The sequence below is a fragment of the Mirounga leonina genome, unplaced genomic scaffold (genome assembly GCF_011800145.1).
Source record: "Mirounga leonina isolate KUSES-001 unplaced genomic scaffold, KU_Mleo_1.0 Mir_376, whole genome shotgun sequence".
Lineage (NCBI taxonomy): Eukaryota > Metazoa > Chordata > Mammalia > Carnivora > Phocidae > Mirounga > Mirounga leonina.
In genome coordinates this window covers 6,322,158-6,389,211 of record NW_023270718.1, presented here as the reverse complement: position 1 = coordinate 6,389,211, position 67,054 = coordinate 6,322,158, and the positions used below count along the sequence as shown (strand labels likewise).

Sequence of the window (67,054 nt, the reverse complement as noted above, 5' to 3'; positions counted from 1 at the left end):
TGGAGAAACAGCCAGCAATTCTTCTTACTGAGGTTCACACAAGACAAAAGAGTGCATTTTGCAAAGATCCAGACTTTTTATTTTTCAGTGGCGGGATCCAGGCTCTGTCCCAGGTACACAGGTGTCATGGGTCCTCTGAGAGACAGAATAGCCAAGCAGTTAAGAACAAGGGCTTTGGTGCTTGGTTGTCAACGCCAGTCATAGTGCCAATTATGGGACCCTGGATAAATCACTCTACTTCTCTCAGCCTTAGTTTCTTCACACCTGAAAAATGGGGATTAAAAATAGTACATACAGCAAGATGAGATCATAACTATTATTCCCAGGGCATGTCCTAAAGGGCCAGCCCAGAGCCAAGCACAAGAGACGAATGATTCTCAGTGCTCCACGTTCATTCACTCAGCATGTGCCCTGAGCACCCGTTATGCGCCAGGCGCCTGGTGCTAGAGATGCAGCAGTGAATGAGAAAGCAAGACCTTTGTCTTCACATAACTGAGCAACCAGCAGGGAAAGACAGACATAAATAAGTTAAAAATAAATAAATAGGTCATTTTCAGGTATGGGCAAGTGGTTATCAAGGAAATGAAAGGGAGTGGTGGGAGAGAGGGTAGGAAGTGATTAGCAGGAGGATAGCGGGGAATCAACACTCATTCATCATTCATTCATTCATTCATTCATTCATTCATTCATTCATTCATCCATCCACCAAACATTTCTCCAGGCCTGTTTGCAGACCAAACTTGTGCTGAGGATGTTCTCCAGGTAGAATCCTGGCCTCAGGGAGCAATCAGGCTGGAAGGGGAAACAATCCAAAGAGCCACAGCCCAGAGCAGGGGATGAGGATGATAACTGAGGGGTGAAAGGGTACTTCCCAGAGGGGATTTGGGAGCTGGGCTGTGGAAGATGAATAGGAGCTTGCCAGGGGAAGAGAGCATTTGTTTGCAGAGGTGAAGGAGGAGGTGGGTCAGGGACGTGGAGAGAGGCAAGGCATCCCGGCCCTCAGGGGTAGCAGCTTTCGCCACTGAGGGCAGGGGTTGGCATGGGAGTGACCGTTCGGTGCTACCACAGCTTATTGGAATGCCACCCGGGCCTTCATGATCCTGTCCTCCCTGTGCGCGACATCGGGCATCATCATGGGCATCCTGGCCTTCGCTCAGCAGCCCACCTTCACCCGCCTCTCCCGGCCCTTCTCCGCGGGCATCATGTTTTTCGCCTCCAGTGAGTGGACCCACCTTCCCCGTCTCCCCACCCCGACCCCTAGCGTCCCTGCCCATTTCCATCCCCAGTACCACTCTCATGGGGGGAGGGGTTCCTCCTCATTCTCAGCTCTGTGGCCATCCTAGTCGCACCCAACCCCAACCTCAACTCCAAGACTGGTTCTAATGCCTAATGCCAGCGTCTTCTCACATCAGCCGCCGTCCCGTGGCTCGGGGCCAGCACTAACCACCGCCCAGGTTTAAGGGCGTGATTCCTAACAAGGCTGCCCCTACTTCAGTTGCAGGAGGGGTCCTCAGGTCATCTGCCCTTTTGACCCCTGGCTACAGGTGGTTCAGGGGTCCCCAGGACCCAGCCAGTTTCAAAAATTTGCTAGAAGTCACAGAACTCAAGAGAGCATTCCACTTACAACTACAGATTTATTATAAAGGGCACACCTCAGCACCAGCTTTAAGAGATGCATAGGGTGAAGCTGGAGAGGGTCTTAAAGGCAGAGCTTCTGCATCCTCCCCCCATGGTGTCCCACTGAGCTGTTCACCAGCCAGGAAGCTCCCGCACACTTCGGTATCCGGAGTTCCTGCTGGAGTTTCATTGACTGAGTCGTTGACCCTGTGACTGAACTTAATCTCTAGCTTCCTTCCCAGGATACCAAGTGGCTTAAAGCCCCTACCGGCTGTTCTGTTCCCGTGGCTGGTCCTTCTGGTGACCAGGTCCTACCCACTGTCATCTCAGCTCATCAACATAAATCCAAGAGGCTCAACAATAACAAAGACACCCGTATTGATCAGGAAATTCCAAGGATTTAGCGTCTCCCTCCCAGGAACCAGAGCCCCAAACCAGCCCGTTCAAATTCTTTATTACACAGCACAGCCCCGTCCCATCCCCACCCCAACCCTACTCCCGAGGCACCCTCACCCTTTTCCCTTCCCACTCCTACCCGGCCCTCTGCCTTCCTCAATCTCACTCCCACCCTGATCTGGAAAATCCCACCCCCACCCCTTTTCCCACCCACCTCCCCCCATCTTCTCTCCCCAGCCTTTTTTGTCCTGTTGGCCTTGGCCATTTACACTGGAGTCACTCTGAGCTTCCTCGGTCGCCGCTTTGGGGACTGGCGTTTTTCCTGGTCTTACATCCTGGGCTGGGTGGCCTTGCTCATGACCTTCTTCGCAGGTACGAGGGCTTGGGGGTGGGAAGTTCAGGGTCCGTGGCAGAGTGGGCAGCACTCCAGAGGGCGAGATGATGGGGTATCCCACAGGGCCTCCCCCCAGCATTGAGCCAGAAGACAGACACCCAGGGAGAGAGGGAGTGCTGTTTTGGGGTCTTGGGTTGGGAGCCCAGGTTAGGAGGACTTGGGGGCCAAGTGGGATCTCTTCTCACGCAGGGATTTTCTACATGTGTGCCTACCGGATGCATGAATGTCGGCGCCCGTCTGCTCCCCGCTGAGCCCAATGTACCCCCAACTTCATCTGGAAGTTAAAATGGGGCCACTGAAAAGGAGGGGGAGGGTCTAGAGGCCTGAAGTCCTGGTTCCTTTGGGCAGGAGGGGGCTCAGTCCTGGACTCTGGGTGGGGGCCTCTGACTCCTGCGTCCCAAGGGGGAAGGAGGGAGAAGGGGGCCTGGTGGGAGGCAGTTGAGATGACCCAAGGCCCAGCCCACGAAGAGGGGGTGTTAGAGAAATGGGATCTCCAGTTAGAGCGACTTTTTGAGAGCCTAATAAAACTGATATGAAACTACTAAGGTGTGGTCCTTGAGGGGTTGGGGTGATGAGAAACAGGTGTGAGTGGTGGATGGGGTGGGGGTGGTTGGATTACTGCAGGCCAACCTGCTCGGTCTCCGTAGGGATGGGGACAGACATGAATCACACAGTCCCCACCCAGGGGTTAACTATGACCTCTAGGAAACAGATGTGTAGGTCCAATTCTTGGTGTGTGTGTGTGTGTGTGTGTGTGTGTTTTCCTAATCCCACATCACCGAGCAACTCAGTTCTGACACTATCTATGCAGAGGTAGTGTTAGATCCCACAAGTGGAGGACTCGGTCCTAAAGACTGCCCCCCACCCCCACCTCAGATGCCATCACAAGTGCGGCTTCTCGCCTGGGCTTCTGGTCGACCAGCAGTAGATTGGAGGTTTCCATGACTCACTCTTTGGGTTTGATTAATTTGCTAGAGCAGCTCACAGAACTCAGAGAAAGATTCTACTTACTAGATCACCAGTTTACTATAAAAGGATATAACTCAGGAACAGCCAGATGGAAGGGACGCAGAGGGCAAGGTGTGGGAAGAGGGCAAGGGGCTTCTGTGCCCTCTCCAGGGGGCCACTCTCCCCATTATGCATGCATTCACCAACCTGGAAGCTCTCTGAACCCAGTCTTTGTGGGTTTTCATGGTGGCTTCATTACACACAGGCATCCTTGAGTGCATCATCGGCCACTGGTGATTACTCAGTCTTCAGCCCCTCCCTCCCCAGGTTGGGGACTGGGACTGAAAGTTCCACACCTGGTTGGTTCCCCTGGCAACCTGCCCTTACTCTCAAGTGCTTACCCTGGGCCCCCAGTTGCTTCATTAACGTAGCAAATACACCTTCAAGGCCCTCATCACCTGTGAAATTCCAAGGCTTTTAGCAGCTTTGTGCCAGGAACAGCACAAAGACCAAAGACCAAATATGTATTTCTTATGAATCATAAGATCAGTGGGATAATACAATAAATGAAAAGATCTGTGGAAAAGACCACCTCGCCGTCCACTCACATCGTCTCCAGTTAGCATTCCTAACCGCCCCTCCCCTCCCTGGATGGGCCCCTCCAACTGGAAGCACCAGATCTCTGATCTGCACCCCCTCCTGACTCTTCACACACCATTCATGACCTTGACCTTCTCATTCACTCATTCATTACTTCATTCAATAAGCTGTGCCCAATTGCCATGAGATTTACTGATATCTATCATAAAATAATAAGACTATTTAGCAAGGCCCATTCTAATAATAAGAATATTAATTACAACCTACGCTAAAACTGTCATATTAATAGAGGCTTACTCCCTAGAAATATTTACTGGGGACTCCACAAATAACAATAATACCATATTTATAGAGGCTTACTCTACTAACAATGGCAATTGAGGCCTTCTCTAATCGTAATTTATTGAGGTCTATTTAAGTAGACATATTTACCGAGGCTTCCTCCAGGAATCATATTTATAGGAGTTTATTCTAGCAATAATAATTATGTGGTAACTCCAGACTCATCTCTGATATCCACTTGAAAAGAAGAGGCATCTCAAATCTCCCGTGTCTTAGTCTCTCCCACATCCCACACCAACTCCTCCCATATCTCCCCATCTTGCCCCGTTGTCATTCAGCTGCTCCAGCCAAGAGTGTTGGGATCGTCCTCAGCTGCTTTGTTGCGTCCCACATCTGATTCATCAGTAAGTGCCGTTGGCTCCTACCTTAAAAATGTGTCCAGGAAGAATGAAGGGGGGGAAATCGGAGGGGGAGACGAACCATGAGAGACAATGGACTCTGAAAAACAAACTGAGGGTTCTAGAGGGGAGGGGGGTGGGGGGATGGGTTAGCCCGGTGATGGGTATTAAAGAGGGCACGTTCTGCATGGATCACTGGGTATTATGCACAAACAATGAATCATGGAACACTACATCAGAAACTAATGATGTAATGTATGGTGATTAACATAACAATAAAAAGATTTTTAAAAATGTGCCCAGAATTTGATTCCTTGCTCATCCAGTTACCACCCTGATCTTGTTTCACTGGGCTTATGGCCTCAGCCTTCTAACCGGCTCTGCCAGTGCCCCTTCCCTCCTTCTGCTCCCCCGGCAGTCCATTCTCTACAAAGAGGGATTTTCGTTAAGGCATGATTCAAATCACGTCACCCCTCAGCTCTAAACCCCCCAGTGGCTCCCAGCTCCAATGAAAAGCTAGTCTATCAAGGTCATACAAGATGCCCCGTGTTCCAGATCCCCGCTAACTCTTTGACTCAATCCTCCCTCCCTCACTGCAGCTCAGGGGCCCCCAAGACCCCCTTCAGTTTCGACGGTTCGCTAGAAGGAATCACTGGAAAGCTGTTATGCTCATGGTTACAGATGATCATAGCAGAAAGGATACAGATGCAGATCAGCCAAGGGAAGAGGCTCGTAGGCAGTGTCCAGACCAGGTGTGAGCTTCCAGTTGTCCTCTCCCAGTGGAGTCACACGGACAGCGCTCCCCGCGTCCACCAACAATGTGTGACGATCTGCACAGAGGACTGCCCGCTGGGGAAGTTCAGTCCAGCCTTGGCGTCCAGGGGTTTCACTGTCCAGGGTCTGAGGCAGTTCTGTAGGCATGGAGAAATCACATGGCTGACCTCAGGTACTCAGTCTTCGGCCCCTTCAGGGGCCATCCTGACATGGCGTGGCCCAGGGCCCCCGCCATAAACCACACAGACAGGACATACTATCTAGTGTGGCTCAAGGACCCCAGGTGTTCAAAGACACTTATCAGGCAGGACATGCCAAGGATTTAGAAGTTCCTTTTCGGGCGCCTGAGTGGCTCAGTTGTTACGCGGCTGCCTTCGGCTCAGGTCATGATCCCAGGGTCCTGGGATCGAGCCCCACATCGGGCTCCCTGCTCTGCATGGAGCCTGCTTCTCCCTCTCCCACTCCCCCTGCTTGTGTTCCTGCTCTCGCTGTCTCTCTCTCTGTCAAATAAATAAATAAAATCTTAAAAAAAAAAAGTTCCTTTTCAGGGGACAGGCCACTCTAATCCTTTGTCAAGGTTAATGCTTGGCTTCTCACTTACTCTGCTCTGAGCCTTGCTGGCCACCAGGCTGGCACAGGGGTGCGCTGCCCCTCCCGGACGGCTCTTTCCAAATGTCTGTCAGGTTTTTACCCCAAAGTTACCTTTTTCACCGAGATGCCACTGACTACCTTATCTGAAATCACAACGCACTTCCTCTCCCACTTGTTTGTTTTGCTTTTAAATATTTTACGTAATCCCTACACCCAACGTGGGGTTCGAACTCACGATCCTGAGATCCAGAGTCGCATACTCCACCGACCGAGCCAGCCAGGTGCCCCTCAGCTCACTATTCTTAGCTGATAGTTTCCATCTAACGTTCTTTATTTTTTTTTACACCAGAGTGGATACATGAAGCTACATTCTACTAGACAACAATTAGACTAAAAGATTTAGTACATTTTTATCATCATGATAGACTGCGTTAAATATTCTTCTTCTTTTTTTTTTAAGATTTTATTTATTTATTTGACAGAGAGAGACACAGCGAGAGAGGGAGCACAAGCAGGGGGAGTGGGAGAGGGAGAAGCAGGCCTCCCGCCGAGCAGGGAGCCCGATGCGGGGCTCGATCCCAGGACCCTGAGATCATGACCTGAGCCGAAGGCAGCCGCTTAACGACTGAGCCACCCAGGCGCCCCCTGCGTTAAATATTATTAACAGAGTAGGCCTCAATAGAAATGAGGGTGCCTTCCATAATAACTGGTTATAAGCAGCATTCGCGTCTTTACCATAGTGTGTATAGTGTAGGTTCGGCGAGGGTGAGGGACTCATGTGCTTTGCACACCGGTATTCCCTCAGGGCGTGGCATAGTGCCTGACCTATAAGAAGTGCTGGTTGAGTCAAATGTTTCTAGGGGCGCCTGGGTGGCTCAGTCGGTTAAGGGTCGGACTCTTGATTTTGGCTCAGGTCATGATCTCGGGGTCGTGGGATGGAGCCCCGCATTGGGCTCTGGGCTGAGCATGGAGCCTGCCTGGGATTCTCTCTCCCTCTCCCTCCCTGCTCGTGCTCTCTCTGGAGGTAAGGATGGGGTAGAGATTGCAGATGGGCTCTGTGCTCTGGCACTCCCTTTACCACACACCCATGGCCCAGATTCCTGAAGCCTGTCCGCGGCTCTTCACTAGACCTACACGCACCACCATTTTTGTGTCGGTGTCCCTGCTGCTTATGACCTGAATCTGCCCCTGGGAGCCTGTCCTCGTGAGCATGTTCTCAGGAGTGGCCAGTTACCTCGGTGGTGAGGGTCTGGGTGAGAGATGGGGGCCGGCAAACTGGAGTCTCCAATAACGGAAGAGGCGCTGGCCTCTTGAGTCCCTCTGGGTCTCCCCTTCACCAGCTGTGGTGGGACTGCTGGCTCAGGTCATCTTCGTGACAGAGGTCCTCTTCCAGGCCTTTCCCCGATTCATAGAGGTCACATGTGCCTGCACCTTCTACCTGGGCTGTGGCACCTTCACACCTTCACCTGACACCTGCTCATCCCGATCCCTGTATGGGAGGAGGAGGCCAGTGCTGGGAGGGTGGGACGGTCCTGTGTGCCTGCCCCTGCCCCTCAGGTACCCTGATCTTGGCAATGAAGCCCACCACACGGGAGGCCCTTCTCAAGGCAGAGCTGTCTGTGAACTTTTATCAGAGGAGGATGTGGACGTGTCTTGCTCTCCACAAACTTCCTGAATTGTGATTCTCCACCATTTGCTTGCCCTGGGGATAAGCTCCATGCAGGGATCCAGGAGTCTGAGCCCCTGCCTGCCTGCCTCCTCCTCAGGACTCGAGTCCAGGCATCCAGCCCTCTTTTCCTTCAGTTGCAAGCATCCCGGCCTCCAGCCCCCTCCTTCCACAGAGACACTAGAATTGGGGCCTCCCTCTTCCAGAATGGAAGGTTGCAGAACCCACAGGAAAGCATGACACAACCCCCAACTGTCCCCTTTGGCCACATCCCCCCGTTTAACTCACACCCTGGTCTCATCTATCACCTCCCACCATGGGGCCCCCAAGCCTCTCTCACACCTCTTCCAGGAAGTCTCCTCTGATGTTGAGGGTTCCAAGGGTGGGAGGTATAGAACCTAAAACAGAGGCAAGTTCTGAACCACCATCCAAACCACTGATGATGTGACACCCTCCCCACCACACACTGTGAGGGGAACCGGACCTCTGTGGGAGGAGGATGTTGTCGGGGCAACCAGGAAGGGAGGGTGTAGGGCAAGACTCATCTCCCCGGAACTGAGTGAAACAAAACTGGCCTGGTTTTAAAGTCTTAAAGGCTTCTCTTTCTTGAGCTCAGAGGACCCGAGTCCAGATCACCAGCCTCTTCATCCCCAGGACCCAGACACCCAGTACTCACCTCCATGGAGCTCTGTCGGTCCCTGGCCCTACTCACTGGCTCCCTGGGCCTGGTGTCCATCCTGATTGCTCTGAGCACGGATTTCTGGTTTGTGGCTAAGGGGCCCGGGTTTTCATTTCACTCGGGGCTCTGGCCAAAGGAGTTTCACACCGAGGTACCAGGTAAGGGATAGTGGTCCCTCTCCTGTTGGGGGTGGTGGGCTGCCGGAGGGGCAGGCACCGACGTCTTACCTCCGAGCAGACTACATCCGTGCGACGCAGAGCCTCAGCATTCTGGCCACCCTGTTGGGACTGATGTCAGTGATCTTCCTGATCACGTCCTGCATCCCCTCACTGTCCGCTCGAGGCTACGGGCCCCTCGTCTCTTCTACCATGGCTTTTGCTGCAGGTAGACTCCGGGCTGCACTTGGGCTCTGGGGACCGGTGGGTTCCCGCAGAGGGCCTGAGCCCTCTCTCTTGTCTTCATCCCCAGCCATTTTTGCAGTGGTGGCCATGGTGGTCTACACCAGCGAGCGGTGGAACCAGCCTCAACACCCCCAGATCCAGACCTTCTTCTCCTGGTCCTTCTACCTGGGCTGGGTTTCAGCTGTCCTCTTGCTCTGTACAGGTTACTGCTCCTCCCGGACCTGGAGAGGGCAGCTGGGGGCTCTGAGACAGCAGGGTGAGGGCTAATGCTAACCTCTTTCTGCCACCCCCAGGTAGCCTGAGTCTGGGGGCTTACTGTAGTGGCCCCCGGCCTGGCTATGATGCCTTGTGAGCCGGAGGCGAGACAGGCAGGATGAAGCACTATCCGCGGAAGACCTCATCAGGAGCCGCAGGCCCCCGCAGCCCTCCCTCTAGCCCTTACCCCCAGCCCTCCCGCAACCCCTCCATTTGTTTCTTCATCCATTCAACAAAAATTTGCCGGGATCTGGTTATTCTGAGATTAATTCAGCCACGACATTAGCTGAGGGCAAGCCAGCTCCCTGGTGGGCGACACTAAGCGCCTAGAAAGGAGTCAGAGCCCCCACCTGCCATCAGGTGGACTCAGGCACGGCCCCATGTTGGCCCCCTTCTCCCGCCCTTGTCTTTCTCTGTGTTTCTACCTTGAAACCCCATCCTTTCTCTTTTCTCCTTGGTCTTTCCCACTTCAGTGCTCTTTCCTTCTCACCCTCTCCCTGATTTTGTCACCCTTGTCTTCACTCTGGTCTTCCTCGCTCACTTCATTAATTCATTTACTCCTTCAGCTGGCTTTTCCTGAGCTCATCCTTTCTGCTTGGTCTCACTGGGGATGCCGATGGGAGTCTGACCCGGGCCCTGCCCACTGGGGGCTGCAAGTCTGGTGGGGGAGGTGAGACAGCAGGCAGAGCCCAGGATGGTGAGGAGAAAGACTGACTGTGTCAGGGGTGGGGGGTTGGGGGGAGCTTTCTGGGGTGAGGGTGTTTAGAGGCTTCTCGAGGGCCAAGGAAAGGCCATCCAGGCAGAGGGACCCAAAGGTGGAGGTGTGGAAAGCCTGGAAGTTTTCAGGGGATAGAGAACAGTGCTTTGTGGCGGAATGTAGAACGCAGGGGTGGTGGGGCATGAGGATGGAGAAGCAGGTGGGAGCAAGGGCCCCGACGGTCACAGTGAATCTCTCCTGAGGGCAATGGGGAGCTAGGAGGAGGTTGTGAGCCGGGGAAGGACAACGCCAGTTCCAGGTGCCAGAAAGACCCCTCTGGGACGTGCAGGGAGGCCCAAAGGGAGAGAGGAGCTTGGCAACGCAATGGGTGCGACTGGGACCAGGGCATGAGGTGGGAAAGAGGGAAGGAGCCAGAGAGATTCGGGGGGAGGGGGCAGAAGGAACCAGACTCAGGGATTCAAGGGCCTTGTGGAGTGATGGGCAAGAGGGAGCAAGGATAGTGCCCAGGGGTGCGGCACAATCAACCGGGTGAGACGGTAGAGTCATCCCTGGTTTGGTGGAAGATGCTGAGCTCAGCTGGGGATATGGTTGTCGGGGGTCTGGGAGAGAGACCCAGTGAGGAAGCTCCTCTGGTAAGAAGGAGCAGGACGGAGGTTCCAGGGAAACGGGCACTAAGTGGAGGGAGGAGGAGGAGCAGGGGCTTGTGTGGGGACCCAAGGGGGCACAGTCGGAGAGCTGGGGACCTGCAGAGGTTATGAGATCAAGGGAAGCGTTTTCACAAGGTTATGGTCTACTATGTCATGGCCTTTCGGCTCCCCCCAGACCTGCCATCTGACTCTGAGCTGTCTCTGTGCTAGAAGAGTTGCTTAGGTGTGTGCGTATGTGTGTGTATGGGTGGGTGGGTGGTTATCTCTTTAAATGGCTGATGGGAGAGGGGATTCTGGAACTCCTCCTGCCTCACAGAGACCCAGTCTCCCTTCCCCCACCCCTCTGGACTCTGTCTAAGAAACCCTGGGAGCTGGGTGTGAGTCATCCAGGTGGGTGTGTGCATGGGGGTGGGGAGGGCACTGGACAGGCTAAAGGGACGTTACACTGGTGAAAGACAGGGTCTCTAAGCAGTGATTCCTTGGGGGTGAGGTCTCAAGGCCCCCAATAGGAGCAGTAGGTGATGAAGGTGTTGGGTTTGGGGAGGGCCTGAAGGAGGGGCCCCCAGACAGCGGTGCTGGGGTGCAGTCAGACATGGAGGGACATGTGGGAGGGGGTCTCAAGGACTTGAAGGACCCGGGAGGGGGGTCTGGGGACGGGAGGGGTGTTGGCCAATCTTGCATGTGTGGCCCTCGGCAGCAGCCTCCCTGGCATGGGGGTGAAGCAGAGCCTTCGGAGCGGGGGCACCTTGCTGGGCTTGTTGGCCCAAATCCTCACGATTCTCTCCACTGCCACCAACTACTGGATCCGCTACCCCGGGGGCCACAGTGGTCTCTGGCAGGAGTGTAATGGCCGCACCTGCTCCAACATCCCCTGCCAGAGTGAGGCCCTGCCCGCCCTGATGTCCCCCACTGGACAGACAGCCCCCAGCACAGGCCACAGCTGGGCACATCCTGCGGCGCCCCCACCCTCGCCCCTCCCACTCCAGTCTCAGGTCCACCTGCTCCCCCGCGACACGAACCCCCACTTCGGGACCTACTTCCCTGTTGCGACATTAACTGCCCCTCATGAAGTAACTTCCAAGTTCCCATCCAAACCGTCAACTCTGCTCCCAGCCCCGTACCGGCGGGTCGGGGTGGTGGCCAGGGCCGGAGCCAGCGCGGGGCTGAGGCGGCCGCTCTCCCCAGCCATGCTGGCGGTGACCGGGGCGTGCATGGTGCTGGCGGCGGCCTCCGGCGTCATGGGTTTTGTGATGGGGCTGCGGATTCTGTGCCACGAGGGCGACTCGCGGGGCCAGACTACGAGCGGCATCTTCTTCCTCTACGGTGAGACGGCAGCGGGCCCTCAGGCACAGGGTGGGCCTGGGGGCTGCAGGGGGCAGGGGCCCGGGGGTCGCGCTTTCAGGCGCGGGGACGGGGGTGGGGGAGGGGCCGGAGACCCAGAGGAGGGGGCGGGGCTGGGAGGAGGGGGCGTGGCCCGGGCGATGGGCGCGGTCTGGGTGGGGCCTGGCTGCAGCCCCCCGGCCAAGCTCACGGGGTGCGCGGGGCCCAGGCTTGCTGCTGCTGATCGCCTTGACAGGCTACACCGTGAAGAACGCGTGGAAAAACGACGTCTTCTTCTCGTGGTCCTATTTTTCGGGGTGGCTGGCTTTACCCTTCTCTATTTTCGCGGGTAACCTGGACAGCGGGAAGAGGGTGGAGGAGACTGCCCAGAGGAGCCCCTTCCCCGCAGACTCCCAGCCGCCCTCCCAGGGACTCCTCAACACACTCCGCTCCCGACTCCCGCAGACCCGGCAGGGGCGCCCTCGGGGCCCCAAACCCCAGTCCCCGGGGCGCTCCCGGCCATCTGCCCCAGGACCCACCGTCCCCCACCCGCCCTCCGCTCCCCTCCCGCCAGGCTTCAGCTTTCTGCTGGCGGACATGATCATGCAGAGCACGGATGCCATCAGCGGATTCCCCGTGTGCTTGTGACCGCAGCCTGGGGCAGAATAAAGGAACGGCTTTCACCGCCGCGGCTCCGCGTGCCTTTCTGGGGGCCGTGAGGACACGGGGGACACGAACGCACGCGGGAACATGGATATGAAGAGGAGGGGGGATTGGGACACGGGGGTACCTGGGGGTTCAGGGAGGACATAAGCACATTAACCTGTAGGGAACGAGGAACACGGGGACACGAGCATGGATGGAGTGGACAAGGCGCATGGGCTCGGAGGGGGAACGGGGCACAGGGGTGGTGGGGTCAGGAGAGCACATGGGCTCTTGGAAAGGATGTAGGGACATGGACGCGGGAAAACGGATACAGGGGAACCTAAGAGGCATGATCGTGGGACGAGGAACATGGCAAGAAGAGAATGGGGAGACAGACACAAGAGGACGCAGGGAATGCGGGCATAGCGACTTGCAGAAGCGAGGGAAACGTGGGGAACTGGGGGAGGGATAAATCGAGGGCGTTGGGAAAAGTTTAGGAGGCCTGGGAGCAGCTCCACTCCGGGAGCACCTCCCTCTGCGCACGACCTTTACCCTAGTTCCCGGCCACGCCCCCTTCACTAAGTCCTTTTCCCTTCCCCTCAGCTCCCGCCTCTTTCTCCAGAATCCGTTCTCCATTGGTCCGAATCCTCTTGCCACACCTCCCTCCCCTCCGGGCCTCCGATTGGTCCTTTGTCAGGGCGGAGGCGGGCACCGCCGCGGTTGACTGGCTGGCGGCGCGGGGCGCAGGCGCAGGGCAGGGGGGGCGGGACGTCTGGATCCAGAGGCCGAGCGAGCGGACCGAGGCCGCAGGTGGCCGCGGCAGGAAGATGGCGGAGCTGCGCGCGCTCGTGGCTGTAAAGAGGGTCATCGACTTTGCCGTGAAGGTGACCGGGCCCCCACTTCCACCTCCCCCGAACCCCGAAACTGTATGGGGGGGTCTGCTCGTACATCTGATCTCTGCCGCCTTTCCTCCCAAACGTCAAAGTCACACCTGAGGGCAAGGATCAAGGACTGTGAGGGTCAGACTTCACATCCCTCCTCGCTCCAACCCGGCCCCTTTGGGGTCATGACCCCGTTCCCTTTTCTCAAGTTCTGGACTCACTGTCTTAATAATTCTGTGCAGTACGAGTTAGTTTCTCTATTTCTTGCCTGCTGGAGGTGCCACGGCCCCTCTGTAACATTTGGAGAAACTGAGGCCCAGAGAGGTCACTCAGCTAGGATGCGGTAGAGCTGAGATGATGCCCCTCCGGGTCCGTCTGACTCCTCAGCGCAACTAGTGCTTTGCAACGCAAGCCACACTTTCACCTGTCAGGCTGCATTGCACACTCAGTTGGCCGTTAACAGGGGAACCCAGAAGCTTTCACCCTGCAAAGCCGCGGGGTGAGTGAGGAGGCTCTAGCCAGGAAGGGAGGGAGAAGTGTTTGCTAGAGATGGAATCCTGTTTGACTGAGCTGGTGGAATGGCTCCCATCCCCCATGACGGGGCTGGGGGGCAACGTCTCTGAGGTCCTGGCTTGTCCCCGGAGAGAAGCTGGTCGGGACAGACGTGAATCAGACACAGGCTCTCTGGCCAGTTTCTCAAAATACTTGGCTTAAAGCAGACTGAAGATGGTGACTGCCCATCCATGTCTGTCCTCACCATCAAACTGGGATTCCACCTCTGTGTCCCCAGCATTGCCCAGCACGGGGCCTGGCATGCCAGAGGCCTTGGGGTGCATGAAACCAGGGCCCCTGACGGCTTGGGGAGTGAGGTGGGGAGGAGGTCCCGGGAGCCGGACTTGGCATGGAAACTTCAGTGATCATAACTGCTCACGTTTAGTGAGTGCTTATTGTGCAAGCAACAGCACCCCCAAGTCCTTGACAGAGACCGACTCATTCAGTGCTTTCAGTACCCTCTTGATTTTATGAATGCCATTGGACGGGTTAGGAAAGTGAGGCCCGCGGAGGTCCTGTTACTTGCTGGATCACCCAGCTCCAGGCAGCCAAAGTCAAGGTCGAAGTGCAGGGCAAGTCCTGCACCAGTCTCTGCTACCCCCCCCGCCTTTTTTTTCTTTTTGAGATTTATCTGAGAGAGAGAGAGAGAGAGAGAGAGCAAGCGCACAAGCCGGGGAGGGCAAAGGGAGAGGGAGAAGCAGACTCCCCACTGAGCGGGGATCCTGAGATCATGACCTGAGCCGAAGGCAGCCGGTTAAGCTGAACCGCCTAAGCCACCCAGGCGCCCCTCCTCCCCTTTTCACTCCACAGCTGCAGCAAAGCCCTGACAGCAAAGGCCAGGGGTGTTGTCTTCAGCTGCTCCTGGGGTCCTGGGACCTTCTCTCCTGGTTTCCTCCCACTTCTAGCTGTTGCTTTGGGCTCTGTCGCCCCCTGGGCCTCCCTGTGCCCCAGCCCTGGTCTCCATGGCCTGATACGCCTGTGTCGAATACATCTCCCCCACCGGCAGGCCCGAGTTTGACGGGCTTTGGTCCCAGCCTCACCCAGCACAGGGCCTGGCACACGGGTGTGCGCTGAAGGAGAGAACAAAAGAGAGGGTATCAGCCGCTGTCCTATCCCAGGGATATGTGCTGCCTGTCCCTGCCACGCGGCCCCGGGGCCCCCTCCACTGCATCCTGTCTGCTGGCTGTGTGTGGGGGTGCCCTTTCTGAAGAAATAAATGGTTCAAACGTTGCCAACTACCTGATCACTGGGCCAGACCCCCAGCACCATTGCCCTCCTTCTGTTGCCACCCCGCCACCTGTTACTTGGCAGCTGGTCCCTTTGTCCATCCTCATGGGCCCCGCATTTCAGCCTTCCCTTCCTCCCACCTGGCCCCACAACGCAGTCTCCTCCCTGGTTCTCAGTGTTGCCTTCAGTCCATCCTCTCCCAGCCTCAGGGCTCCTCCTGCACCCCGAGTTGTCCTGAGGCTCCCCAGCACCCTCAGGACAAAGTCTGAGCCCCTCAGCCTGGTGTTTGAGACCCTTCGTGGTCTGGCCGTGGCCCCTGCTGTGCCATCCATGGTGCCCTGTCCCTCCCTCGCCTGATCTTTCCTGATAGACCAGGCCGCTTCTTGCCTTGGACCTTTGCCCCCCGCTGTGCCTTCTGCCTTGGCACCCTTCCCTCTCCGTCTCTGCTTCTTGTACCTCCCTTATCCTGCCTAACTCTGATCTGTCAATTGTATCAAAAGTTTAGTGATTCTCTGGTATCACCTCCTCCAGGAAGCCCCCCTACCCCAACCCTCTCAGGCCTCTTGATCTGTCCTTGGACACTCCTGCAGCCCCCTGGGCCTGCCTCTCTCAGCTCTGCGCCCACACTGGGTTGGGATCCTCTGCTCACCCAGGTGTCACCCCCGCCCCCAGAATGGCAGCTCCTTGGGGTGAGTGCCGGGTCTCTACTCTGTTCCCAGCGGGGCTTTTTCACCTCCTTCCAACCTTTGCTCAGATGTCACCTTCTCTGTGAGGCCTTCCCTGGACACTGACTTAAAACTGCAGCCCCCATCATCCCTGTGCCGTCCCTTGCTGTAATTTCTCCATACTCTTATCACTTTGTAATCCACGGTGTAATTTTCTGATCGCTTGCTTTAGTGTCTGTCTCTCCTTCCAGAATTCAAGCTCCAGGGTCTGGAGGAGAGTCTGTCTGACGTAGTCACCACTGTCTTAGATAACGGTTACGCTCTACGGTTCAGGGCCCACTTCAGGCCAGTCCCTTGGGTCTGCTTCCTGCTCTGTGGCCTTGGGGGCAGTTGCTTGACCACTCTGAGCCTTACTGTCCTCCTCTCTACAGTGGGGATAACACTAATACCTCCTGTATTGGATGGCAGTGAGTATTAAATGGGCTGTTAGGGTAGTTCCTGGCTCATGGTTAGTGTTGGCCTGGGCTGGTACTCAGGGAGTGTGGTTATTATTGGTAGAACTGGTAATGGAAGTTTTTTTTACTCATCCGTTCAGAACACAACAAATGCTCTGCTCAGTGTGTGTGTCTGTATGATTGTGTGTCTAGGGTGTTAATTCATAAGCATTTGGCAACCCAGGGATACTCAGTTCTGGCCAGGGATACCTTCTCCATGAGCCGATGAGGCTGTCAATGTCAGCGTTTCTTTCAAGGCCCAGGGAGAGACTGGATCAATTTTGCGTTCATGATTTGGTGTGCATTTTCCTAAAGAGGCTCCCCCAAAGGCTGGAAACTTCAGGCCCCAGAAAACCTGTATCCAGCTCTGGGCCTAACCCCAACCAGCCATGCCTTCCTTCGGTTCTGGGAGCGCCCGGCCTTTTCCCCTCACTCACCCCTCCTGCTCTCAGCAGGGCTGGCCCCTCCTTGTCCCTCATGTCACACGTGTCAGCTCCGTGAGGGTGTTGGTACTCTTTCCCTGCCCGAGATGAGGTTTGCTGTAGAAGGGTCTCCGAGCGCTGACCACTGCCTTAGTCATCTGTCCCTGGCGTCACTCCCTGGCCACCGTCTCCCTGTCTGGCCTTGGCTGTCCCAGTCACTCCGTGTCCTGGGTATACTGTGCTCTGCCGAGAGCCCCAGCACATGCCCAGTGAGTGACTCGCTTGACGGAAAAAACTAGAGGACAGAACCGCAGAGGAGTCCTTGAGCTGTGTCGACAGTTCAGGGAGAGCTTGCAGAAGTCACTTTATAAACACCTGCTCTGAGACAGTGGGCCATGAATAAAGGGACCAGCTCCCCTACCTCTTGAGGGCCCATTTGGTGTCCTAGAGTCTCATGATTCCCAAGTCAGACTTGGAGTTAGGCTCCTGATCCTGCCACTTCCTTGCTGCTGTGTGATCCTGGGCAAGGCGCTTGGCCTCTCTGTGCTTCGGTTGCTCCATCTGTACAACGGGGATGGTGATGGCAGCAACTAACCTCCTCAGTGGTTAGGACAGTTAAATGAGGTAATACACGTGAAGCCCTTGGAGCGATGCCCATCTGGCTCACGGCTGTTTCTGTTGAAGGTTCATCTTTTGCAACTTGAAGAGAAAGAATGAAAGCTCCATGCTGAATCACCTCCTTTGATTTATAAAACCTCATTATTAAAAAAAAAAAAAAAAGACACTGGTCTGATTTTTCAGACCAACCATTGTTTCCTGACTTATGTAATTTAACTAAACAGTGTTTTTGAAGCTTGAAATCCACTCAGGCTTAAAAGGTCTTCCACGGAGAAGACGCTCTGGCACATTCCCCGGGGCCAGAGGGCTCTCATCCCTGCTCCTTGGGGGTCAGGAGCTTAGTGCAAGGCGTCTGGCCAGACCAAGAGCAGGTTCGGCGCCCTCCACCGGCTGCTGGCTCACCGGGTGGGGGCTGCTTTTCTTGTGCAAACGGGAGACCTCTGACTTGGATTTTATTTTTGTAATGAGAGGGCTTTTGTGTTTCAGTTTCCATTGCTGTTTCCGAGCGTTTGAGTGGTTCTCGTGCAGGTTCTCATGCGTGGTTCTGGCAGGTGCTCGGCCCGCAAGTACAGTCATGAACAGAGCTGATGGAAATGCCTGTCCGCGGGCGGTTGACTTTCTGGTGGGGAGAAGACTGAAAATCAGTCACTCTAAATCAGTCCCGCGTGTGTGGTACGTCAGGGGTGGGCAGTGCTACGGCGAGAGTTAAGCAGGGTGAGTGGGAACGGGAGAGTTGGAAGGGATGGGGTTTACACAGGAGGCGAAGGACAGCAGAGGAGGTGGGGGTTGAGCAAGGGCATGTTCCGGCAAATTCTGGGGATCGTGTACAACACGCTCAGGGTAGGTTCTAGTGAAAAAGCATGGATTCAGAACATGCTATTGGCTCCAACTGTATTTTCGTAAGGTGAATTTATTCAGTTCTGAGATTTGAGCCTTATTTTTGGTGCTAAAATGACTTTTAGGAGCACCTGCGTGGCTCAGTCAGTTAAGCATCTGCCTTCGGCTCAGGTCATGGTCTCAGGGTCCTGGGATGGAGCCCCTGAGCAGGGAGTCTGCTTCTCCTGCTGCCTGCCGCTCCCCCTGCTTGTGCTCTCTGTCTCTCTCAAACAAATAAATAAAATCTTAAAATGACTTTTAAAAAATGAAATAACAGTGATAGAAAATGATAGTTGTCCTTTTTCTCCTCCTTCTGCTCAGTGTCACAGGTCCGTGAGGCGCATCCAGACTGGGAAGAGAGAAATGTGCAGGGAGGTAGGAGGAGACTCCAGTGAGTGTCCCCGGCCGGGCCAGGCTGTCATCTGCATCTGTGCCGGCTGAGCCCTTGGCGGCAGCCACAGGGGAGCAGAGCAGAGGGGCAAGCCAGGTCCTGGGCTGGATCGTGCAGGCGCCCGAGCAAGGCTCCTCTGGGCATCTCATGGGCTATTTAGACACAGAACCCACCTGCCCCCCGGCTCGTAGGATGTAGCCACCAGAAGCCCCAGAGTCCTGCAGGATTCTTCCCTCTCCCCGCCCCTGCCCCTGCCGAGCCCAGAGCTCTGTCACTCCCACCTCCAAAGACCCCTCCAGTCCCTCCGCTTCTCCATCTCTGCTGGCTCGGTGGTCCGAGCCACTGTCATTCCTCATTTCGTTGACTAACAGCCACCCAGCTGTCTCCCCACTTTCCGCCCTTGCTGTGCTCCCAGTCTTCCCCACCAAGAATCCACAACGACCTTGCGAAAACTTAAGTTGCATCCACTCGCCTCTTTGTCGCCCTTGTTCTTTGGATCCAGACCCAGCTCCCCTTCCGGAGCCTGCTGGGCCCTGCGCGGTTGGTTTACTTTTGCTGCTGTGGTGGACTCAGCAGCTTCAAACAACGCAGACTGGTTCTCTTCCCATTCTGCAGGTCGGACGTCTGGATGAGTCTACTGAGCTAGGATCAAGGTGTCTTCGGCCCTGCGTTCCCTCGGGGATGGGGAGGGCGGCGCGGGGAGAATCCGTGTCCTTGTCATTTCCAGCTTCCAGAGGCACCTGCGTGCCTTGCCTTGCCTTGCCTTCTTCCAGCCTCAGAGCCAGCAGCAGAGTATCTTCACGGTCTCTCTGACCCTGATACTACCCCTCCCCTCTCCCACCTACCTCTGTCACTTAGAGCGACCCTTGTGATTACATGGGGCCCCCAACCAGATAACCCAGGATGATCCCCCTCTCAGAGTCATTAAATTAATCACTTTTGCAAAGTCCTTTTTTTGCCCTGGAGGTGACATTCATAGGTTTCAGGGATGAGGATGAGGACATTTTGAGGACTCATTACTGCGCCTGTCACAGTAGTTCAGCCTCTGTGGCCTGACGGCAGACTGCTCCGCTGGCCACACCGGCCTCCTTGGACTCCTTAAACCTCAGGGCCTTTGCACATGCTCTCGCCCCACCGAACCCTTTCTCTCACACTTGACCACTCCAGTTCATCTTTTAGGTCTCAGCTCTAGTGCCACTGCCTCAGGGAAGCCTTCCCTGACAGCCTCCAACATCCGACAGGCTAGGTCACAGGCCCCCATCATCCTCAGAGGTCCCCAGACTTCATGCATTGTCGGGTGGCATAGCAGGGGATTTGAGTGCTTGGGTCCTAGAAACTACTGACCGGCCAGCTACTTTGCTTGAGTGCCTCAGTTTCCTCTTCTGCCCACAGGGACAGTGACTGCTCCTTCCTCGTTGGGCTGTCACCAAGATTAATGAGTTAGGATAATTGCTTAGGACAGGGCTCCTGCAGTGCCTGGTGGCCAATAACATTCTCCCCGTGGGCTATTAAGAGGAATGTGGGGGGCGCCTGGATGGCTCAGTCGTTAAGCGTCTGCCTTCGGCTCAGGTCATGATTCCTGAGTCCTGGGATCGAGCCCTGCATCGGGCTCCCTGCTCAGCGGGAAGCCTGCTTCTCCCTCTCCCACTCCCCCTGCTTATGTTCCTGCTCTCACTATCTCTCTCTCTGTCAAATAAATAAATAAAATCTTTAAAAAAAAAAAAAGGGGTGCCTGGGTGGCTCAGTCGTTAAGTGTCTGCCTTCGGCTCAGGTCATGATCCCAGGGTCCTGGGATCGAGCCCCGCATTGGGCTCCCTGCTCGGCGGGAAGCCTGCTTCTCCCTCTCCCACTCCCCCTGCTTGTGTTCCCTCTTTCGCTGTGTCTCTCTCTGTTAAATAAATACAATCTTAAAAAAAAAAAAAAGAGGAATGTGGTGGGCTAGGAAGTGGCCCCCCCTACGCTGTCCAGGCCCCGATCCATGGGTGAATGGTAGCTAATTTGGAAGAAGGGTCTTTGCATTTATGCCTGAGCTAAGGCTCCTGAGATGGGGAGGTTATCCTGGATCATCCAGGTGGGCCCTAAATGCCATCTCCAGAATCTGCATAAGAGAGAGGCAGAGGGAGCTGGGGGAGCCAAGGGATGGATTCTCCCCTCGAGCCTCCAGGGGAACTGCACCCTGCTAACGCCTTGCTTGCAGCCCAGTGAAACTGATTGTGGATTTCTGGTCTCGAGAGCTGTGAGACAGCAAACGACTGCGTTAGCAGTTATTTGGAATGGCAGCCACGGGAAACTAATAGGGGGGTGGTTAGCTGTTCATACTGCGCTAGACCCTGCACTAGACTGGGAGCTCATGGGCCGGCAGGCCTCACTCCCTTGCTCATGGTGGTGTCCCCAGAATCCAGCTCCCGGCCGGCAGCACACAGTGAGTGCTTGGTGAAGACAGACCATGTGCGGAAGGGAGTGAGTGGGGTTTGCCTGTTTGGCAGAGTAGGCCTTTGATGCTAGTGTTTTTGCAAATAGGTCATGACCATATGTCAGTCATAAGATCCATGTAGAGGGCTGACATTTAAAGAAAGAGCGGAAAATGTCAGGCTATGGTATACGAAGTAAGGGTAAGTATTGTTACCCGAACCTCGCGTTGCAGGGGTATTTCTGTTGATATGTAAGTATATGTTGTGTATTTGTAATATGCTCAGGAGTATCATAAAGTATATGTCACACTGTGGTTTATGGTAAACAAACATTTGAGGAACATTGTTTCAGGCCCCAGGAGCAGGGAGAGTCGGAGGGGCATGTCCTATGTCCCTGATGCTCCACAAATGTCTGAATGAGATCTTGAGCGGATGATCCTCTACCTACCTGGGACTTCTCATCTGCTGTGTCGCCTGAGCTGTGGGACCCTGGACGAGGCCCTGCCCCTTCCGGGTCCCTGTTGTCCCCATCCAGCCCTTGCCTTCTTGCCTGTTTCCCCTGACCCCGCCCCTTCCCTTTCTGGCCCGGCAGATCCGGGTAAAGCCTGACAAGACGGGTGTGGTCACGGATGGCGTGAAGCACTCCATGAACCCCTTCTGTGAGATCGCCGTGGAGGAGGCCGTGCGGCTCAAGGAGAAGAAGTTGGTGAAAGAGGTCATCGCTGTCAGCTGCGGGCCCACCCAGTGCCAGGTGCAGGTCCTGGGGAGAGGGTGCCAGGGCCCTGAGTCCTGGGTCTGAGGGAGGAGGGCCTGGGACCAGGCTCCTGGGTCCCTTGGGGCTAGAAGCCAAGTCAAGTCCCTTCTCCTGGCAGGAGACCATCCGCACTGCTCTGGCCATGGGTGCAGACCGAGGCATCCACGTGGAGGTGCCAGCTGCAGAGGCAGATCGCCTGGGTCCCCTGCAGGTGGCCCGGGTCCTGGCCAAGCTGGCAGAGAAGGAGAAGGTAGATCTGCTGCTGCTGGGCAAGCAGGTGAGTGTGCCTCCCCCGCTCAGGACTGGGGAGGAGGGGGCCCAGGCTGAGTGGAGAGTTAGAGCAGGGTGGGCAGGGTGACTGTGGACGTCAGAAAGACTCCTGGGGTCCTATGGGGTGAGATTGGAGCCCCGGGAGCTACAGTGATGGTCCGTGTGGGAGAAGAGGAGGCCAACGGACAGAGTGGACAGGACAGCCGCATGGCTAGGGGGCGGGGCTTGAGCTGTAGGGAGTGAGGGGAGGGAGGAGGTCGAGACAGTGCTGGGGTCTGGCTGGGAGACACAGGGAGGGAACTCCTGGAAGAACAGTCAGGAATTGTAGAGAGCCCAGGAAGACATGGGGAGGTGGTGTGTGGGGAAGACAGCTGTGTAGTTCCAACAGCCTAGGCTACTACAGAGACCTGAGGCTTCTGGAGGGTGTCGGGGAGCCTCGGGAGGCCTGTGAGCAGGGGAGGGAGGGGATCAGCTCTGGCCTCAGAAAGACCTCTCTGAGGCCATGGGGAATGGACTGGAAGGGGAGAGACTGGAGGCTGGGAGTTTTGGGAGGAGCTTGGGGGCTAATGGTGAGCTAGAACCCTGCCTACCACATGGTACCCCCACCTGAGGCATACGTGAGTCGGCCTCAGCTGTTTCCGCAGGAGACTGGGGAGGCGACACCCTTTCTCTGGCTAGCCTGCCCACCCCCTCCCATTTGAGGACAGACATTGTGGCCTCACTCGGGGTGGGGGCTGAGGGTCATCGGAAGAGCCAGAGATAGACAGCAGTGGGAGGGGACAGACCAAGGGACAGGGGCTTAGGAACAGAGGCTGACAAAGAATGTCAGAGACTGAGAGATAAGATAGGGCACAGACCTGGCTCAGGAGGCTCAGAGATAGAGCCAGGGCGCTGGCTGGAAAAGACAGGGATTCCGGCAGGCTGGATCAGCCCCTGAGGAGAAGGGGAGGCTGATGGGTCTATGTAGGTTGTTGGGTATCCTACCCAGCCCTGCACAAGTCAGGCAGTGGAAAACAAGAGAGATGACAAACAGCAAAGGAATCAGTACAAGTCAGTAAGCTGAGGCAGAGGGCCTAACCAGAGAACAGGCCAAAAAGGCATGGTCTGGGTCGGGCTCAGGGCTCTGGGGACCCAGGTCTCACACCAGCTCCCCAGGACACTGGTGCTGGCAGCGTGGCCTATGGAAGCCTCCTGCATTCACTGGTGGGTCTCAGACTCATGTCCTGCCTGTCCTGGTTGTCAGGGACAGTTCCTGGGGCCAGGGCCTCCAACTGAGAAGGTACAGGATAAACTGGACAGGACACTCTTCATTGTAGGTGGTAGTCAGAAGCAAACAGGCTTAAGCCGGAAAGTGAACCTGTTAGCTCATACAGTGCAAGCTTCAGGTATGGCTTGATCCAGGGTCACATGTCAGCTCTAGCCTCTGCTCCTCTGTCTTGTCTTTACTTCATGCATCTCTAGGCTCATATCCCACAAGCCTCCCCAGTGGAAAAAAAAGAGCCTCTTTCCCAAAGGCTCCAGCAAAGCTTTCAGAGCTGACTCTTCATTGGTCCAGCTTGAGTCAAGTACCCATCCCTGCACCAATCTCTAGGGTCAGGGGATAGAACATTCTTATTGGCCCAGATCCTGTTCATTCAGTTCCCCAGTGTGGCTGGCCCAGGTCCTGGCTCATGGGAGGCTTCTGTGAATATTTATATAGGGGCAAAGATTTGGCATCGAGATGCTGATGTCTTTATGTGCCTCTGGACAAGTGACTGCCTGTCTCCAGGCTCAGGTTGGGGGATGGGATCATTCTAGACCAGGAGTCAGCAAACTGTGGGCCATGGCCACCCCGGATTTTATAAATAAAGTTTTATTGGAATGCCACCACCCTGGTTGCTTTATATAGCACATAGTCTGTGGCTGCTTGTGTGCTACCCAGGGCAGAGTTCAGGAGCTGGGACAGACCACATGGAATCTAGAAAATGTTGGCCAACCCCCATCTAGACAAAGGCCCGAATGGTATGTGAAAAGACCCATTGTCATACAGTCTTCTCTCTTTCTCCACTCAGGCCATCGATGATGACTGTAACCAGACGGGGCAGATGACAGCTGGGTTGCTAGACTGGCCACAGGTGAGGCTGGAGTGGGGAGCGCCTGCTGGGGGCCAGATCTGGGGGCTCAGAACAGGGCCACCCTTGTCCCTGCCCTTTTGGAGGGAGGCAGGCTTAGTAAGACAGGATGGCTACTCCAGCGGGCAGGAAGGAGACTTGTACAGCCGGGACACCAGGCCTCATCTGGGCCTTTGGTGCTCTTGTCTTCATCAGCCCTGTCACCCAACAACCACACCAAATTCATCCCTGCCTCGGGGCCTTTGCACTTGCTGTTCCTTCAGCCTAGGGCATGGGTCCCTCAGATTGCCTCGTGGCTTTCCCGCTCTCTCCTTTAGGTCTGCTCAGTTGTTACCTCTTTAGAGAGCCCTTCCTTGCCCACCCTGTATGAAATTCCAGATGCCCCACTTCCCACCTATGCCGGTCCAATAGAAATGCAAGCCACCTAGGTGATTTATAATTTTTCATAGCCATTGCTTCTCGGCCTTTTGGCTAAGATCAAGTGTACAGTTTTTCATAGCCAGATTAAAAAAGTAAAAAGACACAGGCAAAATTAATGCAATAATATTTAATTTAACTGGACACATCTAAAATATGATCATCTCAACCTATAATCAATATAAAAAACACTGAGCTATTTTACATTCTTTTTTCTTTTTGTATGAAGTCTTCAAAATCCAGTGTGGATTTTATATCTACAGCACATCTCACTTTAAATGCTGAATTTCCATCAGAAATACTTAGTTTAGATTCCTAAAACTCACAGTTGAAAAAGTAGATTCACACACCCCAGTTATTCCAAACAGACTTAAAAGTTTTCCAGGGACTGAATCGAGTATCTTTTTTTTTTTTTAAACAGCTTTATTGAGATTAAGTGACTTACCATAAACTGTGCATATGTAAAATGTACAGTTTGATAAGCTTGGACATACATATACACCCATGAAGCCGTCATCACAATCATGATAATATATTTGGCTTATTGGTATATTTGGCTTATTGATATATATATATATAATATATTTGGCTTATTTAATAAATTATTAAATTTATTTATTTATTTAAAAGATTGATTTATTTGAGAGAGAGAGCACAGGGGGAGGGGCAGAGGGCGAGAAGAGAGAAGCAGACTCCCCGCTGAGCTTGATCTCGACCTTGAGACCATGACCTGAGCTGCAATCAGGAGTCAGGCACTTAACCAACTGAGCCACCCAGGCGCCCCTTGGTCTTTTAATTTAAATTAATTCATACGATGGAAAATTCCATCCTTCCATCGCGCTAGCCATGTTCCCTACGCTCAGAAGACACTTTGAGTCCTGTGGCTGCTATGTATGTATTTGGTTCCTGGCGGTTTTCCTGGCCAGGATAAATGCACATGAAAGCCAGGGCCTTGTTGGTCATTGTCACAGTGTATCCGAGGGCTGGTTCTTGGGGTGCTCGGATGAGACTGGGAGTGACGGAACATTCCAGCTAAGACTTGAAAGGTTTGTCCGGTGAGTAAGTGAATGGAGAGAACAGGCTGGTTGGACAAAGAGGGTGTAGGTACATCAGCAAATGTTGATTCAGCACTGAGAGGCAGAGGGGGCTTGGCCAGAGCATGGGCACCAAGCGAGGAAGATGGGGCCCCAGCAGACCTTTCCAGGGTCAGCCTAGCAGAGGGGCCTGGAAGGGAGCCAGTGAAAGTACAGATACCCGGCCCTAGATTTATGAAATCCCTTTCTGTGTTTTCCTCCTGTATATGAACTTGATGTCTATAGGTTACCTTGCGGGACTCTCTCTCTTCATTTGCTCACCTGTGCATGCACTCCTGCCACTCTGTGCCTGTCTTGAGTTAACCTCACCCCCCCCATCTCCCCAGGGCACGTTCGCCTCCCAGGTGACACTGGAAGGAGACAAGTTGAAAGTGGAGCGGGAGATTGATGGGGGCCTGGAGACCCTGCGGCTGAAGCTGCCTGCCGTGGTGACCGCCGACCTGCGGCTCAATGAACCCCGCTACGCCACATTGCCCAACATCATGGTGAGCGCTTAGCGGACGGGTCCCCGAGGGCCCGGGAATGGGTGAAAGCATTGTGGGCCCAGTGCCTCCCTGGTGCTCAGATGCAGGGACAGAGGATCCAAGGGACTTCTTATCCAAAGGAAGGGCTCACCCGGCTAAAAGAAAGAGTTCACTGTTCATCATGGCCAGTAGGATGGGTTCATTGGGTCATCTTAGCCAACAGGGAGAGTTTAGCATGCCATTCCAGCCAAGAGGAAGGGTAAGGTGGATCATCTCATCCAGTAGGATGGGTTCAATGAGTTAGCTCAGCCAACAGGGAGCGTTCAGTGGGTCATCTCATCCTCCAGTAGGGTGGGTTCAGTGGGTCGGCTTGGCCAAAAGTCCATTGAGTCATTACTGCCAGAAGATTGACATTGCCAATCCATTTCAGCTAGTGAAGGGCTTCCAAGGAAGCTGACTAAAAGAGGACCCTTAATAGAGGGGCTTCCCAGGCCATTCCTGCCCACAGAAATGATCTATACCAGGCCTCATAAGAGGTCACAGATGTCCTGGCTAGTGGGTAGGTCCAGACAAGTTCAGGCAATGGGATTGGTTCTGCAGACGTGGCAGTCATGGGGAGGAGGCTGCCGGAGAGGGGGCAAGGGCTCCAGCAGCCCCGTGAACTGTGGCTGCCCATGTGCAGAAAGCCAAGAAGAAGAAGATTGAGGTGATCAAGCCCGGAGACCTGGGTGTGGACCTGACCTCCAAGCTCTCCGTGGTTAGCGTGGAGGACCCGCCCCAGCGTACGGCCGGCGTCAAGGTGGAGACCACGGAGGACCTGGTGGCCAAGCTGAGGGAGATTGGGCGGATTTGAGCCCCTTCCCTGAAACTCAGCAATAAAACCATGACCCTTCCAATGACTGTCTGTTAACTCATTCCCTGGAGACCTGGTCTTTGATTCATTCAACAAACATTTACTTAAATCTCCTGTGTGCCAGGCCCTGTGCTGGGTGATGCCGGGGACCCAGGTGAGTCACATCCAGTCCCTGAGAAGCTTCCAGGCTGAAGTGGTGGGGGATGGACACGTGCAGAGGCACCTGTATGTAGGGTGCTATGTGCTCTAAGCAGAGGTGACACCACGCACCTGGGAGCCCACCTGGGGCACCTGGCCTGGCACATGGGGCCAAAGAGCTTTCCCAGGGAGATGGCATCTCGGTTGAGTCCTGAAAGACACCTATCCGTGACGTGGGGAGAAGGGCTTTCATCTGCAGAGTTTTTGCCGGGGACTCCCTGGGACTCCCAGGTGCCAGGCCCTTGCTGAGATTCAGGGTACAAGAGGGAACGAAGCTGGAAGCTCAAGGTCTGGTTGGGAAGACAGACAGACAACAGTCAAAACCTCATGTGGGGATGAAGAGCCGGGGCCTGGAGTCAGACTTGGTGATTTTAGAGCCTCACTCACAGTTACCGGCTGTGGGATCTTGAGTGAGTGACATCCCGTGTCTGGGCTTCAGTTTCCTATCTGACTGATCAAAATAGGAAGGGCTCACTGTAGTGGTTAAGGGCTCAGGGTCTGGATCCCGAGGTTGTGGCCAGACCATTTCCTGGCTCTGGGAGAACTCTGGCAAGTTCCCACTCTCTGAGCATGGATTTCCTCCTCCCTCAGGTGCAGTTCGTAATAAAACCCGTGTTCTGGTTCTGGCATGGCATAACGAACCACCTCAAAACTCAGAGGCTTAAGCCAACAATCATTTATTTTGCCCATAAATCTGAAATTTGGGCAGGGCTTGGCAGGACAGCTCACCTCTTCAGGTGGCATCGGCTGGGGTCTCAAGTGGGGCCAGAGGATCGACATCCAAGATGACTCCGTCATGCGGCCTGCAAGCTGGCCGGGGTTGTTGGCTTGAGCTGGCTGTTGACCAGAGGCCACGATTGCTCTCCGGGGGGCTGCTGGAGCTCTGTCACAGCATGGCGGCTGGGTTCCAAGAAGGAGCGTTCTACCACACATGAAGGGGAATATGCCAGTCTGCAGGCCGAGAAGCAGACGCTGGAGTGGGGTCACTTCTTCTCTACTCTCTTTAGCCGGATCTGAGGGGAAGGGACATAGACCCTGCTCCTTAAGGGAGGAGGGTCGAATTTGCAGGCATCTTTAAGCTATAAAACTTACCCCATTAATGTAGCCCCCCCCCCCCCCGACGCCAGAACCACACCTGACACAAGGAAGGTGCTCACTCTGTATGTTTACCATTGTTACCATCAGCGTGGTGAGGACTCTCCGGGTAAGCTCAGAGGACTGAGCTGAGCCCAGCATGTGGTGGTAGGAGCTTTCCGAAGGAGTGAGCAGTCTGACTGCCCTGAGCCAAAGCCCAGCTCTGCCCTCTGGCTGTGCAACCTCCTGCAGGTCCCTTGACCTCTCTGAGCCATAGTCCCCTGGCCTGTAAAATGAGGATGATGACACCCAGCTCATAGGGCATTTGCAAGTGTTCGGGCAGATAATGCCTGGGAAGCATTTTGCATTGTTCCTGGCACAGGAGAAGTGGTAATTATTATTATGATTCTTAACTAGGTGAGGCTGCAGGACAAGTTGTTGGTGGGGGGTGGGGGGTGCGGACAGGGAGTGAGCAGAGCATTCCAGGAAGAGGAGAGACGGCCTGCAAATCTGGGAGGGAGGGGAGAGATGGGGCATAAGAATGGCTGGATGTTCAGAGTAAGAGGGTGGAGGGTATGGCCGGAGTGGGTAGGTCTGGGCCACTCTGGGTCTAGAAGGGACCTTGGATGTCTCCTGAGGGCACAGGGGAGCCACGGGAGGGGCAGGGGCAGAAAGGGGCCAAGTGTGGATCCAGGGACTGGGCGGAGGCTGGAGGCTGGAGGGAGGAGGCTAGGGGAGAGGACAGTTCTGCCCAGTGGAAATGGAGAGGAAGGGGCAGAGCAGGAGGAGGGGAGAGGAGGGAAGAAGGCTCCCAACCTCCGCACAGATGTGGAACCACACTTGAAATGGAGAACCCAGGAAGGGGGTTGTGTTGGAGGGAAGATGCTGAGTTTGATGGGATGCAAGGCATTTGAGGCCCAGCGGGGCTCGGAGATGCAACTCTGGGTCTCAGGAGAGGGTGGGAGACAGCCAGTGGAGATTTGTTCTGAGGGCAGCAGGGAGCTATGGGAGGAGTTGGAGCAGAGTGGGAGCAGGGTCAAATGCAGGTATCTGAGGCTGCAGGCAGGACAGAGTGGATTCAAGGTCAGAGGCTGGTGAGGAGGAAGCCTGAACTGAGGCTGAGGCCATCAGAGGTGAGGCTCTCTGAAGGGTCACCTCACCCTCCTCCAAGAAGTCTTCCTGGCTTCTGTTCCCCAAGGGTTTGCTACCACGTTTCCGCTGGGACCCATCTCTCACCATCTTCATCCCGGGGTGGGGAGCGCAGGGGTCAGATGGGACCAGCTGATGAGGACCAGTGGGGTGGCGTGGCTGGCTCTGCCACTAGATTGGGGGTGGGGGCTCCTGGCACCTCCCACTGGGTCTGGCTTCCTTCCCCGCCTAGGAAGCTACCAGTCCTGTCGGACTCGTCAACCGGGGAGGCACAGGTGCAGGCCCGCTCCAGTGTCCTCATGGGTGTGGCCAGCACCATGGACACCTCACGGGCTCTACTGCTCTTCCTGCTCCTGGGTAAGTCCCCTGCTCGGCCCCTTCCCCACCGGTTCCCCTTCTCAGCAGCCCCTCAACGCCCTCCCCTCCTCTCCTTGCAGCCTCTGGAGGAGGGGTCCTCACCCACAGAGCCTCTTCTGGAGTTCAGCAAACCAATTTCTCCCTGGACTCAGAAAGCTCTTCCCGGGGCCCAGGTTCAAAAGTCTCCTCCGTCAAACCCCCCAGCTGGAAATTTCCAGATCAGTCTCCAGGTTCAAAAAGCACTGCTGCTGTCCCTCATTCCAAATGGTTTCCTGAGGCCTTGAATTTTAGCGATGTGCCCAGGTCCGTCTGGTCAGATGTTTCTGCTGAGGACCAAAAGCTGAGCCTGGATCCTACCTTCTCTGAAATCCCGGATTCCAAAGTATTTTCTGATGTCTTGGGTTCTCAAGTTCCTGCCAAAGACTCAGAGGCCTCCTCCTCTGTTAAGACCCCAGCTTCAAACATTTCAGCTCAAGTCCCAGGTCCTGAAGTATCTGTTGAGACCCCAGGTTCAAAATTCTCGCCTGAGGATCGGGATCTTGAAATATCTGCCCAGAACCCCGAATCCAAAGTCATCGCAGTAGCCCACCCAGAGGAAAGCCTCCCCCAGCAAGTGGGGAGGCCTCTCTCAGTGCTAGTGGGGACCACCATCCAGCTCCCTCTAGTTCCGGTTCCCAGCCCTGGCCCTCCTGCTCCTCTGGTTGTCTGGCGCCGAGGCTCCAAGGTGCTGGCAGCCGGAGGCCTGGGGCCAGGATCCCCCCTGATCAGCTTGGACCCTGCTCATCGAGACCGCTTACGATTTGACCAGGCCCAAGGCGGGCTGGAACTTGCCTCTGCCCAGCTGGAGGATGCTGGGGTCTACACTGCCGAGGTTATCAGGGCTGGGGTCTCCCGGCAGATTTGGGAGTTCACGGTGGGTGTGTATGGTAAGTGGGTACTGAGGTCCAGAGTGCAGGCCCTTTGGGCAGGTGGCTGCCGTCTGACGGTGTTTTCTCCCCTAAGGAAGGGGGTCCCTCGGCAGGGGAGACAGGACTTCTAGGTTGGAGGGAGGACGGATAAGAGGGGCTGGGGGTCAAGACAAATGTTCTTGAGGGAAGTTGGACCTGGGGATCAAGACCCCTGGGGGTTTGGAATCTTGTCTCTGAGAGGAGAGAGTGGGGGACTCAGACTTACGGGTCTGTGAGGAGGAGGACTCCTGGGGCTGGTTTCGGAAGTCCTGGGTGGGAGGAGTGGAGAAGGCTGGGGCCTGGAGTCCTGGATCTAGGGGGCGAGGGGGCCGGGGACCAGGTCCTGAGCCCGTCTCCCTCTCCCAGAGCCGCTGCCCCAGCTGTCCGTGCAGCCCAAGACCCCCGAGACAGAGGAGGGGGCGGCCGAGCTCCGGCTGCGCTGCCTGGGGTGGCGGCCGGGTCGCGGGGAGCTGAGCTGGAGCCGGGACGGACGCACCCTCGAGGCAACGGACCCTGAGGGAGCAGAGGCACCCCGGATCCGCACAGAGGGCGACCAGCTGCTCATCATGCGCCCTGTGCGCAGCGACCAGGCCCGGTACACTTGTCGCGTCCGCAGCCCCTTCGGCCACACGGAGGCTGCGGCCGACGTCAGCGTCTTCTGTGAGTGGGGGTGTGCCTCGGGCTGGGGGGCGGTGATCTGGGAGCTCAGGCTCCTGGTCCGAGGCGGAGGGGGGTTGGAGGTCCAGCGCCCAGGGGTCGTGGCGGAGTCCCGGGGAACGCTGGCTCTCCCGGTCCGGACCCCTTCATCCAGACGGCCCGGATGCACCAGTCATCAAGGTCTCCTCGGATCGCGACGCCGCCCCCGCCCTCTATGTCACCGCGGGCAGCAACGTGACCCTGCGCTGCACCGCCGCCTCGCGGCCGCCCGCCGACATCGCGTGGAGCCTGGCCGACCCGGCCGAGGCAGCCGTGCCCGCCGGCCCGCGTCTCCTGCTGCCCGCGGTCGGGCGGGGCCACGCCGGCACCTACGCCTGCCTCGCCGCGAACCCACACACCGGCCACCGCCGCCGCTCTCTGCTCCACCTCACGGTGGCGGGTGAGCACGGCCCGGGCGGGAGGGAGCGGGGTCCCCGGAGAAGGCGGGGGCCGCAACGGGGGGCGGGGCCAGATTAACAGGGCGGAGACTCCTGGGCAAGAAGCGATCTCAACAAATTAAGCAGAGGGTCAAATGGCGAAGAGTGGAGACCAGAAACGGAAGGGACTTAGGGCGCTTGGGCCAGTAAGTGGGATGAGCAAATAAAGAAATTACCCGGGAAGGGGGCGGGGCTACAAGAGAAAGGGGGCTGGGTCATTCTGGAAATGGGCGGAGCTGTCTTAGACGTAGGGCGGGGCGCAACCGCAGGGGCCTAGATGTCTGGCTGAAGGCCCAGAGTTACTTGGTGGAAGGGGTGGGACTACAGAGGAAGGGGCGGGGTTAGGTTTGCGAGGAAAGAAATCCGTACGGAGATGGAAAGAGAGGCGGTCAGTGGGGCTGCAGCTGCCCACTTAGCCCGGAGTTTCTGGGAAAGGGAGCTGGGGGGCAAGAGAACGGGGCGCGGACGGCGCCTACGGGCCGGTGCAGAAGGGTTGGCGTGACAGCGCGGAGAGGCGGGGCTGGAGGGGTGAGGGGAGAGAGGCTGACCCCTTGATCTCTCCCTCCGCCCCGCAGATCTGCCTCCCGGGTCCCCACAGTGCTCAGTCGAAGGCGGTCCGGGGGACCGCAGCCTCCGCTTCCGCTGCGCGTGGCCCGGAGGGGTCCCTGCAGCCTCCCTGCGGTTCCAGGGTCTCCCTGAAGGCGTCCGCGCGGGGCCGGTGCCCTCTGAGCTCCAGGTGGCTGTCCCCGCCCACCCCCGACTCAGCGGCGTCCCCGTCACCTGCCTTGCTCGCCACCTGGTGACCACGCGCACCTGCACTGTCACCCCGGGTGAGAGCCGGCGGGACTTCTTTCCTGTTTCCCGAGGAGGGGGTATTTCTTAGCTCCTTTAGGAAATGAGCAAGGCAGACTTCTGACTCCAGGAAAAGAGATTTCCTTTTCCTTAAACCCTACAGAAGGACCAAGGTTTTTCCTATACCTGAAGCAGGGGAAGGGCCACAATTTCTTTCCTGGACCCAGGAAGAGGGCTGACACCTTCCTACGTGTCCAGAGCAATAAAGGCCCTGGAATAATAATGAGTTCCCCGGCTCAGAACCTGGTGCATAGTATGTATCTAATAAGTCGTTATTTTTTTTTCTTTTTTTTTTTTTAAAGATTTTATTTTTATTTATTTGAGAGAGAGAATGAGACAGGGAGAGAGAGCATGAGAGGGGGGAGGGTCAGAGGGAGAAGCAGACTCCCTGCTGAGCAGGGAGCCCGATGCGGGACTCGATCCCGGGACTCCAGGATCATGACCTGAGCCGAAGGCAGTTGCTTAACCAACTGAGCCACCCAGGCGCCCTAATAAGTCGTTATTAAGGACATCAGGTGATGATTGAATGAGAGAGTGAGTGAATGGGCAGTGCTTCCTTGTTTGCTAAAGTTTCACAGCGATTTACTTCACCAAAGGGCGCAGGACTTGGTCTTTGACTCCAGGGTGAGGTCTTGACTTGGCTGGGTTTCTTCTACCTGCAGAGACCCCTCGGGAGGTACTGCTGCTTCCCACAGTGGAGGAAACACAGTCAGGGGAGACAGAGGTGGCGCTCGAGGCCACTGGCTGCCCTCCACCATCGAGAGCATCTTGGGCCCGGGAAGGGCGGCCCGTGGCCCCAGGAGGTGGGGGTCGCCTGCGGCTCAGCCAAGATGGGCACAGGCTCCTCATTAGCAACTTCAGACTGGACTGGGACCTGGGAAATTACTCCGTGTTGTGCAGCGGGGCTCTGGGTGCTGGGGGCAACAAGATCACGCTCACTGGTGAGTCCATTTCTTTCCCAGAACCCAGAAGCCCAGGTCCTCCAGCCCTCTCTAACCTCAGACCCAGTCCCCAGCTCCTTCTCCCTCAGATCCAAGAGTCCAGGCCCCTCAGTCTCTTCCTCTTGTAGGCCTAGAAGCCTCCCCAGACCTTTTGCTCCCCGGACCTGAGTCCAGGCCTGCAGCCCCCTTCCCTCTCCCCTCTATGACCCATAAATTCAACCCCCACCTTAATCCCCCCAGGACCTTCCATCTCCTCATGGAGGCTGCAGAGAGCCCAGGATGCAGCAGTGCTGACTTGGGATGTGGAACATGGGGCCCTGATCAGTGGTTTTGAGATCCAGGCACGACCAGAGGGCCCTGACCTGGGTAGACCCACTACCTACAAGGACTGGATCTCCCTGTTCATCCTGGGGCCTCAGGAGCGGTCAGCTGTGGTGCCCCTTCCTCGTCAGAACCCCGGGACCTGGGCCTTCCGTATCCTGCCCACCCTGGGGGGCCAGCCAGGGACCCCATCACAAAGCCGAGTCTACCAGGCCAGTGAGTTGGGGCTGTTGGAGTCTTTTCCTGGGCTGCCTCCCTCAGTCTGTTTCCTTGTATCCTTCCTGCTTGTCTGCTTGTATCCGTTTTCTGGGGCTACGGTCACAAAGGACCATGAACTGGGTGGCTCGAACCAACAGAAATGTATTCTCTCCCAGCTCTGGAGGCCAGAAGTCAGAAATCAAGGTGTCAGTGCTCCATCTCAGGGAAATCAGGGCCGTGCTCCCTCTGAGACTCGGGGTAGAATCTTTGCCGGCCTCTTCCAGCTTTTGATAGTGGCCATCAATCCGTGGCCTTCCTTGACTTGTAGCTGCATTGCTGTGGTCTCTGCCTCCAGCTTCCCACAGCCTCCTCCTCCCTCTCTGTGTCTGTCTTCTTCTTGTAAGGACTCTAGTCATATTGGATTAGGGCTCATCCTAATGCTCTCATCTTGACTTGATTGGTTGAATTGTGTCTCTCCCCAAAAGATATATTGACATCTTAACCCTCAGTACCTGTGAATGTGACCTTATTTGAAAACAGTCTTTGCAGAAGACTGACTCTATTTCTATAACACATTATTCCTGTCATAGCACATTTATTTTTCTTCTTAGTGCAACCTGTGATTATGTTATTAATTTGTGCATTCATTTCTGATTTCCCTAAAAATTAATCCCCATGAGAGTGGGTATCCGGGTTTGCTCACCAGGGGATTGTTACCATCTGGTAGAATGCCAGTCGCACCAGTTACTTAGTAAATGCTAAATAAAAATGAGAGTCTGGGGTCCCAGATGCCTGGGTTCCGAAATAGTTGGAGCAGGTTGCTTAGGAAACTTGGGTCCAGCCCCGGCTCCTTATCCTCCATCTCTCTGTCTCTTCCAGGTCCCACCCTGGGCTCTGGGGCCATTGCTGGCATCGTCCTGGGCTCCCTACTTGGCCTGGCGCTCCTGGCAGCACTTCTCTACCTGTGTATCTGCTGCCTGTGCAGCCTTAGGGGTAAGTGAGGGGCCCCCCACCCCGGGAGGGTCCCCCCACCCCCACCCCGGGAGGGTCCCTAGGAAGAGGCCCATTGGAGACCTGGCTGAACCAGTCAGAACGGCCACAGGTCATTCATCCCGCCTTTTACCTCCATATCAGCCAATCAGAGTAAGGCTCCGCCCCTCAGCTTGGAACAGCCAATCACGTGTTTCTGTTTCTCTTCCTCCTCTTTCCAGGATACTCTTTTAAGAAAAAGAAGCATCCCTCCTCCTTGACCCCTGTGATTGCCCCACTGGAAAAAAAGATGCAGAGCGTAACCCCAGTGCAGACCTTACAGCCTCTGCCCCTCAAAGTCCCACTGGAGGACCCTAGCCCAAACAGGGCCCACCAGGTGACTGGGGGTGCCCCATGTCCTGGAATGGGGGGAGAACTTTTTGTGTTTTAGGGAGAGGAGATGGTCTGAGTCCTCTTCCTCCAGGTTTACTTGTTGATTTACAAAGTTGGTAAACACCCCCCCCCTTTTAATACATAAAATTGGGACAGGAATTCCCATCCAATTTTTGTCATATTAAGAGTGAAATTCCAGTTTCCCTCCAAAGGAGGGAGAACTCCTTTATTCTTTTCCATAAAAATTGGCAAAACTTACATTTTCTATCAGACGTGGGATGGAATGTCTTCTTCCCCATAAAAGCTGGGTTGCCACATGTCTTATCTCTCCCAAGGGTGGGCGGACATTTCTTTTTTCCCTGTTGTAAATGGAGGGAACCCCGCTAATGTCTGACTGATGTGAGCTAGCATTAGAAAAGCGTGAGTCATGTCACATTCAGGGTAATCCCTGAGGTTGTCCCCTTCCCTCCCTTTCTCTTCTAGGCCACTGGCCCCAGTCCAGTCATCTCTACGGGTGGGGGCCCAAGGACTGTTCGGGCAGCCACACAGGTGTGACCAGGGCCCGCTCTGCGCAGGATTTTTATTTTTATTTTTTTGGTAGGACCTCCTATTTCACCCCAACAGCAGGCAGGGCCTTCCTGTCCTGCTGTGACTGAAGACTGGCCCCTGAACATGAGACTTCCTGTCTCCCTCTCAGCGCAAAAGACTACTTGTATTTGTGCAACTAAGGAGCTGTGGCTTCTGGGTTGGGAGAGACTCCTGCTGATCTACCCGTGTGGTTTGCAAAACCTCCAGGCAGGCAGGACCTGCAGGCTCGGTGGTGGACAGGCTGGTGGACAGGCCGGGCTTGTCCAAGCCCCAGGAGGGGCCCAGCCTCTTTCTCTCAGAAGGTCTTCCTACATCCGTTCGTCTCCTCCAGGCCATGCCCCATCCAGTTCCCAGCGTCTGCAGCTTAAAATACCTCAGACCACGTCCTCTCCTCTTTAAACCCTTCTGGGGATGTCCACTGCTCTTCAGATATTGTCCTGACTCCTCACTATGATTTTCAGAGCCCTGTGGTTTGACTTCTGTTGACCTCTGACCTCCCCTTCCTGTACTTTCACCCCTGCTACTCAATTTCTGTCCACACAGCTCTATTTTGCCTCCGGGGCTTTGCCCCAGAGTTTGCTTTGCCTGGAACACCACTCTTTGCCCCAGGTTATTCACTTCTCAAGTATAATGGTAATTGAGCTACAATGATTTATAGGAAATATATATTTGGTCATTCAGATGACCAAAATATGTTTCTCAGATATCTTTGACCTTGCTTGATCCACAGTTCTTGAAAACGATTCAGAGCCATAAAGGTGAAATGGGTGTCTTGTTATTAATGAAGGTGACTTTTGGATCCCACCCAAAGGCGGGGCTGGTGGCCTGGAGGACCAAACCTGTGATTGGAGGACTGGAACTTTCCCAAACCCCTCCCTGCCCCCCCCCCTTCCAGGAGGGGGAGGGAATGGAGGTTGAATCAGCCAATGGCCGGTGACTAGTCAATCATGACGATATAATGAAGCCTCCATAAAACCCCAAGAGGATAGCCTTGGGTCCATTTCCGGAGAGCTTCCACGCTGGAGGAACCAGAATGTCCCCCTGTACCACCAAGCTCCACAAGAACAGACGCTCCTTTGTTTGGGAGCTTGCCCTGTGTATCTCTTCATCTGGTTGTTGATTCATATCCTTCCTCATATCCTTTAATAAACTGGTAAATATAAGTAAGTGTTTCCCTGAGTTCTGCCAGCCAGTCTAGGAAATTAATCAAATCCAAGGAAGAGGTCTTTGGAACCTCCAGCTGTAGGGAGTTGGTCAAAAGCATGGGTAGCAGTTTGGGGCTTGCAGCTGGTGTCTGAAGCGGGGAATGGGGGTGGCAGTCTTGTAGGACTGCACCATGAATATTAGAATCTCCTGCTGTCTTTGGGGAGACAGTGTCAGATTGGAGTTGAGTTCTCAGACACCTGGTGTGTTGAGAATTCTCAGGTCTATCTAGATCTGCACAGGTTGCTTTTCCCCATTACATGGAAGATCTTGGGTCTGTGGGGATAACAGTGTTGGGGAAGATAGCATGTACAGGCTGAGAATGATAGAAATACTGTGTTGGGGGAGGGAACCCTCCAATGTTGGAATCAGGTCCAGAAACCCTAAAAATGTAACCATTACCAGCTTAGGAGGCTGCCGTGGTCATGGGTTTGGTCCCACAGCCTCTGAACCTCTGGCTTCTCTCACTGAAATCTGTATGTACTTGTTTAACCTCTGCCTCCCTCTCTAAACTGAGAATGTCAGGAAGGCAGAGACCATGTCATTATTTCCAGCACTTAACACAGAGCCTGGCACACAGCAGGTAATCAATAAATATTGGTTGACTGAGCAAATATTGTGGCGCCAGTGGAAGGCTGGGCTTGCGGCTGCTCTCCCCAGCACGATGCCTTTCTTTCTTAGCTGGGTTTCTCACTGGAAATTTCGGGAGTGTGTCAATGAAGATTCCCTTGGCTGCAAGTAACAAAATAAATGGTAGCAAAATAAATGGTGGTTTCAGGCTGGCTCAGCAACTTAGCAACCCCGTGAAGGACCTGAGCTCTCTGCATCCTTCTGTTCGGCCACCCTCAGTGGGTTGGCATATTGTCTTATGTGGCAAGATGGCTGCTAGAGCTCCAGGCATCACCTCTTCACACAACTGTATCTGAAGACAAAAGGAAGGGAGCAAGGTTCCCTTCCCACACTCCTTCCCTCGACCAACCTCATGAGTGAGGAAAAAACTTTCCTGGAAGCCCATCGGCAAACTTCCCTTTTTGACCCCAAATTAGCCACATCACTGCAAGAGAGGCTGGGAAACCAAACATCTCAACCTATATCATGGGAGGTGGGTCTGACAGCAAAGAAGGAAGAAACAACTAATGCATCCGTCTCCCAGGGAAGGGAAGGATGTGAGGTATTCTGGTTAAAGATGGGGATGAAAGAGGCCTTTAGGGAAACAGAGCTCTTGGATCTTTTTGGAAAGGTGAAGGCTGGGGTCCTGGGTACCTGGATCTTCTATATCTTTTCTATATCAGTTAGACCTTTCATTTCTTTTTAATCACTAGTAAGAAACATAACACAACTTGGCTTATACATTCAGGGGACTGTATTGCTTATGTAAATGAAGGTGGGCGGCACGTACATTTTGATCCAGCTACTCAAACGATGTCAGCATGGACTCAGTTTCTTTAGACGTTCCTCTCTGAACTCCGTAGTGTTTCTATCATTCTCAGCCTGTACATGCTATCTTCTCCACCACTATCCCCACGGACCCAAGATTTTCCATGTAATGGGGAAAAGCAACTGTGCAGATCTAGATAGGCCTCATATCACTGTGTAATGGATCAATTCCAAATCTACCGAAAGAGAGAGAGAGGGTAGAAATGATGTCGGGGAGGTACCACCAATGACCCTTTGCCCTCCACTCACCCAAATCCTTAATGACCCTGACGCTTGGCAGGCAGAGACTTTGGAAAAAGGCGTTTATTGGTGTGGTGGTCTCAACACTCCCCATGAATCGGAACACATGGCCCCCAGGGCCCCCCGCCCCCTCCCTGGCATCCCTCCCCCACCCCTCCCCAGCCCCCCGGACCCTGGGGATGGAAGACAATGTGGGATGGGGCCCACGCCCCCGTCTGAGGTACAGTCACTGCCCCTTGCCCCCCTGCCCCTGCTCTGAGTTCTTCCTCCCCAAGCTCTGGGTAGTGTGGTTTGGGGTGTTTCTAGCGGGTCTCCCAGGAGTCAGAGCTGGTGACTTGACATCTTGGTCTGGACTGGGGATATCTGTGATGCCTCTCTCTTCCCCACTTTGTGTGGTGTAGTGTGCCAGGATCGCATATTCCTACAGCAGAGCTAAGGTTACAGCCTCTCAGTGCCCCCTCCTGACAAGTTGCCCACCCTCAGGGGAACTACAAGCTGGTCACCAGCTATAGGTCAGCTGGAGCCAGGGGGCTATTGCTGGTCCCAGTCGCTGATATGTGTGTGTGTGTCTATCGGAGTGTGTGTGAGGGCCGTCAGGTTAGCCTTTGGGAGGTGCAGTTGGTGGAGAGGCCAGGGAGTGGTAGACCGGCAAGCCCACACCTGTGGATGGCTGCAGGGGGCTGAGGGGAGTCGGGCGGGGGTGGGGTAGGGCAAAGCACTGAGACAGACAGGTGAGCACAGGCACCAGTCTGACCGTTGGATGGAAGCACCGATTGGCCCAGATGGGGCCCGAAAGTCGGGGTAGGGGAGGGGGGCAGAGAGAGTGGGAAGGTCTCAGGCTGCTGAGCCAGTGGTGGGGCCTCCGGCTACAGGCAGCTGGTGGTTGACAGCAAGGAGGCCCAGAGCCAAGATGGAGATCCCCCACCTGCTCACAAAGGCTGAATGAGAGCTTGACAGGTGAGTGCGTGACACCCCTCCTCACTCCCAACCTGGCCAGGAGACACTCTTTCAACAGGGAGGGGCGGGGGTAGTGTGCGTGCACATACTGGGACCCCGGGGAGCCTGGAAAACCTCTCCTCACAGCTTCTGTCGAGAAGCCCACATACCTACCTCCAGCCAGAGGTGAGAGGCAGCAGCATTGGGGGCGGTGGGCGTGGGGGTTTGGGGGGAGGGAAGATTGCTGAGCCCCTTCCCCCCCCCCACATACACACACGTGCAGGCTCATGCTCACACACACCCACTACATACACACGATCCAGTTGACAGCCTGAGCTAAGAGAGGGGTGTGGGGTGGCCGGGGCTGGGTCACAATCGGAAACGTGAACGGCGGCGAAAATGGCTGTAGAAAGATGCATAATTTTGCGTTATCCCTCACAGTGATGGGTTCTCTAAAGAGCTTTCCTCCTCTTCCTCCTCCTCTCTTCTTCCTCCTCGGTGGCAGAGAGCTCTTCCGCCCCCTCGAGACCCACGGCGCTTGCTCTCCCTTTTTCTCTCGCTCCCGGCCTCAGGCCCCGCGCAGGGGGAGGCGAGCTGCACTGGGTTCTTCCTACATCCTCCACCACAGCCAGCCCAGGGCCCAGAGGAGGGTCAGGGGCCCCGGGGGCCTCGGGGCTGAGTTCTCCAGGGATCCTGGGCCTGGGGAAAGAGAGAGGGTCACGGGAGTGGCCTGGGGAGGGGAGACCCCATGTGTGTCTGGCGGTGCCTTGTGTCCGCCCTGTCTCTGAGGGTGTCTTTGAGCCTCCCTCTCTAGGGGTCTTTCTGGGGCTTTCGCTCGGTGTGCCTGCTCTCCCCACTCTGTTCGGAGTCTTAGCATCTTGCTGAACATTGTTTCTCTCTGCCACTCAGTCCCTCTCTCTTATTCCCCGTCTTTCTCAGATCTTCGCATTGCACCGTTTACGTCTATCCAGGATGCTGCGAAGCGTCTTGCAGTCAGCGCGGCCGAGATGGTACTCTTGACTTTTCTCCCCGAGACTGGCTACTGCCCCCTCCCCAATATCTCTCCACTTCAGTACTTTACTGCTACATCCCCATTCACCCAGCTACTCGAGCCAACACCTGCGATCGCCACGACTCCACTTCCTCCTTGCCTCCACCTTCAAAACATCTCCGCGATACAGCGACTTTGTGCCGCCGCTCGGGCCCTCGATTCCGGCAGGACCTCCTCCCTGGTCCCTCTGCCTCCATCTTGCGCCCCCTACAGGCCATTCCTCAAACAGTGATTCTCTTTAGAAGCGTCAACCGCGTGGTCAGTCCCTTGCTTAATAGCCTCCAGCGGCCTCACCCTACAGTAGAATAAAATCCAAAATCCTTTCCGGGGCCCATGAAACTCTGCCTCTCCCTTCCTCTTTAGCCTCAGGCTCCACGGCGATCACTCTGCTCAGGTCATGCTAGCCTCCTTGCTGTGCCTTTGCATACATACACCGTTCCCTCCGTCCGCAAAGCTCTTCCCGCAGATCTTGGCAGGGCTGGCTGCTTCTTACCATTCAAGTCTCAGTTCCTCCCCCTAGTGGACGCTCAATGAACCGACACTCATGGAAGGGATGGGTTTCTCGCTCCGTCCCACTGCTTGGGTCTCAGCGTCCGTCACTTTCCCAAGTTCGCAGTCAGTCTGGGATAGTCCCGGCCCCGCCCCCCGCCCGGCCCCGCCCCTGCCTCTCGGACGCACGCAGGAGCCGCATGGAAGCGCTGGACATGCCCAGCCGGTTGGCGGCGCGACAGGTGTAGTTGCCGTAATGCCGGGCGCTCACGTTGGCGAAGAGAAGCATCGAGCGGGTGCGCTCCGTCTGCACCTTCAGGCCCTCGGCTGTGCCGCTGATCAGCCTGCCGGGGATCCGGGTCAGGGACCGGGCCGTGGAACCCTGGCCCGGGACCCCCTCGGGGCGCAGAGCCCACTCCCCCCGACTCTCAGGCTCCCCGATTTCCCGGGGACCCCGCATTCTGCCCCCTACCCCAGAGATCCCTGGCTTCGGGCTCTAGCTGCCCATGGGTCCCCAGACCACTCCCACAGACACCCCTCTCCAGGCACCCCTGCCCCTCAGGGTCACTGGACTCTCCCAGCGTGTGCCCCCAATCTCTACAGCCTCCCAGACCCTGCTGGACCCGCACCCCAATGGTCCTCTGAAGCTTCCCCGCCACACCCTCAGCATCGACCCCCGAACATCTCCCTGAATAGCCTGAAGAGACCAAGCTTCCAACATTCATCATTGTGGGACCCGAGTTTCCAGTAAGCCCCCGCGATCTCGCTGGGGCCCAGCGGACCCCATTCCCTGGAAGCTGGATTCCCCAGTTCTCGGGACCTAGGGCTCGGCTACCTTCCCCACCTCCCCCTTGGCCCGCCCCGGTGTTGTCCTCACAGTCTGTCATCCTTGTACCACTGGAAGTCCGCGGGGGGCACCGCCATGGCTTCGCAGCGCAGGAGGGCGGCCCGGCCCAGGGCCGTGCGGGCACTGGTCACGTCCGTGATGGTCGGAGGATCTGGCGAGGGGCAAGAGTTAGTGAATTCTCCTAGCGAGGTGAGGCCTAAAGGGTTCTGTCCCCATCCCCCTCCTTCCCAAGAGTCCAGCACCCCCATCCTCCTCCCCAGGGACCCAGGGCCTGCCCCCCTTTCACGCCCAGTGCCAAAGGGCTCACAGTTGACTGTGACCAGCACACGGCGGCTGTCGGGTGCCGAGTTCACGCCGTTGTGAGTCACGCACTCATATTCCCCGGCCTGGCCTCGCTGGATGTCAGAAATCTCCAGGATCTCGCCCTCCGAGGTGAAACCGTCTGTGCGGGGAGGGAAGGGGAGGGGGCGGGGCCGGACACAAACACTTAACACGGGACAACACGGGCACAACACGGACACACATCAGCGGGGCAGGCACCGCAGGGCTTGGAGTGCCCGGGTCAGTGAGAGCCAGGAGGGGTTTGCAGGGGTTTGGGGCGGGGGTGTGGATCCACGGCCTGGGATCTCCTGCTAGGGGTGTGGGGCAGGGAATGAGGGTCTGGGGCTTGTAACTAGAACCCAATGGGGCAGGTCCTAGAATTTGGGGATGCAACAGATCCAGGGATCTGGGAGCTCACGGTTCAGATCATGAGGCTCACAGTACCCAGTGGGGAGGATCCCAGGATCTTGGAGCTCAGAAAGATCCAGATAATACAGACCCAAGGGGTGGGGTGGGGGGTCCAGAGTTCTGGGATCTTATTCTTGGGTTCAAGGAATCAGGATCTAGTAATTGGGATCAGCAATCCAGATACCTGGGGGTTCATGACACATCACCAGGTTCAGAAGATCCTTTGGGACTACAGGCATCCAGGGACCCAGGGTCTCAAGCCCAGGATTGTGGGGCTCAGATGACCAGGTGGGAAAGGATCCAGGATCTGAGACCTAGTTATTGGGTTCTGGGGTCTCGGGGGATAGAGTGATTGGCACCATTGGTCTCTAAAGACCCAGTGAATGAGGGTCTAGGGATCTGGGGGATAGGGGTGGAGATCCACGTAAAAGGGTGGTGGATGTCCAGGATCTGGGATGTCATGTTCAGGTATCTTGGTGCTATGTTTGGGGGAAGCCTAGAGTAGTGGTTCTCAGCTCCATCACCAGAATCACCTGAAGGGCTTGTTAATACAGACTGGTGGGGGTCGTGGGTGGAGGGAGGTTCTAATTCATTAGGCCTGGGATGGGCCCAGAATGTGCATTTCTGGCAAGCTCCCGGTGATGCCGATGCTGCTGGTCTGGGGACCACACTTTGAGAACTGCTGAGTTAGAGCGTCCCGCAGAGGAGATGTAGTGAGGTGACCAGGAGATGGGAACAGGGGCAGGGGCCACTGGTTATAACGTGACTTAGGGTTAGTTGTAGGGATTCAGAACCCAGAATTACGTGAGCCGGTGGGGAAGAGACCACGGCTCCTGGCGTGGGGACAGGGTGCAGGCTGGGGTCTAGCAGGTGAGTTAGAGGAAATGGTTCAGGCCTGCAGGTGGTGAAGGCTCTAAGGCTCTGGGCTGCTGGTGACATAATGGGATCAGGGTGGAGGGAGGGAAGCAAGTCATGGAAGGGGGGGACTCTGGGAATCTAGCTAGGGATATGGGGAATCGAGGGGCCCAGATTGTGGAGCGGGGAAAGGGGCTTTGGGCCAGGGGTGGGGTCCTCACCTCGGAGCTGTCTCCAGGTGACCGTGGGCTCTGGCCGTCCCACAGCCAGGCAAAGCAGGTTCACGTTGCCCCCCTCATTCACCGTCACAGGGGAGGAGATGTTCACGATGCGGGCGGGGACTGCAGGCCGGGAGGGGAGAGGTCAGTGAGAGGCTGAATATGGCTTCCCAGGACCCAGGAACCCTGGCCCCCAGCCCCTCCTCCCTTAGACCCAGGGGTCCAGCCAACATGCCCTCTGTCTTTCTAAGAATTCTGTGTTTCCCCGTTGCCCCTCTAGGTCTGGCTCCTTGTCTAACTGCTAGTCTCTCTCTTTCCTGTTCTTTCTCAGTCTCTGTCTCTGTCTCTGTCTCTCCCTTCATCCTAACTTGGTTTCTCTGCCTTCTGGTTTGAATTCCTCCCACCTTATCTCTGTCCACTTTTATTAATTATTGTTATTATTCTTATTTTAAACAATTAGTTTCTATAACAAATACTCATATGGTGCTTCCAGCGTGGTAACCCTGTTCTAAGTGTTTTATACACATTAGCTCATTAAACCTTCACCACCCTGCCACCCCCTGGGGTAGATGTTGCTATATTCGTCAATTCTAACACACATGGCAGTTTCCCGCATCCGCCGGAACATCGTTCCAATCAGGATGGCCTGATTTAATTGGCAGGGTTACTTTTCTTTTCTTTTTTGGCAGAGCAGAAAACAAAGATGCCCCTTCCAGTTGACCATGTCTTGGATTTGATGCACGACAGAGTCATCCCCATTTTGCAGATGAGGAGTCCGAGGCCGCCCTGCTTGCTCAGGGTCCCTCAGCACCTGGGTGGTCTGGCTCCCGAGTCGGGGCTTGTCATGGCCCCACTGGGCTGTCTTTGTCTCTGGTTCCCTGTCTCTCCAACTGCTCCCTGCCCTCCAGCCACCTGAGCTCTGTCCCCTGTTGCTCTCTCTGTCTCCTGCCCACCTCTCGCTCTCTGAATTCTGGGGCATCCAGCCACGCGGGACCTGTTCTGCACACCTGACTCGTTTTCTCCCCTGGCCCCTGCAGCGCCGCTCCGTTTCCAGTACCAGCTCTGCCCCCAGCTGAAGGTCTCAGCTCAGACATTATGTCTGGGAAGCCGCCTCCTTAGAAAGTCAGCTTCAAAAGGGCAGGGACAGCCCGCCTGGCTCCTTCTCCATCCCCCGGGCCTAGAGCAATGCCTGCACATAGTAGGTGCTCAGTAAACAGAGCCAAGTGGATGGCTGCAGTCTTCCCTGAGCACCCCCTCACCCCTGCAGCTCTCCTGCCCTAGAAGCTGTCACGCTGAAGTGTCACTTTCTGGGAGACTGTCCCTCCTTTTGCTTGGCTGAAATCCGCGAGGGCAGGGTGTGTGCCTGCCTTCCACACCATGTATCCCCGGGATCGGGGATCAGACCATTGGTGAGGATGCGAGGATTCTCTCTCCCTCGTGCCCTCCACCCCCTCTGCCACCCAAGGCGCGGCTGAAGGCTCACCATGCACGATGAGGTAGACCTGAGTGGTGTACGGCTGGTGGCGGGTCTGGAAGGAGCAGGTGTAGAGGCCCTCGTCGCCGAGCCCCACCTGGGTGATGAGGATGGAGAACTCCTCGGGCGTGTTGATGAGCAGCCGCACCCGCGGGTCACTGGTCCAGCGGTCATTGCCCGCGTACAGGATGTTGGAGCGGTTCAGCCAGGCCACGCGGGTCACATGCTCGTCAATGAAGCAGCTTCAGGAAAGACAAGGGAGGAAGGTTCTTCTCTCCCCCACCCCAGAAGGCCCTCCAGGCTCCGCCATCGTAGGGGCTTGGAGGTGGGGAGAGGAAGGCCTACTGCATTGCCAATTCCCACGGAGGCCCTGTGAGGCAGAGGGGATTGTGCCCACTTTACAAGTGGGTAAACTGAGCCTCAAGTTTGAGCCCAAGTGCACAGCGGAAGGTTAGCTGATGGTTACTGAGTGATGTGTGCTAGAGACTGGAAAAGTATCTGGAGCACTCTAAGAGAGAAAGAGTTGCAGAGATGAGGGAGAGAGACCCAGGGAGAGGGGGACAGAGACCAGAGGGAGGGGCAGACGCAGTGTGGGGGGCAGCATCGTCCGGAGGAAATAAGCCTGACTCTCGTCTGCTAAGCGGTCACAGTGTGCCATGCTCTCTGGACTCGGAGTGTGAGTACAAAATCTTGAATCGCCATGACAGCCCTCACAGTGGTTATCATTCCTCCACCCATTTGACAGATGGGGACACTGAGGCCCAGGCACAGAACCAGGCCTCGAGTCCACGCCTCTAACTACTTTTCCTGACCGACAGGGGCTGGGCTGTGTGTCTTCCCCTAAGGAAGGCCAAGGAGCAGGACTGGGTGATTCCGGAGTCCCCGAGATGGGACGTACCTGAGGGTGGCGTTGTCCCCTTCGCACACCGTGTAGTTGTCCGCGGGAGAGCTGAACTCCAGGCTCTGGGACAGCAGCCCTGCGGACGGGAGGGGCAGCTCAGCAGGGACTGGACGCGTCTGCACGCACGCGCACATGCCCTCGCACACACGGACGTTCCCCACACTCCCTGGCACACACATTCATCGATGTTTCCAGAGATGCACGGCAGACGCGCTTGGAGCAGACACACGCAACATGTTCCTTTCCACAAGCTCACACTGACGCACAGACTGGGACACACAAGCCTACACACCTCCAGAGACACTCCGGGTACAGCACACAGACACGCGTGTGCGCGCACACACACAGATTCACACACATATACGTTCGCAGATCCACAGCTGCATAAATGTGTATGCAGATGTACACACAGCACACACGTACACAGACACACGTGTACACAGGGATACACACACGCGCGCACACGTGTCCACACAGATGCACACACACGTACACAGACACACGTGTACACAGGGATACACACACGTGTCCACACAGATGCACACACGTACACAGACACACGTGTACACAGGGATACACACACATGTGCACACACGTCCACACAGATGCACGCGCACGTGTCCACACAGATGCACACACATGTACACAGACACACGTGTACACAGGGATACACACATGTGCACACACGTGTCCACACATGCACACACGTACACAGATACACGTGTACACAGGGATACACACACGTGTACACAGGGATACAGACACGTGCACACACGTGTCCACACAGATGCGCACACACGTACACAGATACACGTGTACACGGATACACACACATGGCCACACACATGCGCACACACGTACACAGACACACGTGTAACAGGGATACACACACGTGCACACACGTGTCCACACAGATGCACACACACGTACACAGATACACGTGTACACAGGGATACACACGCGCGCACACGTGTCCACACAGATGCGCACACACACACGCTCAAAGTTCAAGAACACACAGGTGCACACACATGCACACACATGCACACGTACATGGGCATGTATACACACATATCCAGGCTCATGGTGCGTACATACATACACACAGATACATGTGCACATGTCCACTCAGAAACACACGGAAACACACAGAGCCACCCACATGAGTACGCGGACCTGCAGACACAGAGATGCAAACACGTGCACGCAAACACAGATGCGTGCGTGCATCCCCTCGGACACACACCTGTCCCGGATGCACAGGTACGCCCTTGGGCCCTGTGTGCAGCCACACACACGCGTCTCCAGACGCACCCGCCTGCCCATGCTCACGGGGCACACTCGCAGGCGCACGCCCACGCCTGCCCGCACCCTCCAGCACAGCTCACGGGCACCGTCGCCCGGCGCAGCCCCCACCCCCACCTATTCATCTCCGTGGACCGTGGCCGGCGGGCTGGACCAGGGCCAGGGAGTGGGGGCTGGGCATGCGGAGGCGGATGGAGCCGGCACTGGGCAGGGGAGAGGAGGCTGGATGACCTTGGATGCCTGGGGAAGGAGGGCCCTGCGTGGGGCTGCCCTGCCCCCGCTCTGGCACGAGGAGCTCATTAATCTAATGAATTAATTGCCCGTGCCGCCCCAACAGCTCCCGGGGGCCCTCTCCATCAGCAGCCCCTCAGGACTGGGCTGGGGCAGGGCCAGTGCGGTGGGCCCCCCAGGTCCCGGGGGCTTGGGGTGGGCCCTGCAGCCCCTCACCGTGGCCGGAGTCACTTCTGGATGCAGGGAAGGGGCCTGCCTTCCCCCGAGTTGTGCAGAGGGGACGCTACCACGCACAGTCCTGGGACACGCACAGACACAGACACATCGCCAGGGCCCACGGGAGACACCCGGAGCCCGGGCTGGGCCAGGAAACAGTCCGACGCTCCAGCACCCGGATGGCCATGGGGCCTGCTCAGGGGCCTGGGTGCACACGCGCGCCCGCTGACACACAGCCCAGGGCCCAGCCCCAGCAGAAGGTCACCCCACCATATACAACTAGACCCACACTGTTGCACCAACACCAAGAGCCCCCCACACGCGGGTGCAGTCCACGTACACCCCGTTACAGCCCATCCAGGGAGCCCCCCCCCCTCACACACACACACGCACACACTGACCTCATCAGTCAGGCTGACACTACCAGCCCAAGGGCCATGCTCACCACCCCCCGCCCCTGCACTCTGGAAAGTCGTGCAGAAAGCTACAGAGTGGGGCGCCTGGGTGGCTCAGTTGGTTGAGCGACTGCCTTCGGCTCAGGTCGTGATCCTGGAGTCCCGGGATCGAGTCCCGCGTCGGGCTCCCTGCTCGGCAGGGGGTCTGCTTCTCCCTCTGACCCTCCCCCCCTCTCATGTGCTCTCTCTCTCTGTCTCGCTCTCTCAAATAAATAAATAAAATCTTAAAAAAAAAAAAGCTACAGAGTGCAAGGAAACGTTAGACTCTCAGAGCCTCTCAAATACAAAGGAGCCGCCCTGGGCCAAGAATCGGGCACACGCAGTCACGCTGTCACTGACGATCAGATCACGCACACATCCGAGCACACACATGCCACAGGACCTGTCATACTCCTGCTCACACACTGCTAGACCCAGGCTCCTCCACGTTGGGCCCACTGACGTTTGGGGCCAGATGCTTCTCCACTGTGGGGACTCTCCTGTCCCCACGAGGGACTGTGGGGACTCCGCACCACAGGATGTTCAGCAGCATCCCCGGCCTCTACCCACTCGAGGCCCACTTCACAGTGGTGACCACCACAACTGCCTCTGGACATTGCCCGATGTCCCACAGGGGGCACAATCCCCCCTCCTCGCCCGATGACGCCCAAACCTCCAAGGTTACAGGAGGCCTAGGGTTGAAGACGGAGCTGTCCAAGGTCCCCCCAGGCTGCAGGGACCCAGGGCTCCCGGGCTAAGCCCCGGACTACACCCAGCTGCCGCCCTGGGAGCTAAGCCCACAGACACGGGCAGGCAGGACCTCAATCCTATGTCCTAACAGACAGAAATAGAGACAGACACACACTCCGTCCAGAGGGATCTTTCCAACACTCAGAGCTGCCCCCCTGCTCCCGTGGCTCCCTACTGCCCCCAGGACAAAGGCCCAGCCCCTCAACCTGGGTCTGGGGCCCTGGGGTCACTCTCCTGCTTTGTCTCCCCTAGTGCGTGTGTGTGGCCCAGCTCTGCATTCCCCACTTTTCTCCTTGTCCCTCTGTCCCACGGTTTATGACAAAAGATGCTTCTCCTTCCCCAGGGGTCTAGTATAATGAGGCCTCTCCTAGGAGAGACAGCACATATGAGCTCCTGCCCTGTTCCCAGGGCACCTTGGATTGGAGTCATCTGCCTCCCCCACCTGCTCCTCCAGGGCAGAGCCTGGCCCAGACCATCTGTGTCCCCAGCATGCCCAGCTCCAGGCTCAGCTAGAGGGCAGTCCCAGGAGATAAGTGATGAAGGAATCCACGTCTCTGGCGGGTCTTGGATTCTTGGGCCCTGTGTCTATACATTTGGATGTCATGAGTCTGCATGCCTGTCTCACACAATTCCCAGGCTCCAGGATCAAGACCCCCCCCCTCCCTGCTGTGTGACCTTGGGCAAGTCCCTTCCCTTTTCTGGGCTTCAGTAAGTGGAGGTACGGGTCAGGTTAGTCATTCCATCACCCACTCTGTCCCTGAGCACAGCTCTTCCCCGGATCCTGTCTGAGCCTGCTTCCCTCACCAGATGGGAGCCCCTCAGGGAGGGGCGAGGGTCTGACCCCCCTCCAGGGTTCCAGCATTGCTGGCTCTGGGCCTGGCCCACAGGAGGCCTCGAAAGATGTTTAATGTATAAATAAATAAGCTGGGGCTCGTGAGAGCCACTCTGTAGGAATTCTGTTTGGAAAACTCTCCCTTAATACTGGGAAGCCCTCCCTACCCCCTCTAAGCCTGGTCTGTATTCCCACAATGCCTGGACTACCTCCATTAGAGCTCACATCACACCGTGGTGGCCATCTGTGTCTGTTTGCCCCTTCAGACTAGAAGTTTCTTGAGGGCAGACCCTGGGGCTGACTCAGGTCTGTATCCTCAGCATCTCCCAGCATACGGCCTGACGCTGGAGACCTTGGGAAATATCTGTTGAAAGAGTGAATGTAAATAGATACCTACAACACATGTCTTCAACTCTTGAACTCCTACTCATTCTTCAAGACCCAAACTCAAGTGCCCCCTCCTCCAGGAGGGCCTCCCTGACTGTTCAAGACAGAGAGTCTCAACGCTTTCTGCTGGATACCCTCTGACTCAGCTGGGACAGTGTTCAGGGGTGCCCCCCCGGCCTGAATCTTAGCTGTGTCCCCCAGAGCTGGGCTTAGCCCAGAACAGGGAAGTGTTTGTAGGGAGAATGAATGCTCTTGAGAGACTGGATAAGAAAGCCAGGAGGAATCTGTGCTAGGAGGTCAGATGTCTGCCCCACCATTTCCTGGCTGGGTGAACCCCGGACAGTCTGAGCCTCAGTTTCCCCATCTATTAAAAGGAGAAAAAAAAAAAACCCAGTCCTTCCCTCTGAGGGTTTTGTGAGGGAGTCCATGAGAAGATGCAAGCAAAATGTTTAGCTCAGCGCTTAGCATGCAGAAAGGGTCCAATAAATGTTAGCTGTTCCTTCTTTTTTAAGAAACATCTATTGCTATCCCTGGTTCGGTGTCAGTCCCCTGGGGTGGGGGCGGGGCATCCGTTGCTCTGTGCGCTGCACCCGCCGGCGTTGAGTCGGCGACCCATGTCCTGTCCTGGTGCCCTGTCCACATCTGCTCTGACACCACCAAGCGAGCATAACCGGGCCGCTGAAAGAACAGACTGGGGCCCCGGGCTGCCAGGGTTCGAGTCCCGCGCTGCCCGTTAGTTGCACAACTTCCTTCACCTCCCTGGGACTCAAGTTTCTCCCTGTGTGAATGGGGACGATCGTTGGGCCTCCCGCACCACGCTGTGGGTGGCGGGGAGGATGAAAAGAGGTCACCGAAGCAACAGGTTCAACGCAGAGCCTGCTAGCTGAGCGCTTGCCAACAGCCCTCTCGTGCGCTGGCTGAAGGGATGATGATGTGGCAGGTGCCCCAGCTGGTCTGGGGGGCCAGTGGTGACAAGAAGGACCACTTGGGTCCCTGTCAGTCTACTAGTAGCCCTCACACCTGCTTGGTAAGTCAAGGCATGAAGGTCACTGGTAGGTGAGGTTCCTCCCGTTCAGAGAGAAAGAGATTTCTCACAAGATGGAGGGCCTTGGGTTAGAGATAAGCACCTCCTGCTACCCCTCAGAGGGGGAACTTCGGTGAAGCTGGGACCCTCCAACGAGGGAAGGCTTGGATTCCACAGTTCTGGAACCCACCGAGGGGAAGCTGAGGCTGAAGTGAGGCTGGACCCAGGGAGGGGTGGGGAATGCATGGGGAGGGGTGTGGCTCTGGCAGGGGAGAGCTGGTGAGAAGGGGCTGGAACCCTCCGAGCCCCCTTCCTCTCTGCTGGCCTCCAAGTGTAGGGGCCTTCCCAGGACAGATGCCTGGACTCCAGACGCTGAGCCAAGAGCCCTGGCAGTTTCCATCACATGCTGGCTACTCCCTTCTGCTGGTTCCCACCTCAGGACCTTTGCCTTCACTGTTTCCTCAGGATCTTTTAAAGGTCGACTTCTCTCCTTTCAGTCTGAACTCCGCTCCCTGCAGCTCAGAGAGGGCTCTCTCAAACCCCCAGAGCTCCCATGGTCAGCTCGTCCCTGAAGTCACTCTTAATTTCTTTACACTACTCACTGTCACTCTCCGAAATTACCCGTTTACTTATTTGCCTGTTTTTAGGTTGTGATCTCTCTCCATCCCACTAGGATAGAAGCTCCTTGAGAGCTCCTTGATTCATCTGGCTTGCTCACGGCCGCGTATATATAGATCCCCAGTGCCCAGAACAGAGACTCTGTGCTCAGGAAATATTTGTCAAGTATCCAGTCCGGACAGACCGGGTGCCCAGAGGGCCGTGGCCAGTGGCCGGCCCGCCCCGTTCTGCCTGCCCCAATCCGTCCAACACCCCTCGCCGGCCGGCCAGGGAGCAAAGCAGCCACCCTAGACAGCTTGTGGCAGCAACCTCTGTAAGTGAATATATATGTATGTGAGTGTGAGTGTGAGTGTGAGTGTTGGCATAAAGAATTTAGAAAAGAAACTAAAGATAGAATCATATCTCTGGATGCCGGGGAGCTAAAGTTAAGTGGAAAAAAAAAAAAAGCCAGTTGCAGAGAAATGGGCTTATTTTGTTTCTATCTCAGGGAAAACATCCACCAACAGACCAATACCTTACATATGTTCAACTCTGCGTGTCTGACTTTGAGTGAGGGAAAGCCGTGACCCGGGCTCTCCCAAGAGAGTGCAGCGAGGGCGTTTTGGGAGGGGTGGGGCCGGGACAAACTGGGATCTGCTCTAATACATATTTGTAGAGGATTGCTCACTTGCATGCATTCCTTCTGGAATTTGGAAAAGAGCAAATGAATCAGAGAGGAGAGAAAATGCAATTTTGTATATGGGCCCAGCCCCCCTTCCCCCCCCGCCCCGGTTTTTTTCAGAACGCACCAACTGTCGGCAGGTGGGGTTGTCATGCTACCACCTAGATCTGTCTCAGGCCACCCGCCCCCGCCCCCCGGCCCCATTCCCTCTTGCTCCCAGATCGCCCATGGGGAACCCAAGGCCCAGGAGTGGGAGAGGACTTGACCTAGGTCGCAGGCCGCTTCCTGACTCCAAGAAGCTCCCAGCCCAGGATGTGTGTACCAGAGCAGTTTCTGGGATCTGGAAGATTCAAAGTGGAAAGTGGGAAGTTATCTTGAGACTGAAGGAAGAGAAGGGTTGGTGAAGGGAGAGGCGAGAAAGGACGGGGCTCCCAAGAGTATGAGGAGCGGGGGAAGGAGAAGGAGAAGATGAGAGACAAGGAAAGGACAAGGGCAAAAATGGGAGGTGTCGGTGACCATGATGGGACGTGAATTCCCAGGAGTGAAAGGAGCGAGGACTGAGAGGGCTAGAGGGCTAGGAACGAGGGGGACAGGCACACCCGTGTGACGATGAGAAGCAGTCCCTGAGGCAGGGAGGGACAGATGTGAAATTGTGCTGAGGCCAGCAGGGATGGAGAGACAGAGACCCAGAGACAGAGACAAATGGGATGTCCCCTAGAGCTAGGGAGCCTCTGGAAATGACCTAAAGAGACGAGTGACAGAGACAGAGAGGCAGACAGGCAGTCCGAGTGTCAGACGGTGATCCAGACGGGTCAGGCTGGAGAAGCCGCCAACCCGCTGAGGCTCCAGCCTGCCCTCCAGCCTGCCGAGGCCCTGGGGCGGGGGTCCTGCGTGCACGGGGCTGCGTTTGTGTGACTGGGTGTCGTCGAGTGCGGCTCTGGGTCAGACTCGGGGACGGGTATTTATGTGTCTGTGGGTGACCCGGTGTGTGGGGGTGGGAGGCTGAGAGTCGCTGCCTCCTTGAGACTGGTGAAGACTCTAGGTTGTCCCTGATCGTGTGTCCCTGACTGTAATCCTTGGTTCAGGGCAGGACCTGGGGGAATCCTCCAGAAGCACTGAGTTAACCCTGATCCCCGCCTCCTGCCTTCTTGCTCTCTCCTCCTCTCCTCAGGGGGCACGTCCTGGACCATGCCGGGGCCCCGGGGAGACACAGGGTCCAGGAGACATCCACATCCTCTCTCCAGAGGCTGCCCAGGTTCCCCTTCTGCACTCCACACACCAGCCCCCAGCCCCACTCATCCCCAATCTCAGCAGGGCTGAGATTAACCCTTTGACCCCGTGTTAACCCTTCCCTTCCCTCCCTTCTTAATCTGCCTCCTCTCATCCTCAGTCCAGCCTCTGAACCCTGCTATTCAGCCAGAGCTTCCCACATCTGAGTCCCCAGCCCAGCACCCCCAACTTCCTGGATCACCAGCTCCATTCCCCTACATAACTGCAACCTCCCAAACACCAACACTTTCTCCCCACCTAGGTGACCCAGCTGGGAGGCCAGAGCCCCTCTTCTTTTCCTGGCCCTGGGATGGAAGTCTGTGGATACCCCTGCCGCCTTCTCTTACAGACCCTGGGAAGACACCATCCCCCCACCTTTGCCCAGAAAGGCCCACCCCAGCCCTCAGGCCAGGACCCCCTCAGGGACTGTCACCACTCAGAGATGAAGACCCCCGACGGGGCATCCTACTTCCCCTCCACACCCCAACTCAGTTCAGAGATCCTGCCCAGGGACCCTTACTTTAGCGTTTGATCCCCCTCCCTGATCCCGAGCCGCAGACTCCCGCCCCCAGGCCGGGATCAGGTGTCCGCGACCCTCTCGCCCGCCCGGAGAAGCCGACCTCCGGCCCTAGGCCCAGGCTCGAGCCCCCGGACGCGGAACCCTGCCCCCGGGCACGAATCCAGACGTCCGAGACCCCCTTCCCAGCCAGGGGATGCACCCCCCGCCCCGGGGCCCAGACCTCAGCGCCCGGAGGGCCCCCCCTTCTCCGCCCGGGATGCAGCCCCCCACCCCCAATCCCGGCTCGGGACCCCGGTGTCCCGGCCGACCCCCCCCGCCCCCGACGCTGCGGTACCTCGGCTGATGACGGCCAGGCCGGCCAGGGCGGCGGCGACGAGAAGCCGGAGCCGGGCCCCGGGCGCAGGGGGGGGCATCGCGGAAGCGGCGGCGCGAAGGGGGAGGGGAAAGGGGGGGCCGGTCCGGGGCGCGCGAGGCCGGGGGAAGAGGGGGAGGGGGAGGGGGACCCCGCCTGCGGCTGCACCGGCCCGGGGGGCGGCGGGGGCGGGGGGAGGGGGCTGGGGGGGTGCGACGAGGCGGCCGGAGCTGCTGCAGACCCGGGGAGGGGGGCGGCGCTGACGGGCAGGAAGGCCGACCAATCAGGGGAGGCGGGGGGCCGGGGAGGCGGGGCCGAGGGGGGGTTGCTTGTTGGAGGGAGAGGCCTTTGTTACTGCGGCCCGGCCCCTACCCCCTCCCGCCCCGGGCGTCCCCACGTCTTCCCATCTCGGATCCCCAGAACCCTGGGTCGGGGACACTTCCTGAGCCCACCTCCCTTCTGCTTTGGGTCCCAATAGCATCCTCCCTCAGACCCAGAAGTCCCGGTCCCCAGCCCCCTCCTCCCATAGACCCAGGAGTCCCGGCCCCCAGCCCCTCCTCCATCAGACCCGGGAGTCTAGCCCCCAGCCCCATCCTCCCTCAGACCCAGGAGTCCTGCCCCTAGCCCCTTCTTCCCTGAGACCCAGGAGTCCAGGACCCCAGCCCCATCCTCCCTCAGACCCAGGAATCCAGGCCCCCAACCCCCCAGCCCCCTCTCCCCTCAGACTCAGGAGTCCTGCCCCCAGCCCCTTCTTCCCTGAGACCCAGGAATCCAGGCCCCCAACCCCCCAGCCCCCTCCTCCCTCAGACCCAGGTGTCCAGGCTCCCAGTCCCTCTTCTCTCAGACCCAGGAGTCTAGGATTCCAGTTCCTTTTCTTGCAGGACACAGTTCAGCTTCTCTATCTACTTTCATGAATAACACTGCCTCTTGGAGTAAAATTTCCTTTTTCTCTTTACTCCAGTCCTCCTCCTCAGGATAACAGGGGGAATGGGGCAGGACCAGGGACCTGGTCGTGGGAGTGGGGAGGAGATGGTAAGGCACAGAAAATCTGGACTCCCCATTCTTTCACTTATTTGGCTGTGTGACCTTAGACAAGTCACTTCTCTTCCCAGAACCTCCCTGTCTGCCCCGCAAGAGGGAATCATCTCTATTTCCCAAGGTTATTGAGAAGAGAAGAGAGATCCTGGGGAAACTGCTGGCTCTGCCCAGTATCCCAACAACCTGTGGTTAGTTCTTTCCTCTTGGTCCCACCAGGCACCCACTTGCTATGTGATGTGGGAAACAAAGGCAGAAGAAAAATTATTAAGTTTCCTTACTGTCTACAGCCCACTGACAAGTCCTCAAAACAGGCAAAGTGACATTCCTTTAAGAACTCAGCTGCCTTGATGTTAATACTTTGCTAGGGGCAAAAGGCAATCTTAGCCCGATCCCCAGGATCCTGTAAGTCTACTTTAACATATAAAAATTCTTTTGGAAACTTCCTTTTTCTCTACCCCCTACACCCCTCAAGAGACATGTTGACAAGCATATGACCCACCTATATACATCTGAAGGGTCTCATGACTGAGTTTTTACTAAACAGTAATAAATGACCTTTTCCTAACCGCTAGCCCCCTTCAGGATCCTGGAAACCTTGTTTCCAAAATACCTGGGAGCCTTACGCTATCCCTAAGCCCCTCCCAACTTGAAAGTATATAATGAGCCACTCTTCACGACCCCAGGGCAGTTCTTTCTGCCCATGGGTCCTGTCCCTGTGCTGTAATAAAACCACTTTTTTTGCACCAAAGACGTCTCAAGAATTCTTTCTCGGCCGTCAGCTTCGAGCCCTAACGTCTTTCCTACACCACCAGGTAGGGCCCTCCCTCCGGGCCCGCCTGAGGTGTCCCTGTCCCCGTCTCCCGTATTGACCTCTGAAGCAAGAGAAGTCTCAACCTACTCCATGTCTGCGGAAGTTGCAGGCAGGAGTTTCTGAAGTCTACCTCACAAACACATCCTCCCTTCTTCCCCCCACATCTAGTCTGTCTGCAAGAGCAGCCTGCTCTGCCTTTAAAACAGGGTCTCTACTCTGTCCACTCCTCCCTGTCCTGGGTACTCTCACCGGTCTCAGCCGCCACCATCGCCCCCTGTAGGACTGCTCTGACTACACCCGCCAGTGTCCTGGTCTACCTTTGCTTCTGCGTTCAAATGCACAACCACTGAACGCGTAAACCAGCCGATGCCCCTGCCGGGCCTCAAACATTCACTCAGCTCCAGCTGCTCTGGCTTTCATTCTGTTCCTCAAACAAGCCGAACTTGTCGCAGCCACAGGTCTTTGTTGCATTGGCTGTTCCCTCTGCTGGAATGCTCTTCCCACCAGATTGGTACCAGACTCTTTATCAGGGGTCACCTTTATTTTTTAAAGATTTTATTTATTTATTTATTTGAGAGAGAGAGAGAGAGAGAGCGGGAGGAGGGGCAGAGGAAAAGGGAGAAGCAGACTCTCAGCTGAGCAGGGAGCCAGATGCAGGGCTAGATCCCAGGCCCCTGAGATCATGACCTGAGCTGAAGGCAGATGCTTAACCGACTGAGCCACGGAGGCGCCCCATATCAGGTGTCACCTTTAAGAATGCTTTGTCAATCATGCTAGCCAAAGTAAACCCCCTGCCAACACAAGAGCTGTCATACTCGCTTTGTTTTCTCCGTAGATCTTATAATTCCCTGATTTCATGTGCTTGCTTATTTATTTTCAGTCATTACCCTGCCCCCCTCCACCGCCCCTACCTTCAGAATATCTTTGCTAGGGAGGGTCTTCTTTGCTTTTGCTCAAGTCTGCATCTCCAGAGCCAAGCCCAGTGACTGACATAGAAGGTGCTCACTAGGGGCGCCTGGGTGGCTCAGATGGTTAAGCGTCTGCCTTCAGCTCAGGTCATGATCCCAGGGTCCTGGGATCGAGTCCCACATCAGGCTCCCTGCTCCTTGGGAGCCTGCTTCTCCCTCTGCCTCTCTCTCTCTCTCTCTGTCTCTCATGAATAAATAAATAAAATCTTAAAAAAAAAAAAAAAGAAGGTGCTCACTAAATCGGTACTGCATGAATGAGTTGGATGACTTGCCCCATTTAGACAGGTGGAAGGGACGAAGATCCACAGAGAGGAGGAGATCCACCTAAGTTAACCCAACCTGGTGGTACGGGAGCTGGGGGTACACAGAAGATGACTTGCACTGGCTCCGGAGAACAGACTGCTAGATTTCCAGTAATTTTGCAGGCTGGATGTTAAACCATTGTTAGATTGAAATCGGCCATGAAGGGAGTACTTACACCATGGCAACTAGCGACCGCTACGAATCAGAGCTTTTTTCTGGAGGGTCATTGTATCAGTATGCCACTGTACAGAATCTGCTGTGGCCCTGGCAAAAGACCATTTATTCCTCCCCTTGAACTCAGGACCATCCAAACTTGGGATGAGGACAGGATTCCTCTTCCTGGATTGGCCCATGCCAGGCCTGATGACAACAGGAGTGCTTACTACGTGCTGGCATCTTTCTGAGCACTTTTTTTTTTTATTCTTATGTTAATCCCCATACATCATTAGTTTTAGATGAAGTGTTCCATGATTCATTGTTTGTGCACAACACCCAGTGCTCCATGCAGAACGTGCCCTCCTCAATACCCACCACCAGGCTAACCCATCCTCCCACCCCCTCCCCTCTAGAACCCTCAGTTTGTTTTTCAGAGTCCATCGTCTCTCATGGTTCGTCTACCCCTCCGATTTCCCCCCCTTCATTCTTCCCCTCCCGCTACCTTCTTCTTCTTCTTCTTTTTTTTCTTAACATATATTGCATTATTTGTTTCAGAGGTACAGATCTGAGATTCAACAGTCTTGCACAATTCACAGCACTTACCAGAGCACACACCCTCCCCAGTGTCCATCACCCAGTCACCCCATCCCTCCCACCCCACCCCCCACTCCAACAACACTCAGTTTGTTTCCTGCGATTAAGAATTCTTTCTGAGCACTTTTTCAATATTACCTCCTCGAAGCTTCATGACATCCTTATTATGTGTGTCTTGTCTTTATTTCATGGATGAGGAAACAGAGACACAGAGAAGTAAAAAAATTTCCCAAAGCCTTAGACGTGACTGAAGATATCTGTCATATGTGTATTTGACAATAAACTAGCAGCCAGAATATATAAAGAACTACTACAAATCAACAAGAGACAACTCATTTTTTAAACTTGGCAGAAAGACCTGAACAGGCACTTCACACACACACACAAAAGGATATCTGATAATCACGTAAAGAGAATATCCCACCTCTCCCAGACCTGGCACAATGAGAGGATAATCATACTACTTGACTATTTTTTTTTTTTAAAGATTTTATTTATTTGAGAGAGAGAGAATGAGAGACAGAGAGCATGAGAGGGAGGAGGGTCAGAGGGAGAAGCAGACTCCCTGCTGAGCAGGGAGCCCGATGCGGGACTCGATCCAGGGACTCCAGGATCATGACCTGAGCCGAAGGCAGTCGCTTAACCAACTGAGCCACCCAGGCGCCCCCATACTACTTGACTATTGCCTCTATGCTCCAAAGCCACCCTTTGCTACCAGCTCTGCAAAAACAGAGCTGGAATCTTTAAATATCCTCCCTTTGCAGTGAATGGGCTGCTAAGCTTTGTCAGTAGAGGGAGCCTGAGGGACACTGCAGAAGGAACAGGGCTTTTCCCTTGTTCTGACTTTGCCTTGGGCTTCCTCTTGCTCTTATCCTCTGGTCACCAGTGACACACATGGGGCATATTCAGTGGTGCTCACTTCCATCAGGTTTCATCCATGTGGATGGCATCTCATCAAGTTTCAGTGTTTTCCCAATTGAGGCCTTCCCAGTGTGTCCCAGAAGCTGGCTTTCCAGCCTCACCCTGCCAGCACTTGGGAGGGGTGTTCACTGCTTGCTCAGCATCTGTGGACCAGCTCCGGTCTGGGCAAGCCAGCCACCTTCCCCACCGTCCAGTGATCCACAGCCACATATCTTACGGTGTGGGCCGCGCCCCAGCCTTGGTGAGGAGGGCCCTTTCCAAGTTCCTTCCTTCCTCGGGCATCCTCCCTGAATCCTACAATATTCCTCTACCCCTTTACAGAATATTACCTGTTAGAGTTAATAATTCCTTATATTAAAATTTCCCTGTTCAATTTGAAAAAGAAAATGCTTGGCAGGGCAAGTTACTTAATATTTTTGTGCTTTCGTTTCTTCATCCAAAAAACGGAAGGTAATAATGATTCCTGCCCTTGGGGTTGCTTGAGAATGAAGGGAATTTCCTGACATTGCAACAGCACCCATCCCAGCACCCGGCCAGGAGGGAGAGCTCTCATGATTTCTGCTGTGCAGCCGTCTCCCTCTGTATCACCATCCCCATCTGCCCGGGCTTCCCGTGACCGCTGAAACAAATTACCCAAACCATGGCAGCTTAAAACCACACACGTCGTTCCCTCCCAGTTGTGGAGGCCAGCAGTCCAACACCAGTTTCGCCGGGCTGAAAGCAAGATGTCAACAGGGCTGTGCTTCCTTGGGAGGCTTCTGGGGTGGGGCAGGGGAGAATTTTTTGGTTGCCACCTGCACTCCTTGGCTTGTGGCTGCGTGGCCCCAAGCTCTGCCCCTCATGTAAGGGTATTGTGATTGTATTTAGGGCCCACTTGGGTCATCCAGGATAATCCCCTCCCCTCAGGATCCTTCATCTAATCATAACTGAGAAGGTCATTTTCTCCTTCATAAAGTAGCATTCATGGGTTCCAGGCATTAGGATCAGATATCTTTGGGGACCATTACTCAGCCTCTCACTGCATCCCTCCTCCATCCTCCACTCCCCTGACACAGGCCTGGGAGGCTGACCTCTACTGATCGCATCAACAAGCTCCCCTGCCCTTTGACTTCAAGGTGGGTTTGGCAAAAGGGAGGCACAGGCTGAACCCTGGAGGGTGGCTGGAGAATGCTGTCTTCCTTGCCCACTGCCCTCCTTGGTTCCTGTCGGGTTGCCCCTCTGCCCAGCACTGGTTCTCAGGGAGGCCCCAGGGGCACATTTCTCCCCCTGGTTCCACCAGGATGCAGCAGAATCTGGAAGGACTCTTTCCTTCCTATGTTGCTGGATCCTGGGAGCCCTAACCCTGAGCACACCTCTGTAAGCGTCATCTGTTATCAGAAGTTGCTTGAGGATCTTACTGGAGGGGACTGTCCCAGTGCTAGCTTAGGCTTTGTTATTACTCAGTGAGTGTTCATCAGGTGCTGGGCATTGCAAGATGTTGAGCAGCACCCGGGACTCGAGCCCTAGATGTCAGGAGCCCTCTTCCTGCCACCCGCCCGTAATGGTCAGTACAACCCAGAGTGTCTCCGGGGAGGGGCAACGTTGCTCCCAGGGAGAACCACTGCTCTGGGGGGAAACACAGGAACCAAGGACAGTGGTTGTCTCTGGGGAGTGGGATGAGGCAGGAGTCTTGCTTTTTCATTTTGTTCCCCTTTGTAACTTGTTTCTGCAAAGCCTCTTTGAAAATGAGGAGCTCATTAAAGCCACAGCTGGAAGTTAAAATAAGAACAGGTGGTGTTGGAAGTGGCCCACGCCTTGTGTTTGTGGGTTCTCAGGGGGCTCTTGGTTGGGTCCTGTGGGAACTGCAGCATCCTTCTGGAGAATTCTTGCATTGGCTTTTTCCCTTTCTGCAAACACACCGGGCACTCAGCCCCCAGACCTTTGCTCGTCTCTACCCTCTGCCTAGGCTCTCTTCTTCTAAGACCTTCACCTCCTCAGAGAGCCTTCCACGGCCACCCTTGGCCCCTAGGCCAGGGGCACCCACTGTTTTCCTTACCACCCCTTACCTGTCACGTATCCCATTTATTTATTCCTGTCCACTTGCTCAGTGTCTCCTCCATGGGACTCTAAGCTCCCTGAGGGCAGGGAACTTGTCTCTCCCGACGGGTGTTATGCCCTCCGTGCCTCACACACAGTAAGGCTCGCAATACATTTTTGAAAGAATAACTCCTTAACCTCTTCACTGGCTTCCACCCCACGGAAGGTCAGCGATGGTCACCCACTTCGTAATACATTTTCCTTTTTCCTGCCACTCTCGGGTCCCTGGCACTGTGCTGGATGTTGGTAACAGCAGCTGAGGATGCTCACTGCCTGGGGCAGGTGGGGGGGGTGTCCAAGCCCTGGCTCCAGCACCTCGACCTGTGTTCAACCAGGCAGCCTCCTTAATCTGAGTCTCTTTGTGCCTCTCTATAGCATGGGGATAACAGCAGCCACCTCACAGGGCGGGGGTGGGGATCAAATGGTGGGACAGTCAGCTTTACGCGTGAACGTGGCTAGACCAGAGTCCCCTGTCAGTCAAACTCCAGCCACTGTTGCCCTGAAGGTATCCTGTACATGTGACTGACATCTCTCATCAGTTGAGATAATTCTCAGTCATGCGGGTGGGCTTGATTCAGTCAGTGGGAAGGCCTTTAGAGCAGAATGGAGGATTCCCAGGAGAAGAAATTCTGCTTGGGGACAACAGTTTCCCGTGCCTGAGAGTCTCCCGCCTGCCCGGCGGATGTCAGACCTGCCCAGCCAGCCCCACAGTCACATAAGCTAATTCCTTGCAATGGATCTCTTAATACAGGTCGGCTACTGGTTCTTTTTCTCGGGTTGAACCCTGATGGTACAAATGGGAGGATCTTAACGTGCTTAGAGTAGGATGTGGTGCACACAAAGAGCTCAACAGACACGAGCTGCCATTCCAGGGGCTCAATGCCCTGCTCGGTGCCAGGTAGCCATGAACACATTCCCACCTCACAGTGACGCACGATGTTATGCTCCCATTCTGCAGATGAAGCTGGGAATGGGGTACATGACCAGCCCACACTCGGGGCGGTGCTGGGGTCCCATCACAGGTAGCCCAGCTCCAGCGCCCCGTGACCGACCACGAAGGTTCATGCTCCCACAGCCCCGCTGCAGTGACCAATGGGGATCCCTACCCTGGAGAGGCAGGGACAGCGGCAGCCCTGTCCACCACCATCCTCCAAACCTAACAAAGTGCAGGCACACAAAGTGTTAACTGAGAATGGAACCCGATTGGGACTGCTGAGAGAATGAGATGGGTGGGGAGCAGGGACCTGCTCCCAGAGAGATTCCTTCTCCAGCCTGCTCCAGCCTTCAGGTCTCCCGCATCAGTAGAAGCCATCCTGATGGACTGGGCTCCCAGGAGTGGGTGGGAAGGACCCTCCCCTTTCTGAATGTCAGCTGCCTTGTGGGAAAAGGTGGGGGACTAGCTCCCGTCTCATAAAGTTGAGGTGTGGCCTTAGGGAGGTTTCTTTCTTTTTATCCCCCTTAGGGAGGTTTCTTAACCTTTCTGGGCCTCAGTTTCCTCCTCTGTAAAATGAACATGACCACCAGACCCGTTCCGTGGTGCTGCTGGGCTATGTGAATGAAGAAGGCCCGAGGGCTTGGAGTGCACTGGGTGCCATCATCATCTCCTGAAGGAACAGGGGAAAGGTATTTATAAAGTCCACTTCCCCCATGATCTCCTCCTCGGGTCGAGTGAGGAAATAGCAAGATTTGGCCAGTGACATGAGTGACTGTTGACCACATAATCGGAGACCGGGAGTTTGTCTGGGGAGTGAGTAGTCGCCTCAGGCTAGATGGGGACGAAGTATCCTCCTCTGATGGATAATGGGTTTCAGCAGCTTAGGCATTCACCTCTGAGCCTCAGTGACCCCCCCCCCACTCTCAGCCCCCCCTCCCCCCGAGGCACCTGTGTCCCAGTCTGGACAGGGACGTGCTGGTCTCACACCTGTGTCCCTACAAGGCTCAGCATGAGTGTGGCACCTGGGGGCCTGGGGAAAACGTGTATTAGATGACAAACAGAGGGAACGGGCGAGACAGGGATGGTGACGGAGGCAGAGAGTGACGAGGAGGGGTGGGGGGTGAACCAGAGACTCTGGAGAGAGGTCGGCCAGGCAGCCACTCCTTGGCTGATGATCCACTTTCCAACCTCATCTTCATCTGCGGAGCTGCTCCCTCCACCCACCTGTGGGGACAGCACGTTTTTTCTTGAACTAGGTATCCCTGTGTCCATGAGTCTGTAACTGGCTGGGTGACCACTGAGGCCGGTGAGCAGGGGAGAGTCCTCCGGCAGGCCTGTGGTGCCTTGCCTGGCTCATTCTTCCCTGCTGTCGCCCCCTGTTTGTGCTGTCCTCACTGGAGCATCCTCCCCCCCCCCACCCCCGCTTTCCGTCCTGTGGCTTCCCTGCTCCCAGCATGTCTGCCCAGCTCAGGTGGTAATGCTCTGGCGAGGCAAGACCCGGGAGGGCCTTGCGGGCAGGACCTGAACCTCACTCTTCTGTGTCCCCGACCCAAGACCTGCCACATGGGGACACCACAGCTGTTTGTGACAGCACGCGTGAATGAATTCCTGGAATGTCTTTTTCCACCTAAATAATTCTTCCTCATCCTTCCAGACCCAAGCCGCTGCCCAGGGTCTAGGGATTCTTTTTCCACTGGGCAAGGTGCTCGCATTCTGAGTACCACCACCTTTGGGCAGGAGGTGTGTTTAGAGAAAAGGTGTCTCCTCCACATCTATGCTTCTGATCAGACTTGCAAACAACAGGTCCACATATGGCTTTTCGGCGGCCCGTGCTGCTTCTTAAAAACAGTTACTAATAGTTTGAATCCAGAAATTTCACACTGGAATCTAGATTTCTGGATTCTTCTGAAAACAAACAAATGAATAGATGAAACAGAAACCAGAAGACCCAGCAGATCTCATTCCTGCTGGGGTAGGGGGCAGGTAAGAGTTGGAGCTGAGTTCGCTGCTGCTGGCGCCCCCTTCAGGTGGGGTCCCTGCTCTCAAGACCACCTGGTTCCCATAGGGGCCAAAAGCACTCACTTTGTTACCTGCCGGACCCCTGTGGGCTTTTGAGTTTGCAGCCTCCGCACTATAGTCTTATAAGGTCAGGAGAAAATAGCCAGGGGACAGGGACGACTGCTCCAGGGAACAAGGGTCCTGGGATGGAGGGGTCCTGAGCAGTGCACAGTCTTGCTGTGTGGTCCGAGGCACTGTGAGCCTCCATTTCCCCGTTTGCAATGTGGGGGGTGTGGAGGGCAGGCCTCATGATCCCCAGTGTCCCTGCAGAAAACCTTTGGGGTTTCTTTAGTGTTTCAGGCGCTTCCCTCCCGCGGGTCTCAGTTTCCCTCTGTAGAGTGCAGAGCCTAGCTTTGCTTGGCAGTGCCCAAGGCTGCAGGAGGGTCACTGTCACTCTGGGTCACAGTGCCCATGTGGACAATGGCTTTAGCCCATTTGCTAGTGCTGTCTCCCCCCAGGCTCCTCTGTATGTCATCTGTGCTCCTGCAGGTCGGCCTGCCTGCCCAGACCGCGCTGCTCAAGGGCAGGGAGCAGGCACGTCCCTGGCAGGGGAACGGGCTGACAAACAGGCCCGGCTCATGGGAGTCCTTGTGGGGTGAATGCGTGAGCTCCTGGCGCTGGTCTCTGGTCTTAGAGTCTCACATGGAGTTGCTGCTCCAGCTCTGTAGGTCTGTGAGGTCTAACTGGGCCGGTGGATCTAGGCGTCTGCAAGCCAGGCGTCGGTCTTGATCTGTGTGGGAGTTTTCCCGTCCATGGTTCGTCCTTCTGGCTCAAGAGCCCTAGACTGTGGGGGAACCAGATCCTGGCATTCTTCTGTCTTGGCCAAGCCCTTCCCCTCTCTGGGTCCCCACCAACGGAGGGATAGGATTAACTCCTTGATGCCTCTGTCACAGGCAGACCCGTGCCCTCCCCTCGTGGCCCCCTTCTCCCCCACAATTCATATGTTGAAGTCCTAACCCCCAGTACCTCACACTGACTTTATTTGGAGACAGGGCCTTTAAAGAAATAATTAAGTTACCATCCACCATCTCACCATCCACAGCGAAGGGGGCTCTGCTGCTGGGAAGGGGACTTGGCTTGAGGAACCGACAGACACTCGGGGAAGGCCCAGTCCTGCCAGTGGCCACACCTTGGAATGAGGAGGAGAGATGGCCGGCAGTGCAGAGAGGGTCTCTGACCCTGAGGGGTTGGGTTTGCAGGTCCAGGGGCCCCTGACAATCTTTGTTTCTAAAGAGTGTTCCCTGGTGGTGCCAGTGGGCAGTGGGTGAGTTCAGGCAGCTTGTTGAGTTCAGCTGGCCTCAGCTGTGCATCAGCCTGGCTGGTGGCCAGTCCCAGCCCAGGGACTTACCTCCATCTGATGCCCGGCGGTTTTGGCTTCAGACTTCACGGCTGTTTCTGGCTCCTCCAGCAGCTCTGGTTTCTGAATGATTGGGACCTCTTTGAACTTGACACTGGGCCTGTCCTCCCACCACTGAAGTATCTTCATTCTAAGGTAATGAGCCCTGTGGTTAATACTGTGCTCAGTCTCCCTGTTCCTAGAAGGAACCCTGGGCTGGGGGGTCAGAAGACCCTTTCCCTCCACTTCCTGGTTCTGTGACCAGCACCCCCCTCTCCTTATCAAACAGGCATACAAATCCCTACTCTCTTGGCCCGGATCCTCTTCCTAGCCTCTTTTCCAGCCTCCTGCCCCAGAGCTGGCCTGCATTTCCCTGCCCAGTCATCCCATGGCTCCCCAGCACCCCCACAACAAAGTCCCAGCCCTCCAACCAACCCAGTGGCCCTTCATGGTGGTGCCTTTCCTCAGCTTCTCTCCCAGCCCTGTAATGTCTCAGTATGTATATGATTTTTTTTCCAGACTAATTTTTTTTGCACCTTTCCTCTTTCTCTTAATATTTCCACTGTATCTGGGCATATTAGTACATTGACAGCTTCCTCAGTCTTTTTCACAGCTGCGTAGTGCTCTGTTGTGTAGATGTACCACTGATTCCATAACTGGTCCCTTTCCTTTCTTGCCCTGGCAACTGCAACTGCCCTGCTCCCTGGTCCCTCTGCTTTGCCCAGTCTGTCTCCTCCCCAGGAGTGGGATTTTGTTTGTATTCAAGTGTGGTGAAGCCAACAGATCGGGGGATGGCTGCATTGAAAAGATAGTTTGTTATTCAAAGTTCCCAAGAGGTGGGAACCCCTGGGTGGCTCAGTCGGTTAAGCAACTGCCTTCAGCTCAGGTCATGATCCCAGGGTCCTGCTTCTCCCTCTCCCTCTGCCCCT

The 67,054-nt window shown here is 55.9% G+C and overlaps 6 protein-coding genes and 1 long non-coding RNA gene across 9 annotated transcripts in view; 5 read left to right on the top strand and 2 right to left on the bottom strand.

The window, feature by feature from the left end:
- Nucleotides 1-2,658, top strand: part of LIM2 (lens intrinsic membrane protein 2) — a 5,356-nt gene extending 2,698 nt beyond the window's left edge. The window contains exons 2-4 of the mRNA XM_034987140.1: nucleotides 1,069-1,218; nucleotides 2,251-2,385; nucleotides 2,597-2,658. Of these exons, the coding sequence (XP_034843031.1) occupies nucleotides 1,069-1,218; nucleotides 2,251-2,385; nucleotides 2,597-2,658 (347 nt within the window). The remainder of the gene's footprint in view (nucleotides 1-1,068; nucleotides 1,219-2,250; nucleotides 2,386-2,596) is intronic.
- Nucleotides 2,659-4,866: 2,208 nt separating this feature from the next.
- Nucleotides 4,867-8,821, bottom strand: LOC117998366. Of its 2 annotated transcripts, XR_004675968.1 has the most exons (4): nucleotides 8,573-8,821; nucleotides 8,009-8,064; nucleotides 7,235-7,489; nucleotides 4,867-5,546 (listed from the first exon to the last, which is right to left on the bottom strand). It is a non-coding gene; the product is annotated as an uncharacterized LOC117998366 (long non-coding RNA). The 2 variants fall into 2 exon arrangements; XR_004675967.1 differs by lacking the exon at nucleotides 8,573-8,821 and having other exon boundaries at nucleotides 8,009-8,091.
- Nucleotides 7,512-10,674, top strand: NKG7 (natural killer cell granule protein 7). The gene is made up of 4 exons (XM_034987137.1): nucleotides 7,512-8,503; nucleotides 8,583-8,729; nucleotides 8,814-8,948; nucleotides 9,040-10,674. The coding sequence occupies exons 1-4, from the start codon at nucleotides 8,347-8,349 to the stop codon at nucleotides 9,096-9,098; spliced, it is 498 nt and encodes a 165-aa protein (XP_034843028.1). The 5' UTR covers nucleotides 7,512-8,346; the 3' UTR covers nucleotides 9,099-10,674.
- Nucleotides 10,675-10,954: 280 nt separating this feature from the next.
- On the top strand, nucleotides 10,955-12,371 carry CLDND2 (claudin domain containing 2). Its single transcript, XM_034987076.1, has 2 exons — nucleotides 10,955-11,689; nucleotides 11,916-12,371. The coding sequence occupies exons 1-2, from the start codon at nucleotides 11,077-11,079 to the stop codon at nucleotides 12,332-12,334; spliced, it is 1,032 nt and encodes a 343-aa protein (XP_034842967.1). The 5' UTR covers nucleotides 10,955-11,076; the 3' UTR covers nucleotides 12,335-12,371.
- A 718-nt stretch (nucleotides 12,372-13,089) lies between these two features.
- ETFB (electron transfer flavoprotein subunit beta) lies at nucleotides 13,090-26,888 on the top strand. The gene is made up of 6 exons (XM_034987115.1): nucleotides 13,090-13,215; nucleotides 21,461-21,619; nucleotides 21,741-21,899; nucleotides 23,944-24,006; nucleotides 25,841-25,999; nucleotides 26,661-26,888. Exons 1-6 carry the CDS (start codon nucleotides 13,159-13,161, stop codon nucleotides 26,829-26,831), a joined length of 768 nt encoding a protein of 255 aa, XP_034843006.1. The 5' UTR covers nucleotides 13,090-13,158; the 3' UTR covers nucleotides 26,832-26,888.
- A 2,004-nt stretch (nucleotides 26,889-28,892) lies between these two features.
- On the top strand, nucleotides 28,893-37,134 carry VSIG10L (V-set and immunoglobulin domain containing 10 like). The gene is made up of 10 exons (XM_034986978.1): nucleotides 28,893-29,609; nucleotides 29,690-30,535; nucleotides 30,923-31,216; nucleotides 31,368-31,652; nucleotides 32,265-32,519; nucleotides 33,204-33,482; nucleotides 33,723-34,019; nucleotides 34,881-34,994; nucleotides 35,213-35,367; nucleotides 35,847-37,134. Exons 1-10 carry the CDS (start codon nucleotides 29,108-29,110, stop codon nucleotides 35,916-35,918), a joined length of 3,099 nt encoding a protein of 1,032 aa, XP_034842869.1. The 5' UTR covers nucleotides 28,893-29,107; the 3' UTR covers nucleotides 35,919-37,134.
- Nucleotides 37,135-38,970: 1,836 nt separating this feature from the next.
- Nucleotides 38,971-55,023, bottom strand: IGLON5 (IgLON family member 5). 2 transcript variants are annotated; one of them, XM_034987075.1, is made up of 8 exons: nucleotides 54,913-55,023; nucleotides 46,329-46,407; nucleotides 45,440-45,672; nucleotides 43,960-44,079; nucleotides 42,462-42,596; nucleotides 42,185-42,305; nucleotides 41,497-41,651; nucleotides 38,971-40,466 (listed from the first exon to the last, which is right to left on the bottom strand). In XM_034987075.1, the coding sequence occupies exons 1-8, from the start codon at nucleotides 54,989-54,991 to the stop codon at nucleotides 40,378-40,380; spliced, it is 1,011 nt and encodes a 336-aa protein (XP_034842966.1). In that variant the 5' UTR covers nucleotides 54,992-55,023; the 3' UTR covers nucleotides 38,971-40,377. The 2 variants fall into 2 exon arrangements, with proteins under 2 accessions (XP_034842966.1, XP_034842965.1); XM_034987074.1 differs by lacking the exon at nucleotides 54,913-55,023 and having other exon boundaries at nucleotides 46,329-46,767.
- Nucleotides 55,024-67,054: the final 12,031 nt, after the last annotated feature.

Coding starts and splice junctions, on each gene's coding strand:
- NKG7 (XM_034987137.1), top strand. CDS start 8,347: ATGGAGCTCTGTCGGTCCCTGGCCCTACTCACTGGCTCCCTGGGCCTG. Junction 8,504..8,582: donor GTTTCACACCGAGGTACCAG/GTAAGGGATAGT, acceptor ACCTCCGAGCAG/ACTACATCCGTGCGACGCAG. Junction 8,730..8,813: donor TACCATGGCTTTTGCTGCAG/GTAGACTCCGGG, acceptor CTTCATCCCCAG/CCATTTTTGCAGTGGTGGCC.
- CLDND2 (XM_034987076.1), top strand. CDS start 11,077: ATGGGGGTGAAGCAGAGCCTTCGGAGCGGGGGCACCTTGCTGGGCTTG. Junction 11,690..11,915: donor CGGCATCTTCTTCCTCTACG/GTGAGACGGCAG, acceptor CGCGGGGCCCAG/GCTTGCTGCTGCTGATCGCC.
- ETFB (XM_034987115.1), top strand. CDS start 13,159: ATGGCGGAGCTGCGCGCGCTCGTGGCTGTAAAGAGGGTCATCGACTTT. Junction 21,900..23,943: donor TGCTGCTGCTGGGCAAGCAG/GTGAGTGTGCCT, acceptor TTCTCCACTCAG/GCCATCGATGATGACTGTAA. Junction 24,007..25,840: donor GGTTGCTAGACTGGCCACAG/GTGAGGCTGGAG, acceptor CCATCTCCCCAG/GGCACGTTCGCCTCCCAGGT.
- VSIG10L (XM_034986978.1), top strand. CDS start 29,108: ATGGGAGGAGTTGGAGCAGAGTGGGAGCAGGGTCAAATGCAGGTATCT. Junction 34,020..34,880: donor AAGCCGAGTCTACCAGGCCA/GTGAGTTGGGGC, acceptor TGTCTCTTCCAG/GTCCCACCCTGGGCTCTGGG. Junction 35,368..35,846: donor GCCCAAACAGGGCCCACCAG/GTGACTGGGGGT, acceptor TTTCTCTTCTAG/GCCACTGGCCCCAGTCCAGT.
- IGLON5 (XM_034987074.1), bottom strand. CDS start 46,510: ATGTGTGTGCCAGGGAGTGTGGGGAACGTCCGTGTGTGCGAGGGCATG. Junction 42,306..42,461: donor TGTGCTGGTCACAGTCAACT/GTGAGCCCTTTG, acceptor GCCCCTCGCCAG/ATCCTCCGACCATCACGGAC. Junction 40,467..41,496: donor CGCTTCCATGCGGCTCCTGC/GTGCGTCCGAGA, acceptor CTCTTTCCCCAG/GCCCAGGATCCCTGGAGAAC.